At 31.5% G+C, this 72089-nt stretch overlaps 4 protein-coding genes, 1 long non-coding RNA gene and 1 pseudogene across 28 annotated transcripts; 4 read left to right on the forward strand and 2 right to left on the reverse strand.

Annotated features, from left to right (window-relative positions):
- The first annotated feature begins 2594 nt into the window (after nt 1-2594).
- Nucleotides 2595-4352, forward strand: LOC114196228 (RING-H2 finger protein ATL74 pseudogene; annotated as a pseudogene). 2 transcript variants are annotated; one of them, XR_014984311.1, is made up of 3 exons: nt 2595-2770; nt 2928-3040; nt 3122-4352. The product of XR_014984311.1 is annotated as an RING-H2 finger protein ATL74 pseudogene, transcript variant X2 (transcript). The 2 variants fall into 2 exon arrangements; XR_014984310.1 differs by having other exon boundaries at nt 2623-3040.
- Nucleotides 4353-9873: 5521 nt separating this feature from the next.
- Nucleotides 9874-11505, reverse strand: CHIL (Chalcone-flavanone isomerase family protein). Its single transcript, XM_028046024.2, has 5 exons — nt 11266-11505; nt 11070-11153; nt 10625-10780; nt 10231-10457; nt 9874-10153 (listed from the first exon to the last, which is right to left on the reverse strand). Coding segments are annotated over exons 1-5 (630 nt in total). The 5' UTR covers nt 11267-11505; the 3' UTR covers nt 9874-9991.
- Nucleotides 11506-23519: 12014 nt separating this feature from the next.
- On the forward strand, nt 23520-26965 carry LOC146883903 (uncharacterized). Of its 2 annotated transcripts, XR_014984355.1 has the most exons (8): nt 23520-24049; nt 24188-24218; nt 24333-24363; nt 24462-24492; nt 24586-24618; nt 24907-24965; nt 25734-25823; nt 26771-26965. It is a non-coding gene; the product is annotated as an uncharacterized LOC146883903 (long non-coding RNA). The 2 variants fall into 2 exon arrangements; XR_014984354.1 differs by lacking the exon at nt 24586-24618.
- A 940-nt stretch (nt 26966-27905) lies between these two features.
- LOC114164459 (toll/interleukin-1 receptor-like protein) lies at nt 27906-33815 on the forward strand. Of its 19 annotated transcripts, none has more exons than XR_014984703.1 (7): nt 27915-28073; nt 28460-29755; nt 29928-30012; nt 30103-31264; nt 31387-31522; nt 32245-32330; nt 33636-33815. XR_014984703.1 is itself a non-coding variant. In XM_028049141.2 (5 exons), the coding sequence occupies exons 2-5, from the start codon at nt 29268-29270 to the stop codon at nt 33702-33704; spliced, it is 744 nt and encodes a 247-aa protein (XP_027904942.2). In that variant the 5' UTR covers nt 27915-28073; nt 28460-29267; the 3' UTR covers nt 33705-33815. The 19 variants fall into 19 exon arrangements, 2 of the variants coding, with proteins under 2 accessions (XP_027904942.2, XP_027904935.2); XR_014984706.1 differs by having other exon boundaries at nt 30103-31034; nt 31177-31264; nt 32219-33815; XR_014984712.1 differs by having other exon boundaries at nt 30103-30204; nt 31177-31264; nt 32219-33815.
- A 4819-nt stretch (nt 33816-38634) lies between these two features.
- On the forward strand, nt 38635-39685 carry LOC114196068 (uncharacterized). Its single transcript, XM_028086573.2, has one exon. The coding sequence runs from the start codon at nt 38878-38880 to the stop codon at nt 39574-39576; it is 699 nt and encodes a 232-aa protein (XP_027942374.2). The 5' UTR covers nt 38635-38877; the 3' UTR covers nt 39577-39685.
- A 4462-nt stretch (nt 39686-44147) lies between these two features.
- LOC114164131 (U-box domain-containing protein 62-like) lies at nt 44148-49064 on the reverse strand. Of its 3 annotated transcripts, none has more exons than XR_003599494.2 (8): nt 48311-49064; nt 47907-48210; nt 46888-46969; nt 45539-45596; nt 45180-45268; nt 44923-45017; nt 44772-44842; nt 44148-44527 (listed from the first exon to the last, which is right to left on the reverse strand). XR_003599494.2 is itself a non-coding variant. In XM_028048666.2 (8 exons), the coding sequence occupies exons 1-8, from the start codon at nt 48777-48779 to the stop codon at nt 44407-44409; spliced, it is 1284 nt and encodes a 427-aa protein (XP_027904467.2). In that variant the 5' UTR covers nt 48780-49062; the 3' UTR covers nt 44148-44406. The 3 variants fall into 3 exon arrangements, 2 of the variants coding, with proteins under 2 accessions (XP_027904467.2, XP_027904468.2); XM_028048666.2 differs by having other exon boundaries at nt 44923-45012; nt 48311-49062; XM_028048667.2 differs by lacking the exons at nt 44148-44527; nt 44772-44842 and having other exon boundaries at nt 44922-45017.
- Nucleotides 49065-72089: the final 23025 nt, after the last annotated feature.

Consider the following 72089-nt stretch of genomic DNA (forward strand, 5'->3'; position numbering starts at 1 on the left):
TTCATTGCTTCTCTACCTTCAAATTATTAATGATTAAACATACATTTTAAATAATGAAAAGTTAATTCTGAAACAGTTTACTTTAAATATATTTAATAATTTTGATAAAAATATATTTTTAACTTGTCACGTATCATAAAACATATTAATAAGCTTTATGTATGATCAAGGTGAAAAGTATGAAATATTTATTGTAAAATCCGTTTTTTTATTTTATTTATTTTAAGACATATGGGCTCATTTAAATGAAAAAGCGCAAGGTGCGCTCACTTTCTTTTTCTTTTCTTCAAAAACCTTTTCAATTTTTCCACTCTACCCTTCCTCTCAGTTTTCTATCAAATCACAAAAAGCTCACATCTCTTCTCTTCTTAAAACAGAAGCTGAGTTAGGGCCATTAGGGAGTTCATTACATAGTTAAGTGAACATCTTTCTTTTTGTGTAAGTCGAAAACTCCAAATCCTCGTCTCTTATCTTTTGTTTCTAGTTTGGAGTCTTGTGTAAAAGTCTCATTTTGTCTTCCTGTGCTTTTACGTTTCAGTTCTTTGGGTTGTTCTGGGTGTGGTGCTCATCTCCACTTAGGGCTTCCATCTTCGCAAGTTCGTTTTCAATTGTGAGGTAAGGGAAGCTACAGTTTTCTTTTAGATTTCGAAATAAATTGTTTATCTTGATATTTGATTGCATCTTGATGTGTTGGATTGATGAATGAAATTGGAGTTGTTGTGTTCTTTTTTTTTTGGGATTTTTTGTTTTTGCATGCTGAAATTAATGAAAACTCGCTATTTTAGTTTAAGCAAGATTAGTCTAGTTTAAGCAAGAATTTCTAGTTTAAGCGAGATTAGTCTAGCCCAAGAGAGAAAATCTAACTTAAGCGATAATAGCATAATTCAACTTTGCTCTCTGTTCGAATTTTAGCTTAAGCGAGAATTTCTATCTTAAGCGAGATCAGTCTCGCCCAAGTGAGATAAATCTAGCTTAAGCGATAATTGCTCAAGTTAATTCCTTATTTTAACTTGTGATTGACTGAGTTAATGTTAAAAGTATGATGTATGAAGCTATGCATGAATGATGTGACATTTTTTTAGACCTGTACTTGATGTGTTTAGCTTGGGATGCTAATTATTTTGAGATAACATGTGGAATCTTGATGATAAAAGATTTTCAAGAAAAATTCTAGGTGATGGTGTGGTTAGTGTATGCCTTGATATAAGAGATGTCTAGATAAGGAAGGTATTATGAACTCTAATAATGACTCACTCACGTAGAGTAGAGTGATTATGTGGTGAGAGTGACATGTGATCCTAGTCTTGGGAGGTGTTTGATCCTGAGGCATATTGGGATTAACCTTGTGACTGATTGGGTGATAACCTCTTGTGACTAGACTCTACAAAGTTTAGAAATCAATACAGGTGCATACTTTCTTAGAATTCTATATCAAGTGCATAATCCGGATAATCAAATCTAGAGTAAGTTGGGTGTTTAATTGAATATAATTTTGTGAGTTAATGTTTCTTTTGTCCATGTATGTACTTATTGGGTGATGTACCTATGCATTTATATTTATGTATGAATGTTTGAATACATTAACTTACCCTTCTATCTTTGTGTTATGTCTTGATTGACTTTCCTTTTTGCGATGATCATCATTATTGATAGGAGCAGATAAGTAAGCACCGACTGATCATGATTAGGTGGAAGGTGATGCTGCTGATAGTTAGATGTTCGATCTGTTCGAATCTTTGAGTACTCCTTTTAGGAAGACTTTCTTTATGTAGTGTTTAATGCTCTCTATATGAGCATTCTTTTGAAAAACTATGAAATATATTTTGAATGACAGTAATGTTATTATACTATACTCTCTTTCGATGCTCGTTTATAATGCTTGGTGTGCTATTTATTTAATAACATTTTCTTCTATTAATGGGATGTCGCATTTCTTAAAAAGAAATAAATGGTGGTGTTTTTTTATTAATTATAATCATTAATGCTCTTACATTTTATCTTCATCAATTTGTTTTATTTATAAATAATTTTTCTCATGTTTTGCTCGATTTTTTTCTGCCTTATACTAAATCGAAAACAATATATGATTAATTTAACACATTTTATATCTAAAATTATCTTTAGTTTATTGCTGCCATACATGGTTGATACACAACTACTATACTTAAAGCAGCATAATTAGCAGTAATAATAAATCTGAATCAAAGAATAGAGGAGCGTTGGATGAGAAAACACGTGAAAGTAACGAAACAGATTAGTTAAACTTTAAAATAAGGATGAGTGGGTGAAGGATTTGGTGCTGAGAATAGGTGCAGCTTTAAATAAGCTAATTTTGATTAGAATGGATCAATTCAGGTACCATTATTAAAATTCCCAACTGCTTTTTACTCTCTATTTTATTCCTCATTCTAAAATTAATTGAAATTTAGTTTCAGTAACATTACTTATGCAAAAATATTTATTCAAAATTAAATAAACTGTCATATCTAGCTGCAATAATATTAATAATAATAATAATAAATAATAATAATACAAGGCGACAACAAAGAAGCTGTCTAGCTTTTCACTTGGTAACATAATATCTATGTCCCAATTGCTTCTGCAGCTCTGAAACACTAACAACAAAACACTTCCAGACAAAACAGCGCCTCATAATATCCACACCTTCTTTTGTGTCACAAAATTTTAGTCTTTTTTTTTTGTGCTCTCAAATAGTGTGAAGAAAAACTCCAACCATTGCAGTTGGAAAACATCACAATTCACAAGCCCGGTAAGACCAATTAAAATCTTCCGCACCCTTCATGGTCATGCTTTGCATGATGATGCCTTTGGTCTATGGAAATTTGAATAGACATGGCCATAGTGATTTGAGAGTCAGAGATTGATTTTCTGTGCTTCCATAATAACAAAGTGCTTCTGGTTTTCAGTCTTCATCCTACAAAGTCTTAGATACTATTCAGTATTCAGTAACCAAAGAGATGCTTCTCTGAGAGCCTTTATCTAGTGGGATTCCTCACAGATATTGCCATAACTCAAAAAGGTTAAGCTCCTTCTCTATTATTTATTGTTCATAACATAATAGAAAAAATAATTCACAACTTTTTCTTGCTTGCTTCACCAGTAGTACACTTCTCTGACAACCATCCAAATTCTCTGTCCTCAACACTCAAGTAAGTAACCATCCAGTGCAAGGAGAAAGCTTTTCACACGTCCGAGATGTTTCACCTCTATTTTATTCAAAATTTTCAAGCTCATTTCTCCAAGCTTTTCAAGCGGCAGAGATAGATTCTTCAGCTGAAATCAAAAGGGTACAAGAATTCTGAGTTTAGCACTTGAATTGTTTGTGTTTATGACGAGGTCGACACAGATAATGGCTCTTCATCACCGCTTCTTGCTTGACTCCAATTCAAGCACGCCTGCACCAAGTAACGTGAATAGGACAAGAGAGGCTTTCACAGGTGATGCAAATTTTGACACCAATATGGTGATTATCTTGGCTGCGTTGCTTTGTGCGCTTATATGTGCTTTGGGACTCAACTCAATTGTGCGATGTGCTCTAAGATGTAGCCGCAGGTTTGCTTTCGAGACCCCAGAGGAGACTGCGGCACGTTTGGTGGCAAAAGGCTTAAAGAAGAGTGCATTGCATCAGATCCCTATAGTTGTTTATGGTTCAGGTAGTGTCGGTATTGCAGCCACAGATTGTCCTATTTGCCTTGGGGAGTTTCTGGATGGGGAGAAAGTAAGAGTGTTGCCGAAATGTAACCATGGATTCCATGTAAGGTGCATAGATACATGGCTCCTCTCACACTCCTCTTGTCCTAATTGCAGGCAATCTTTGCTTGACCAACCCACCATTTCTGGAGCTGTTGCTGCAGGAAACAATAACTATGCAGGGAATGCTTCAGGAGGACCGGGACATGTGTCTTTAGCCGTGGTTGTGGAAGAGATTGGTTAATTGCAAACTTAGTCCTCCACCAAGGAACGGGTGAATAAATGGAGACTAGTTCGTTTAATTTGGAACTTGTTTTTCATGTTTACTGTGCATCTGTGTAATACTATGAAAAATTGAAGATATTGGGGTAGATATTATGTGGGAATAGTGCATGTTTGGATCATGGTTTTAGATCTCAGTCAGTGTTTGTGCATGTTTTTCTGGCATGAAAAATAGTGCTGAATCTCAAATGCTTGTTGTCTGCAAATAGATTGAAAAACAAAATATGCACAATGGCATTGTCTCCAGAAAGCAGAAGAGAAAAAAATATTGTTAATGAATGACTAGCTCAAACTTGGATCCATGCATGGCATTGTCTCCAAAAAATCGCAGAGAAATAGAAAAATCTTGTTCAGTTTTACTTGCTTCCGTTCCTAAAGTCTTTCCTTATGATCTGAATAGAGCTACAGTGGGTTTCAAAAAATTAAATAAAGTAGTTAATGCATATTTAGTTCATGATCAGCATTTGGATTGTAGAACTAACTAAATATATAACTGAATCTTAATGGCTTGTGACTTGGCAATCAATGTCAGAAGACCATCAATCACACATCCCATGAAAGAACACTTATTTTCTCTGCATGTCAAACCAAACATGGGTGCTCTTTTCCACTTCCATGTGACTGGCATATTCTTTTGTAAAGGGAAATTCACGCGGTCCAAAATATTTCAATCGAAATAACCTTAATTAGTAGAGAAGAACAACCTTAATAAGCACAAAGATTAACCATGTCCTGTATAAGCACCTCAAAAAGTAAGAGTTGGAAATCTGATTCCAAATCTAAATCGGAAACTTGTCAATAAGAAATAAGCATAAAAGAAGAAAGAACTTCTTTTAAATTACTATCTTTCCACGTCGGTGGCATGTGGCAGACTCTCTCCTGTCAATTATTATTCAAAGTTTTTGCATTGATAGATAGTTCTTACACCTTTTACAGTTACTATGCATCTGATATTTTGAAAAAGTTCGAAGTTTGTCTTCTGTCCATTTTAGTGTAGATCACAACACAAGGCATAAAGAGAAAACACCCCTTTTCGTTTTACTTTTCTTTTCTAGTGAAGCTTCCATACAGCAACATCCTTTGAAGTACAACATGCATTTGGTGAATCAGGATTCAAGAGCATGACAACCAAAATGCTGTCATGGTGATGCCATCAGAATTGATAATTTGAAACCTGTCTTTATTCTTTTATAGTACTCTTGTCAATCAACCAAAGCTTTATTTAAATTCTCTCATTTTTATCCACCGCTTATAGGCTGAAAGACTCGGGCATTTATCCCAATTCCCATGTGTAAATCTTTAGTATCCGATGACAAGTATCATGTCACTAGATCAGTGGGGCACATATTTTGCTCAAGTTCTCTGCTCTTCAACTTCAAGGTTGTAATTTGAAAATAAAAAGAGAATACTCATCTTGAGCATGGTTAGAGCAGAGGCTCCAATAGCAGTAACACTTAGCCTTGGAGAGAATGAAATAACAGGTTCACTATAACACTGTTTACTCTTTAAAACAGATTTTAGATGTGTAATTTTACACATTTTGTGTTTCTGTCTTCTGATACCATTTCATGATTATTCTATTGCTGAAGCAATTGACTTTATTACTGGGGTAGAAGGGAATGGTAGCTGAGATTTGATTAGAAATTGAACTTAAAAACTGAGCTGCAAGTAACTCAAGACCAGATTTGACCTGCTTCTACCAACCTAACTTATCTTTGAGATTATAGATTTATTATGTGCGCTCAGAAAATAGCTGAAGTAACTGTGCAAGGTTGGATCATTAGATGGTATTAGAGCTTCTCCTACCATTCACATGCCATCACCTTGAACTTTTCAGACATTAAGTTTATGAAAGTCTCTTGTTTATTTATGAGACAAACTAAATATCTGTTCAAGTAGTTGGAAAATTAAGTTTCTTTATATCAAATGAATGAGGTCAGAACTAGAAAACCTTTTATTGAACTTTAGAATTTATAGGTCCATCATAATGCCTACATGGCTACATGTGTTTGGTTAACCTATGGTCTACTCCAACATTAAAATCCTTATTGATTTTATCATAAAATATAAAACATAATGGGTAAACATTTTACCTACAGAAATATGTTGTGTGGAAAGAAAATGAGAAGAAAAGAGAATCATTGACTAAGTTAGTCATTACATAATGAAGAGTAGTTTTGCCCATTAATTTAGCCTCTCTTTTTTCTTTCCCTGTTTGATTTGAAGGGCAATTTGAGTACAAGAGCGTATAAAACCAGATAATCATGATTGTTGTTCTGTTCACAGAAATGGAATAATCTCTCTTTCTTCATGCCCTCTAAATAAATATCCTTTGTGGGCTACTTGGACCCACATTTTGAAAATAAAAATTCATCCCAGCACTACCCATGGATTGCAACCAATCAATGAGAAATTAAATAAGATACTCTGTAGCTTGAAATTAAAATTTCTTTGGGCATTAATCAAAGATAGACCACTCACCATGTTTTCTCTTCCCCTCCTTGAGTTTATTTTCTCCTCTTACTTTGTGTTTGGATTCAAATCCTGAACGTGCCAGTCACTGTTTTTCTGTATCAAATCACGTTTAACAAAAAGTAGAAACAGATAAGATAAAGGGTCCATGAAGCCATGTTTGGATTTGGAGCTTTACATATTGAAAAATAGAAACTGATATATTTTATAGTCTGTGTATTGGTGTGAGATGGACCTTAGTATTCCGCACTACATAAAGACGACATACTTTTTCTTTGTTAAGAGAACATAAATGTTCTGTTTTTTTTGTACCATGTAGTGTTTACGTGGCTCATTATCCAGGTCTGGTGGGGACTAATTAAAAGATGGTTTTTATAGCCGCATAAAAAAACTTCCAATATAATTTAGTTGGTGTATCCCAACAAACTTAAGAAAACCGGTGTTTTTTTTTTGTCAACAATAAAACGAAAGCAGTCAAATTAAAACATAATTATATTGAGGTTTAAGTTTCAAATATTTTTAAACTAAACGTGTTTTATAACAGGGATTATTTTTCATGTATTGTTCATATGAATTTTTTTGTATCATCAACGAATTAGAATTTATTGTATTGTAGATTTAATTTTAAATAATTGTTATAAAAGTCAAATATTTTGATATGCCTTATTAAAGTACAGTATATGTATTTTATATGTATCTTAATTAAATTTTATTTATAGGTTGTGTTCTTTTGAGAGTAATTACTCTTTAAAGGCGATTGAAAGCATTGATCTAAGGTATTTATTTGCATTATTTTGTATTGATTTGAGAGCGATGCAACGTGTCGATTTGAGATATTGGTCACCTAACATTATCTCGCTAGGTACGAGGTACGTGAGATTTGAGAGTGGTGATGTTTATTTTACTAAAATATCCTCATCCATTTATTTGAATAAACCAATGAAACTCTCTCATTTGGATAAAGAGCTTAGTGAACTAGACCTGATGAATGGAATGGATTCCATTTTAAATGAAATCTATTTTGTTTTTTGTGCAAAAGTCGTGGAATCGGGTCTGTTTCACTTGTATTGTGTTCTGTTTTGACCCATGGTTTCTTTTACCCTAATACCTTTTCAAATCAAATATATTATAATAATTATTTTATTCAATTAATAAATATTATTAATAAATTTATTCATGATGAAAAAATATAAAAAATTAATTACAAATTATCTAAATATCATTTCATATTACTTTTAACACCAAGGATAATTAGGTAATATAACTTTTTCATCTATTAAATTTAATTTTTGATTAGTCACATCAATCAAACCGTTCACAAACTTTAAAAAAATTTACTCTCAAATCTACTTTACTATCATTCTCAAATCCTCTCAAAAGAACAACATAAACTTCACCCTCAAATCAACCCAAATCAATCATCTCTCTCCTCCTGAAATCATTCCTCACAAAAAGAACACACCCTTATGCTATGTTCATTTGAGATAATTTATTGTTTTAAAGGAAATGGTAAGATGGAATAAGTGGTGATAAACACATTCGCTTGGCTTGATTCAAGAGTGAGTGAAAGCGAGTATTTGTGGGATGTTACACTTTTACAATCTCACCTATTATGAACATATTTAAGACAATTATCTAACTAAAGACCATTTACTCCTTGTACTTGCTTTATTCACGTGCGTGTAAATAAATAGAGAGTTGGATCCGATCCATCACGTGTGGAACCAATCCACTTAACAAGGGATCCAATCCTTATAACGTTGGAATCAATCCAATAGAGAAGGGATCTAATCCCATGTATGGTTGGAATGGATCTGGACATGAAAGGAAGGGGATTCGATCCTATTATTTGCAGATCCAATCCCTAATGCACTGGATCCAATCTTCAAACTCTAGAATTGATCCGCTTCGTGACAAAACATGGTTGTTTTATCTTGTTTGCAAGTTTTTTTACCATTGCAGTGGTAAAAAAAATTATCAAAATAAATATAACTCATACAATTATCAATTTATATTACTTATTATATAAAGGGCAAAATAGTAATCTATATATTACTTCTATTAATTTTTTTTTTAATATATCAAATCAATCAAATTAGTCACAAACTTTATAAGCCTTACTTTCAAATTTACTCACAATCACCTCTAAATCCCTTAAAAAAACAAAATACAATTCACTCTCAAATCTACTTAAACCCATCTACTCCCTCTCTCAAATTCATCAACTCAAGTGAACACGCCTTTAATCTTTATAATTTAACAATAGTAACTCGTCAATTTTATGTAAATCTACCATGTAATTCCCCAAAATCATCATTTTTAATAATAATTAAATCAAAATTTGTGACCTTATAATCCGAAAATAAAAAGTACTTGCAACATACCTTAAAAAATGTGTTATTCTAAAGTTTCATTAAATATACAAGAAATAAAAACAGTTCAAAAAAGTTTGTTCTGGGAAATTTGTTTCCGAAAACTCATTCCAAAAAACCTGTTGCTAAAATTTGGAAAGTTTGTCATGAAAGATTCTTGGTAATATGAAAGTCACAATTTAAATATATGATAAAAGAATAGAATACTTATTTTAAAAATCAAGGAGGTGTAATTAGTAATTATGGTGATGCTGGAAGAAAAACCCTTAAAAGTGTAGGATTTGAATGGCCTCCCGCTTGAGTTGGGTGTAATGAGCAACTGTAACCCAATTCAGTTTAAGCTGCTACATCACAATTTAGGCTACACTTGAGTCATTTCATAGTTGGAAGGTATTGTCTTAAATTTGTTCTTTTATAAATTAATTTACACAATTTTTTTATATTAATTTATTTTAAATTTTATTATCAAAACTTATTTTAGTTTATAAGAGAATCCATTTTAAAAAATATATAAAATACTTACTGATAAATTTTTGGATAGAAAACTTTTAATAAATACTAGAACTATTACTCAATCAAGTTTTAGATTATTTGTTTACTTCAAAATAAATCTGGACTCTAGAACCCTTCTGTGTGAAACCATGGTTATAAAGTTACGTTAGCATTTGTAAATGAAAAATGGATTGATTAAAAAAAAAAAACCTACATTACATATGCTTGGCTATTAAATTGATTGGCAAGTACAGAAATCAAAATCTTTTTTACGTAGTTGAGTGTGTTAGAAAATTCTCTTAAAATATCAAAAAATTTATATACAGAGGTGAAAATTAAAATTTATTCATCTATAACCCACTAGTAAGATTTCTGTAACAGGTTCAATAACTTGTAAGGGTAGTGGTTGCAGATTTTGGTTTTTGGTAGTCTTAGAAAATACTGACCTTCAAAAGTAAAAACTCAAACTTGTAGTGTAGATGATGTTGATTTATTATGTGTTCTAACCAGATGAAATGAAGAATAATAAGCATACATAGAGCACTTAAAAATTTCACAGGATTAACATTATTCAGAAGTAGAGATCCTCAAACATTGTGTGAAGAAAAATCCAATTACTACAACTTAACAATACAAAACATTACTCCAAGATTAAGTTATGTTCACTTGGAGAGCTCCTGAGAAAAAGTGGCAGCCAGAGATTGAATGGTTGTGGAAGACACTGCCCTTGAGCCACCAAGGTACCATTTCTTGATGGCCTCCACCACATTGCCATTCTCTAACACAAACTTGGAGTCTTCTTTCCCCTCCAAAGATACCACAATCTGCATAACAATCAAGCCATTTTAACTAAAAGGTTAACTCAAATGTAATCAGCAACAAGTTGATAATGATGTTTTACCTCAGCAGTAGCAGAATCTGCTGGGAAATGGTATGTGATGACAGAGTGCTTCTTGAAGTACTTAGACTGGAAAAATTCAATGACTTTTTCCAAAGCCTCTTCTTCTTCTTCCTCATATTTGTCCTCAGCTGCCAACCTATCCCTCACAGCACTCTCAATCTGAACCCCATATTGTGCACCCTTTATCTCTTTGATCACCACAAGTCTAATAAACTTTTCAACCGGAGCTGTATATACAATATGTTTGATCATTCATTAGCCTTTATAATATTTACCTTAGAAACCACATTAACAACGTTATATGACAGCACCATTAAACCATATCCTTATTATGTCTATGATCAGATGACATCTTATTAAACTGATATTCAACAGAACTTTAGAAAACACTTACCAGAAATAAGAGCATCATAGAACTCATCATTCTCTTCCAGCTCCTTTGCCGGTTTTCCTTTGAACTGCTGCAAGTGACTTACTACTTCAGGCTCGAAATAGACCCCGATTGAGTAGAATTTCACATGGATAAAGTGGATCTCCATGTCGGTGATTCCTGATCAAAGAGGGAAATCAAGTTGAGTCTACTTGCTACTCATAAATGAATCAAATCATAGCCAACACTCCAGCACTTATATTGGTGTGGAACAAAGATTTTAAGTCTATGATCTTAGATCCCTTGCGGTATTAATTCTTAACTTGGATGAAAACATTTAAACATCAGAATTCAGAACACTATCAAATCTTAACCTCATCCCATCTTAAAAATCAAATTAAGAAAAATACTTCATAAGAGCATAGCAGAAACATAGGTGCAAGTAGAGGAAACAGGTAAACTAACTTACCATGACCCAGCAGAGACAGGGACTTTGCAGCAGTGATCTTAGAAGGATAAGAGATTTCATCAACCAACACCTGTTCTGTAGCCACTGAAATAAAATTCACAGAAGAAACAATATTTCTCTTAGACAAAAGCACAAACAGATTAAAATCAATAAACAACATTCAACAAATCATTGGGTGGAGGGAGAGAGATCTTACTAGTTAAATTTGATATTGGTGGAGTTGAAGAGTAGGAAGAGCTGAGATGAAGAAAGTGGTGTGGCAAAAAGGTTGAGTTAATTAGAGTGGATATTGAAGGCTATTTATTTAGACCCTCTCTTCTTCAGAAGTCTGAAAATAATGTGGTAGGTAGGTAGAGCCAAGTTGGTCTTACACCTGTGAGTTGGTCAATTGCTAACTTTCTATATTATTTAAGGTTGGCTATTCCCTTAAACCTTTTTATCCACCCATCACAAACAAATGAATAATATTTCATTTTTTGAAATATACATTCCATTTGCACAAGAGGGTTTCCAAAGAAATTAAACTGTAACATTTAAATGGTGTAAAAAAGAGTTTTTTATTTTCAAGAGATAAATATGATGAAAAATGGTTGACGGGTATATTTTTGCATTCAAAGTTGATGCCTTTGTTTGACTAGTTGAGAAGTTCTTAGGCCATCGATGGGGTAGGTGGCACGAGAGCCACCGTTCATCCTACCAACCCATCTATAAACAATTTTATTTTCTCCACCTTTTTTTGTACTCTTCTAACACATTTGCATTATGGGTCTAAAATGCAACTACTGCAGAGTCAAAGAACAACACCACTTAAACAAGTTGGGTTAGTACATGTATGTTACCTTTTATATGTCTCTGTTTTTAACATTTACGAAAGAGAAAAATAACTTGAAAGCCAGAAAAATATTGTAAAGGAAGTCATTGAATCTGTTAATAAAAAAATATGAATCATTGATGAAGTTGCTGAATAATTCACATTATGTAAATGGTGACAGAAAAAAAATTTGTTGTGATAAGTTCTTGAATCCAGTCATGTTCCCTGTCTTACCTAATTTCAGAAACGAATTATTGGTTGGACATGGGAAGAGGATGCTACTTTTAGATAACTACTTTTACATCTTGCTTTGGATGTAAAGATTGAAGTTTCTTAAATTTATATAAAAAAATTGAATTATTTTGAGTATATTTTAATGGAAAATTATGTTTTGACAATTATTTTTTAGGATATTCTTTTGCGACGGTGTTTGTACTTTTGTTTAAGTTCACCGAATGGGTTGGTACCTTCGTTGCAAATACAGGAATCTTCTTATTGCTTTTTGCATTATTACTCTTAATTTTTTGTGTAAGTTTTTATTAAGTAGTAGAACATATTCATAATGAATTTTAGGACCTTATTTCAAACTTTATTTTATATCATTAAAGACACTTCTTTTCGGAACTTTATTTTTTCAAATAAATAATAACTCATTAGTTTTATTTAAAAGATGTGATTTTGAAATAATAATTAGAAAAAAAATTACTGTTTGGTCCCTATCCCGCTTAATTAAAATGTTTGAAGTTGATCTCCGCTCTTACATTGTGTTCACGTTGAGAGAATTAATGTTCGAGGAGACGGATTGGTGAATGAATACCTCGTTCATTTTAAGGGATTTGCGTGTGAATGCGAGCACGAATACGCGTGATATCGAAAATCCACAATTCATTCACTGACCAAGAGATGTGCAGGTAAACAATATAGTATTTTTGTAATTTTACGAGAATAACCCTATTTTAGTTAGTTGGAGTATCTAAGATTTAGTTTGAAAATATGGCATACTAGATAAGATTAAGATTTAGTTTGGTTTGTTAATATTTGATTTGTAATTGGCTATATAATAGCCTATTCTCCGTCAATAAAAATACCACAGTAAGTTACGTTGCATATCCTATTAGTGTGTGAATTTTTCCAACAAAGTGGTATCAGAGCTTTATGCTCTGAGTACCGAGTGAAAAAAAAGAATGAGAGTGAAAAAGTGTGAAAAAGGAAGAAAGGAGTGCGCCTGAGTGAGAGATGGCTAAAGTTGTGAAATGGGTTGTCGTTGTAACATCCCGACAAGATATTACGGGTTTATATAATAAAAAATAATAATAATAATAATAATTAAAAGTCAATTAATGAAACCTCATTTCCCAAAACGCAGGAAATTTAAAACTTTATTTCATTTATAAAGTATCTCAAATTCACCTTATAAACTCAATTATAAAATAAATCCATGTTCATAAACCAAGGTTACAATCTGTAAAATCCATAATAAAACAACTCTATAAAATCTTCCTAGCTAGCCCCTGCTCCATCTCTTAGCCTCATCAAATCCACTTGCAACATCATCTGCTCTCGTGTACCGCATACACGATCATCGCCAAACACTCAAATAGGGTGAGTTAATATCAAACAAATAATGTATATAGAACATTTATATATATATATATATATATATATATATATATATATATAAATACAAATATACCAAAGGAATTCCATCCTTTGTTTTCACGCCACATGGTCACCACCATCTTAACCGTGTTCTACGTCTCCTAATAAGTATCTCAAGATGTCTTGTTGCCACACCTACCAGCCACAACTAGTAGAGCACGTGCGAAAAACCATGCTACAGATCACACACCGTAACACCAGGTGGAGTTCCCAATACGAATAATATTTGTAACGTCTCAAGACTACCAAACTCGTCATCTTATTAATAAGGAAGGCAATCTAACTGGACCCATCTGTGCACACCACAACGTGTACACTCACATCGGCAACACTCGCCAACTCGAGCCACAACTCAAGAGTTTCTCATGTTCATTCGCCATCTCGAGCCACAACTCAAAAGATGTCATTACGAGCCACAACTCAAGGAATTCACGTGCTTAACCCCTATCCCGAGCCACAACTCAAGGGATACGTTCCAAGCCACAACTCAAGGAACACCAGCAAGTCTGCCTTTGAATTACCATAGAAGCCTTGTAGATCACGCACCACAAAGCAAGCAACACATGATTTTGCTGCAGCAATACCGCTTGGCGCTACTCACGAGGCATCAGGCGCTTCCCACCTCTAGATCGCCTGGTGGGGGACACATACCGCCAGGCGCGTAGCGCCTCTAACAACACCAACGTTGCAGTCATCGTTTAGTGGGACCACCCTCATAACCAAGCAAACGTGTTCCAGGAGCCCATTGATATTGATGCTATTACCTGGTGGTGTCGAATTTACCGCCAGGCGCCACACCAGTACAACGACTAATATTGGTTTTGACATTCCAAATCCGTTGGCACACTCTCCATAGGCACCAAACACCGCATTGAACTTTACCAGGTTAACTAATTCCATATCCACTTGATTCACTTGTCACTAATCTCCTTATTACCATTTATATTCGTGAATCTAAGATTTCCAATAATGAAACTTATTTAACCTTCCATATTTGCCAATTCACAATATGCCACTGTTAGTTTTATGCCCTTGTTATCTGCTAATTACCCAATCATTAGCTAAGTCTCCATCATATATTATATGACATAACCATATTTATACCATTCTTCCAACTTGGCAATTCCAATTAGTTTTACAACTCACATTTGCTCTAGCAACATCTTATCATGAACAATACCACAATGTTTATACCACACTTATTTCCCACTTGCAGTGCAACTCCTAATGCACTACATTAACATTCTTTTCCCATCCCAATCATATAATTCCCACCTCTAACTACTACCTATCATCCCAGAGCTTCTATCCGATTACTACTTCCATTCCACAGGTAGCAAGAACCTGGCCCCCCAAAAGTCCAAAACCATTAGTAACTTCCACAACCATGTAGAACTCTAGGCCTCTGAGATGCCGCTAGGCGGTGCATGCAGTTTTAGGCAATTCCCCAGAATTTCTGCACTTGGAATATCCTCCTATAGTTTTCTTGGTACTTCCTTCTACCTATCCTCACTGTTTCGTACGTGAGCATGATCACGTAACACCAATGTTCAAACTTAACTATATCCAACATCGTTCCATTGTCAATTTACTATAATTATACTTTAATCATAAAAGTCCCCAATTTTTCCAACCTTAAAATTTGTTCATATCAAATGTTATCCAATTCACTTCCAATCATAAGCGAATTCAATTGTTTTAGTTTCCAATAGCCAACAACTGACAACTCACTCAGTTCCCAATTAAAAAATTAATCCCAAAACCAACAAAAAAAAAACATGAGAATCGAGACATACTACTCGCGTCGCCTGGCGGTTTGATCATCACCGCCAGACCCTTCATTCAAAAACCCAGAAACTTGGTTGGCATACATGTGTCGCCTGACGGTCAGGCTCGTACTGCCACGCGGTTCCTCATATGGAACCCAAAAACAGGCATAAATGGTATGGGTCGCCTGGCGGCTTTGAAGGTCCGTTAGGCGGTTTCTGGAAAATTTACATAAACGTGAAATTGCACAGTTTTAATCTAATTCAGACATCCAAATACTCAATCAATCATACAATTATTCACGCACATAAACATTAACGAGTAGAACTCCCCTAACTTGGTTCCTTTGCTTAAACTTGGAGATTTTTTAGAGTTCCTCCTTGATCACTATGCCGCCTAGCACTCCTTCTCAATTCAGTTCCTTGCTTCACTCAATCCTCACAATACACTCTCCTATTTCGTACTCCTCTCACTATGCAGCAATGGTAAGCACAAAAACCTTTCTTCTCACCCAAAATTTTCCTTTTAATGGCGCCTTAATGGTAGATTAATGCACTAAAACGAAAATTGCCATTAACTAAAGTTTAATTACCATTCAAGGTCCATTTAGTGGCTGCTTTCAGTGCCAAAACTAAGTTTTGCAAAAAGAAAGTTAATTTGATGCATAATCATTCAACCAATTCATGTTTCATGATAATTCATATAATTTTATGATTATATTATCACTCAACAGGATCAAGCATATTATTAAAAATAATAATAAATTAAATAACACACAATTGGCATACATAGGACTCAAACCCAAGTACTTTTTGCACAATAAAGTACTCTCAACCAATTGAGCTAATACTTTTCCACATCATACATGTCAAAATTAAATGTCATAAAGGCTCCTACTACCCGCATTTATTAATTAATTTCCACGGTTCTTATAGTCACAATTGACAAAGAAAACCAATTATGACAATTGGTGTCTACAGATGAAGACTCTTTTGGGATCCCAAGATATTTGGGATCTAGTGGAGACCGGGTACGAAGAACTTGTGGATGATGCAAATCAGACAACGACCCAGATTACCGTGCTGAAGAAGACGTGAGCGAGAGACAAGTCGGCTTTATATTTTTTGTACAATGTTGTGGACAAGTCAGGCTTCGAGAAGAATGAAAATGTTGTATCTTCAAAGGAAGCATTGGATATTCTACAGGTTGAATACAAAGGAACCGACCGGGTCAGACAATTCTAGCTTCAAGCTCTCAGAGGAGAGTTTAAAGGGTTGAATATGGAAGATAAATAGCAGATAACTGAGTGTATAACTCGAGTATAGAAGGTGGCAAACAACCTCGGTAGAATGGAGAGCCAATGTCAGCAAGTCGGGTTGTGGAGAAAATCCTAAGATCACTAATAAATGATTTTGAGAGCATCGAAGGACCTGTCAGTTCTCACAGTGGAAGAACTTGCGAGTCATTGGAGGCCCACGAACAAAATAAAGGGAAGAAGCACGACCCGCGTGATCAAGCATTACAGGTGCAACTTGATTTGAATGAAACTCGAAATACTTGGAGCAGAGGTCTTGGAGGCAGAGGACGAAGTGATAGAAGGCGAGGTGACCAAGGTCGAGGTGGACAAGGTCTGGGTGGACGTGATAGATGATGTTGAAGAGAGCACAAATTAGACTAGGCAACATAATTGACATGGTCGTGGTCAAGAAAGGGCTAAGGAGATCGGTCCAAGTCAGAAGTGGAATGTTTCAGGTGTGGCAAGTACGACCATTACGCAAGAGAATGCAGATTGGCAAGTTGCTACAACTGTGGCAAGGTCGGTCATATAGCAAAATATTGTCAATCGAAAAAAAAAGGAGAAAAATCTTCTCACAGAGGAAGACGGCGAGGAAGAGATAGGGATTTTAATGATGATGCAAAACGCAAATGCCAAACTCAAGAGCGGTAAATCAGATGCCGAGTTGCGTTCAGGCCATGTGAAGGAAAAGAGATCAGGTGATGAGCTTAGTCCAGGTTGTTTAAACTTGGTCTGGTATCTGGACATAGAAGCGAGCAATCACATGTGTGGAGATGAGAGTTTCTTCAGCGAACTCATCCAGATAAAGGTCGGAGTAGTGTCATGTGGAGATTATTCCAAGATGGTGATAAAAGGGCGTGGAACAATCTGACACATGCATAAGGATGGACGGGTTGGAGAAATCAGGGATGTCTACTATGTTTTTAAGCTAAAGAGTAATATTTTAAGCATAGCTCAGATAGTAGAGAAAGGAAACCCAATTCTTATAAAAAACCAGGTACTGTACTTGAAGGACAAGCATGGTCGGCTAGCAACCTGGGTAGAAATGAAGAAAAATCGGATGTACAAATTAGAGTTGAGCATCTTGTAGAAAAGGTGTTTGAAACGTGTGGACAGTGAAAGCGACGTAGGATCCGTTCGGAACGGCGTGGTGAAGAAAGAGATCGGTAAGCAAATTAAAGTAGTGTTATCTGAAAGAGAAGAGACAACTAATCTTGCAGAAGAAGTTGAAGAAGAATCAATGTTGTTGATGATGGGATGTAGCTCGGGAGACGAGCACAAACAAGTGAATAAGTCGGCAAGAAGGTTGAGTGTCATAAATCATTCCAATAACATGGAGAGGTCATCAAGATGTGCAGATAGCTCAAAAAGCTTGGCAGAGAATTCGGAAATCTCAAATAGCCCGAAAAAGCATGAGGCCAACTTAGTTAGCTCGGTGGGAAGTCCAAATTGCTTGATTAAGTTGGTGGAGCAAGTGGAGTGCCCAAATCATTCAGGGGAGCAAGTGAACATCTCAGAAAGCTTAGTAGGGAGCCTATGTAGCTCGGTAGAACGTCTAGATAGCTCAGATAGCTCAGTGTCGATTGTGGATAGCTCAGATCTTGAACAAGAAGAGCAGTTGTGTGCCGAGAAGGATCTGAGAGTTGTATTGGAGGTGCAAGTTGAGAAGTGGCAATTGTCCGATCTCTTAACGAGAGCTCGACCTATTCAGAGGAATTCAGTTAATGACAAGTTGGCCATAGAGAGAATAAAGAACCCAGCAAAGGGTAAGTCAGCCAAGGTTAAGATGAAGTCGTTCAAAGAGAAGATCAAGTCAGTCAAAGAAGAAAGCAAGTCGATTACAGAGATAAAAGATTGTTCGGGATGAGAAAAGAAAAAAATTTAAGATTACGAGAGAGTTTTGTTGGATAATCTTTAATTTTGTTAGATAATCTTTAAGTTATGCTTTAAATTATGAAGTTGTTTTTATTTAGCAAAGTGATAGGATATTTTATATTTGATATATTAATTTTAAGTTAGTTATTATTTTAGTTAGTTGAAGTATCTAAGATTTAGTTTGAATAATATGATATACTAGATAAAATTAGATTAGATTAAGATTTAGTTTGCTTTATTAATATTTGATTTGTAATTAACTATATAGTTCATTCTCCGTCAATAAAAAATGTCATAGTGAATTACGTTGCATATTGTGTGAATTTTTTCAAACACACATTCCATAGTTAGATAAAAAGCATTCTAGATTTTACGATTCATTAAAAATTTTGTATTCCGATATCGTAAAATCTGAAATATTTCCGGTTTCGAAATCACGTTGCAGATTTCTGTATGTTAACTAACCCAAAATATATTACAAATTTAACAATTCGAAATATATTATAAATCCAAAAAACTCATTACGGATTATACTGTTTCAGATTTGCATTTTGCAAACATAAAATTCCGATGTTTGATATGTCGATATAGGCTTAGTTGTGTTATATTGTAGTAGGAAACAATTTATTTTAGTTTTATACATGACAAAAAGAGAGTAATAATATTGTTCTTAATTGAATGTGGTGGTCTGGTTTTTATTTCCAGAAATGGAAGTGCAGACACATCAATGGAGATGGGACGTTGTTTTGATGGAAGGAAAAAAATTAAGATTTTTAATACTTTTTAATTTAGCATTGTTAAGCCATTTTCTAAGAATATGGGGTGCAGGAAGAAAATATGGAGGTGCAGGAAGAAAGAGCCTTCCCACATTAATCTTTTCATTGCCAAGAGGCTCGAAATTCCACCCAAGGTTTAAGCCTTTCTTTTTACATCTCCGTAATTTTAACAAGCACCTTACAAATTTGAAAATTCCAAATTTATTCTACGGTTTAAGTTTCAAATTGCCTAATTATGAGATGCTCCAGATTGAATTATACACTCTGAAACGTTAAAATCAATACTTTTGGATGTTTCAAATTATACGATTCAAAATATAAATTTGTATTATGAAATAATTTAAAATACAATTTATATTATAGAATGTACTATAATTTGGAATATAAATTCATCTTCCAATTGGAGGAAGGATTTGTTGGCTTTGAGCGAAAGGAACTACACTTACAGAAAGAGAAACTACCATCGGGAAAAAGATGAAGTGAGAAGATAAGCACATTTTTGTCATTTCATCACCCCATGGGGGGTGCAAGGTGAAATTATCGGAGTGCAGGAGCAAAAAATGTTCCTTCTTGTTCTGTTGTTTACCTATCAGCTTATTCTTTAGGCCTTATTCTTTAGCCTTGCAATTGGACTCTGTACTTGAATTTAATTTAATAAATATACACTATAAAGCTTATCTATGCATAAATGTAATAAGAATTTATGTTTAACACCACAGAATTTCCTTAAAAGATTAGAACTCATGCTTGTCTATACTTTTAAAAGGAAAAAGTAAAAAAATAAGATTAGATGATTTCTAAAATAAAATTAAAAGTGAGTGTAATCATAGAAAGTAAAATAAAACATGAAAACATTTGACTTTTTGTGCTTTTATATATAATTATAGATGACATAAATTATTATAATAGTATATATAAATTAAATTTTTATTGTATGGACTAAAAATAAAAGTAACAGACAATATAGTATGCTTGCAACTATCCCAATATCATTACTTAAAATAAAATGAAGTATCAAATAAACATGGCCAAATGTTTTCTTATAAAATAAACAAATTTAAGCAAGTATGGCCCAACTATCAAATGAACCATCCTTTATTTCAAGTGTTACTCCCAACTCAAGGGAAATTGGGTTAGAGTTGCTCATTACACCCAACTCAAGTTAGAGTCCATTCACACCCTACACTTTTAATGTAGGTTCAGCTTTAACTTTTTTTTTTTTTTTTTTTTTTTACTTTTTTGGTATTCAATGAAACTTTAGAATAACTCTTTCTTTAGGTATACTACAAGTACTTTTGATTTTCAGATTATAAGGTCACACACAACATTTAATTTATTTATTTTACTAAAAATCATGATTTTAAGAAGTCACAAAATGACGTATTTGCATACAATTGATGAGATACTATTTTTGTCAATTTATAAATACTATATAAATGTTAAGTAGAAGGCATTCATAATAAAAGAAAAATATCTTCATTTAATCATAAAAATGTGGCACATTAGTATGTTTGACTTTTATACTGTAATAAACATTTTTAATTTAAAAAATTTGAAACTTAACCTCAATTTAATTTGATTTTCTTATCTTTATCTTTGGACGTTGGATTTCAACAATTTTAAGAAATTAAAATATTTAATAATTGAATTACTTGCACTTAATTTTTTTTCATTTCTTAAATAAGTATTTTGGATGAAATAATTGAAATATTTTAAATTTAAATTTTCTTGTTTGGTGTAAAATATTTAATTTCTATTTTACAACAAATTAAATTTTATGAGTCTAACTTAATTTAGCTTAACATTCAATGCAGTACGACTAGTCTTGACTTTTGATCCAAGTTAACCTTTAGCCTGACTCGACCTTCGACCTGATTTGGCCCGACCCGATCTTCGACCTGATCGGGTTGTTTCGGCTCAACCTTCGACCTGTCTTAGACGGGCTTGACCTTTGGCTCTGCCCTTCTCGACTCGACCTTTGATCCGATCCAGGCCGACCCGACTCAACTCGTCCCAATGGACATCCAGCTTGGTCCAACTCGATTTGGCCCCAAGCCGGTCCAACTCGACCTTCGGCTTGGCCCGAGACGACTCGATCTTTGGCGTGGGCCAATTGGACCTTTTGGACCCTTAGAGTTTTTTTTTTGTGTTAATCGATGAACAATTTCACACCTTGGAAAATTTCAATTTTCTTTTTTTTAATGTATTTCAAATTTCACTATTTTAGTTATTTGAAATACTTTCTTAAAATTCTTCAATTTCAATTTTCTTTCAATTTATTCATCTAAACATATCATTTTCCTTAAAAAAATTTCAAATTCTTCAAATAAATGAATTATTATCTTAAACTGCCTCATCCAAACACACCATAAAATTGTTGGGTCAAAACATTCGAGGAGGATGTGATGGTGGGAGTGGACATCCTCAATGGTCACATACTAAAAGAGAATAAATTTTACATAGAAAAATCAATATTCTTTACATGTCTTTCCAAAAAAAAAAAAAGAAATTTACCCATGTTTTTAAATCTGAAAAATTATAATTCAAAATTTCTAATGAAGCGTAGTTCGAATTTTCAAGGCATGAGTCTGAAAAATTAATTAATGAAAACCATCTTTAATGCTAAGTATAACATGTGCAAAAATTATTTTATTTTCCTTCACTTTTTTATGCGAATATTATTGTTACTATTGTCGATGGATCTAGAGTGACATCTAAGAGTCTAGAATGTTTCTTTATCCTCTTCTTTGATTCAATTGACTATTTTTTAAGTTGTTCTGCGAAAAGTAATTTGATTGGAGAATGACATGAGTCGCGAGGAATTTATTATCTAAAATTGAATTCATTTGTATCCCATTTTTCCATCCTTAAATTTTTTTCATAATCAATTGGATCACCCAAGTTTATCAAAATTGAAGATGATGGCTCCTAGTTTCAATCCCAACACAATAAAATTCAATTGCTCATAATGAATCTAACCCAAGAACTAGGAGTTGTTGTTCCTCCCTCATATCTTTTACAAAAGTGTTTAATAATTACTAGAGAAATGTTCTAAAGAAATTCTAGAGAAAAAGCTAAAAATTGCATACAATAAACAGAGCATAACTACGCTTTTATAGAATTTTAAGGCTTTAAGCTCTTATCATGGTGATCAATACCTGAGGTTTCCTTCCATGTCGACTTTTCTTTTAGCTTAAGCCCCTTTTGTGATGGTTAGCACTAGAGGTTTCCTCCATGGTTCACCTCCTAAATATAGTGCTCAAGGTTTCTTTGTTATGAATATTTCCTTCATGGCTTAAGCACCAACATTTACTGCTCAATTGTGAAAGCCAAACTGGAATTCTGCTCTAACTGCCTTTCAACGCTCAGTTACAACTTTGGAGCTCAAGCTGCCATTATTCCAAAAAGTGTTGCAATTCACACAAAATATATTAGATTTCCACATATATTGTTCTTCATACTTCATTTTGTATTTCTAAGTAAAAGCGGGTTGATTTACTAAAAGGTTTTGAAAAACCTAGTGTGGGTAAAGCGATAACTTTTATCAAGTAAGATCTTGAGTGATTGAGTGGTGTTGTTGTTGCTAGGAGAAGCATCCTTTGGGTGATTCAAAGGAGGTGTTTATTCTTTGTGTGATTCAAGGAAAATGTTTCTTCCTCTCTTGTGTGATTTAAGAGAGGTTTCTTCATCCTTTGTGAGACTCAAAGGAGGTGTTTGTCCTTGTGGATTTCAAGGGAGGTGTGTTTTAAATCTTAAACCTTTTTTATTTGTGATTTATTTTAGTGATTGAGTTAATCTCTTTTTTGAAAATTAACAAAAATTAACAACTAGGTCTTTGATATTAAAAGGTGAAAATTTTAAAAGCACAATTTTTATTAAAAACTCAATTATTAACATAAAGGAGGTGTGGCCGGTCAAAAGGAAAAATGTATCATGTAGGATTTCTACCCTAATCAAAGTCAAAAGAGTTTTTTTGCCATTATGAAAAAATAACTGTTAATGAATAGGAGAAAAAAGAAGGAGATAAGTAAATAGTTTTATAAAAACTTGTAAAAATAATTGTTCATTTTAAAAAAATTAACAAATAATTACTTGTAAAGGGTAAAGTAAGTTGGAATTATGAAATCTATCTATAATACAATTGAAGGTATCACAAAAAGCAAAATGTTACACGTGTCATCTTTTCAGCAATTCTTCAATTTCAGATTTCAAAATTTTTTTACCTCTTAAAGTAATTTGGACACATGTCATCTTCTTATCAATTCTCAAGCCCTCTTTCTCACTTTCCACCACACTCACTTTTTTCTGCTCTCTTCACCTTCCCTCTCTCGAACCCTACCCTATTTTTCGCACTCACCACTTCTCTGCCTCCTCAAACCCTAGCCACCTCTTTGTCGTCGCCTCAGACGCTCTCTCTCGCTCTTCCTCCACAAACGCTGTCCACCTCTCTTCCACCTCTAACATTGTCCACCTCTCTTCCTTCTTAAACGCATTCGACCTCCACCTCTAACGTTCTCCACCTCTCTTCCTTCTCAAACGCATTCGACCTCCACCTCTAACGCTCTCCACCTCTCTTCCTTCTCAGACACATTCGACATCTCTGCCGCCTCAAACCCTCTCGACGTCTCTTGCGACTCAAACCCTCCCCAGTTCTGTGCCGCATGAAACCCTACCATTTCAATCTCATATCTTCTTCGAATCACACTCTCCTATTCCTTCTCGCGGATCTTTTATTTCTGGTTTAGAGTGATGTTTTGCTCTCAGATTCATGAGCACCGTCAAGAACATAAAAAAGGTAAAAACTTTTCTGATATTTTTCGTTCTTCTACCATATTTGTTCTTCTCGCAGATATTTTCTTCTTCTCCAAGATCTGAATACTTTGAATACTTTTTTATGTTTTTTTGTCTCTAATGAATGAATGATTTTTGGCAGATAGATGAAATGTGTCAAGAACACAATAAAGGTTGAAACTTTTGTTCTTCTTGCGTTGTTCTTCTCGCGGATCTTTTGTTCTTCTCCCAGATCTGAATATTTTTTTATGTTTTTTTGTCTCTGATGAACGAATGTTTTCTAGCAGACGGATGAACTATTCCAATAACACAATAAAGGTCGAAGCTTTTCGTTCTTCTTGCGATTTTTTTTTCTTTTCCAGATCTGAATACTTTTTTATGTTATTTTTCTCTGATGAATGAATGCTTTCTGTCAGATGGATGAACGGGTTGAGGAACACAATAAAGGTAGAAGCTTTTGTTCTTCTCGCGGATCTTTTCTTCTTCTCCCAGATCTTAATAATTTTTTGTTTTTTTCTCTAATGAATGCATGTATTCTAGGATATGGATGAATTGTTCAAGAACGCAATAAATGTATAAGTTTTTATTCTTCCCACGAATATTTTCTCCTTCTCCTAGATATAAATACTTTTTTATGTTTTTTTTCTCTGATGGATGATTTATTTCTGTCAAATTGGTGAAATGTTTGAAGAACAAGATAAAGGTACAAGCTTTTCTTCTTCTCGCGATTTTTTTTCTTCTTCTCCCAAATCTGAATTTTTTGTGAATCATTTATGCTTCTACCACCTGTATGTAATGTTGTATGTCTTCTTTCTTCTTTTTTATCAATGCAGTTTTGATGCTAAATGTTGGTGTTGACAGGCAAGAATTATTATTTTTTTAGATTATTGGTGCTCTAAGATGAAGTTGACGAGGAAATGGTTAGTTTTTGAATTTTTCTTTCAAAATATAATCTTAAATCCAATAATTTAAAACAGTAATTGTTTAATTTCAAATAAGATTTCGTAATCTAGGATAATATTGCATATGAATGAGATTATATAATTCTAAAACTGATATCAACACATACATTACAAATATTGAGTTTTTTCTATGTCTTCGATTTGTTTTCCCAGTAATCCATAACTTTGTTCTCTGTATTTCTTACCAACTTTAGGCTATGAATTTGAGAGGAAGTTAATTAGAGCATGTTATCTAATTTAATAACTGTAATATAATATTCCAAATAATTTAATTCCTTATGTAAGTTATATATGTTGAATCTAACTCTAAAATACTTATGTTTGACAAATAGTTCTTAAAGAGTATGTACCGTAGTCAAAACGTGAAAAAGTTAATAATAATTTTTTTTATATAATTAATATATTTTAAAAGAAATTATTGACTTTCAAAATAAACATGTTTATTGATTTGGAATATTTTATTATAAATGGATTGTCATTTTAAAGTTGTTATCTACATTATTAATATTCATTCATTTATAAAATTACTTATATTTGTAATTTGAAGTTAAATTTAGAGGATTATTGAGTATAAAAATAATGATAATGAAAATATTTATATATTTTTTTAAGTTAAAATTTATAATTCTTTTTTCTTTTTGTAAATATAAACACACACACACACCTACTTTTCCTTTTCTATTTGGTTTGCAACCTTTTGATGAGTTTTGCATTTTTGATGTGCAGGTAATTATATGCAATTTTATTTGGTTGATTGATGGGTAACTTTTGATACTTACTATTAGTGTTGGCAGGCAAAGATTTGTTTTTTTGGAGGTTAGTCCTGCTATCAAAAGATGGAGTTGAAGAGTAAAATGAAACTTTAATGGTTAATTTTTGGGTTTTTTTGTCTTCTCTGATTGTCTGTTTGAGTGTTTGTTGGTTCTATTTATCTTTGTTTTAAATGAATGTTAACTTCATTGTTTTTTTTTATATCTGAATGGATTTTTCATTCATATCCATCAACTCATTAGTATCATATATTCTTGAGCTCCTTTATTGCTCCATATTAACTCCTATCTTTGTAAATATATTTGGCAAATCTTTGTGTACAAGATCAGACTGATTTTGTCTCTGGAATTTTACATGTTGAAATTGCTCCAGTGAAAATGGTGGCTATTTGTTTTTTAAATTTGATCACACACCCAAAATTACTCCTCTAATTCTCTCTTGCACCCAAAATTATTTTACTTTTAATTTTTTATTGTTTTTTTCGTACTAATCTAGCAAAAACCTGACAGAAATCAAAATTGCTTATTCAAAATGTTTTTGAATTCAAAATTTGAATTTCAATTATTGCATTCACATCTATGGTACCGTTCTTAACTCATTTATATGTACATCTCTACTTTGTTCAAATTTATGCTTTTATAACAACAACTTGCCAAACATGGAAATTGGACAAACCAATGAGGTTGAAGTTGGAGAAAAGAGTTGAAGATTAGAGCAGTTGAACATGTAGTTTAGGTTTGAATCCTTCGCAGAAGGCAAAAGTCAAGTCATAAGTTTGTTCTTGGATTTCCTAATGATACTTGATTTTTAACATATAAGTTTTAACTACTTATACTCATTTTTGTATTTGCAATTATTATCATACAAGTGTTAAAAAGTGAAGTTTAGTAGATATAATATGAAAGTTTTGGGAGAATTGGTTTCAATACTCAACAGATTGTTTATTTTTTAATATTTTGTTTTATTTATGTTAATGTTGATTTTCTTTTCAGGAACATATTTTGATAATTTGAGGAGAAGGAAGACTTTTAGCATGGAGTGATGTTGGATATGTAAAGTTGACTGTGAAACGGTAGAAGGTATGGATTTGCAATCACACATAAAGGAGGTTTTAACCTTATGTGATAAGTCTACGAACTCTATAATAGTTTTTGATTCAATCGTATAAAGTCGTTATTCTTTCAATATGTATATAATCCTTTACTCTTTCTTTCCTTCCTTTGCTAAATAAAACTTGGATTTCTGCATATTGAGTTTCAATTTTTTTTGTTAGTACAAATTTTGATGTAAAGTACGAATGTGAAGCCAAATCGAATGAGAGAAGTTCAAGAGGAAGGAAAAGTATGGAAAAAGGTAAAAAAAAAAAAAGAAAAAAAGAAAGAGAGTCTATTTTAAATATAAAAATTTAAATAAAAATATAAGGAAAGAAGCTTTAGTCCTTGCCTTTTTATTTTGGATTATTACTAGATTTTGATTGTTGAGGGAAAAGTTTTGTTAAAACCTCTTATTTGAAATGGTTTAAAAATTTTATGTTCATATATTTGTAATAAATTACTCTTAAAGATCTTTCACAAATTAATCAATTAATTCTATTAATTATTTTAAATTTCTTTAATTACCTTTAAATTTCTTTAATCCATATATTTCTAAATTGGATTATTCTATTTTTGAATTTAAATAATCTGAAATTATTTGAATCCATATATTTGCAACCATTACTTATATGAATTGTTAAAAACAGTTTCCATTAATTATTTTGATTTTTTATTATTTACATTATTTAATCATATTTTGTTCAATTATTATTACCATTATTAAATACATGATTTTTACTAAATAATATTTTTTTCAAAATCAGAAAATAGCAAATTTCAAAGTACACACATTTTGAAGAAAAATAAAAATAATATTAAATAATTATATCAATATTTTAATTAATATAACAAAGTTAAGTAAATAATTCTCAACAAAATATAAAAAGAATTGAGAGAAATATATTTTAAACAAGAAGACTTACATATATACACTACAAAAATATATGATTTTACATGGAATTTATTATTTGGGGTTATAATAACCTCCATTAAAATATATCTGAGGAGAGGTTTTATAAATCCTAAGTATTTGGGGTTTTGGGAGAACCCCAGTAAAATTATTCTCTTTATTTTATAATTTTTAAAATTTGAATTTGGATAGAAATTTTTCTCTTTGCCCAGAACCTTTTCTCTTTCTCAGTGGTTCATGAAACTTTTTTCGCTCAAGGGGAAGGAAGAAGGTGCTCGCTGGTAGGAAGAAGTAGGCTTGTGTTCTTCGCTCAAGTGGCTTTCGATTTCATTTTCGTTCTTTCTGATTTCATTTTTTTTCGATTTCAATTTCGTCTTTTGCTTTCATCCTTCGTGCCTAGGAGTTGTGGCTTCACTACAAAATAATTATTTTTTATTAACGGGTAATTTTGTTGGTTATCCTGCACCATCTGTATTCATTTTATTTTCAATAAGAATACTTCATTCAATGTTTTCGTTGACGCATATTCTTTCGCTTTCGCCTTTCGCTCAAATTTAGGGTTTGGGTGAGATTTTTGAAATCGTGTGCATCAATTTTGCGTCTTCGCTAGGTGTTTTCATTTCTTTTCCTTTCGTTCGGATCTATGGCTTGACCAAAATTTTCAAAAACGTATGCAGAAAATGGAGAAGAACCATTTCCGATCGATTTCAGAGCGTTCTGTGTGAGGTGCTCACGAGGATGATTTCAGCATCTCTTACGAAACCATTGGACGTGGTGAAGACGCGGTTGATGATGTTGGTGCGCGACGAGGGTTATTAGAGTAGAATGAATGAATGAAGAAAAATGTTTACTGTTGTATAATCTTTGTTAAAAAAGTTAATATTTAATTATTACATTAGATATTTAATGTGATTGAATAAATAAATAAATAATTTAGATAAAATATTACTATATTATTTGTTAGAATAAATGTATCATCTTGTATTTTTTATATATAATTTAGATATAAATAGCTCTTCGTATAAACAGTCCTAAATTTTATTCACAGCAAAAATATTGCATACTCAAGCTTGTGCTGGTCAAAAGTGAAGAGACATGAAACACTTTCTCAAAGCAATGTTGAACCAATGGACCCCACTTGGAACCCTTTTACGATACTTCTCAGAAATTTGCATCACATGGACATTTTATTTACATTCATTTTTCTAGTTCTTTAATTGTTGTAAAAGAGTCTAGTTATTCTCTCTTGCATCTCAGAATTTCTTGTGCTCAGGTAAAGAATCTTTGTTTCATTCTCTCCCATAAGAAATGTGATCTGTTTTCAATTTTACCTCTGAATAGAAATAATGGATATGGTTAATTTGGTATCTTCTGGTTTTCTCTTCTATCTATGCTCATGTTGAGGAGAAGTGTCAAGAACAAAGGGAAGTATAAAAACATTTTCTATCTCTTCAATTGTAGTGTTATACTCATTGCAGGTGCAAGATGGTTGAGCAGAGAATTATGAGTGTTGTTCCATCTTCCTCTAACTCTTGTACAAAAAAATATGATGTTTTTATAAGCTATCGAGGTAAAGACACACACAAGAACTTCAACACCCATCTTTATGAGGCTTTGATGCAAAAGAAAGTGGAAACCTATGTAGATGAAGATATTGAAAAGGGTGATGAAATCTCAGCAGCACTCATGAAAGCCATTGAAGATTCTCGTGTATCTATTGTTGTGTTTTCAAAGAATTTTGCTTCCTCAAAGTGGTGCTTGAATGAACTCATAAAGATTATGGATTGCAAGAAAGAGTTGGGACAGATTGTAATACCAGTGTTCTACAACACAGATCCATCCCATGTCAGGAACCAAAATGGGAGGTTTATGGAGAGCTTTGTAAAACATGAAGGAGAACCCAACTGCATAAAATGGAAAACTGCTCTCACTCAAGCAGCCAACTTAGCTGGATGGAGCTCTCAAAGTTATAGGTAACAAAATGAATTGAGAGTGTGCAAATTAGTCAGACATTATTTTGTGTTGGATTAAGTTTACCTAATTCCTTTCTAGATTAAGCATACTGTTGTGGTGCAACACCTTTCATGATAGTTGTGTAGTTATGTTTTCATGATGTAATTCTTTGTTTTCCTTTTCATATGCTAGGACTGACTCTGAATTACTTAAGGACATTATTGAAGATGTTTTGGAAAAATTGCCTCCTAGATGCAGAAACCAATGTAAAGGATGGGTAAGAATCGAGGAACACCATAAAAAGATTGATGAAATCTCGTGTTCATTCATTTATAGTGAGGCTGATGAATGTTTTGTCGCCCTTCAGGTGGAAAACCTTACACGGAAAGCCCAACTTCAAGCAATTGCAAATGAAGAAAGTGCCAAATGCAAAGCAGCAGAGAAAGTGATCAAGTCACTTACTTCCCAGGTAGAAACTATATTCCTACAAGAGCTACAAGCTCTCACGTACAGAGATAGAGGATTGGTAACATTTATTTTTGTTTTTTCATTTAAAATAACCTAACTATATCTAGAGAAACCTTATTCAAGTACATTTTATCCCTAGTGATGCTTTCTTTAGTTATTTCTTGAGTATATAGTGTGGATGTATCAAAACTGGTCTGGCTAATCTTACATGTTTTTTTTCTTGCGCTGAATAGTTGAAGGATAGTCTAATCCCGCAGTTTGCAACCTTAACATTGATAATATGATTTTCTCACATTTTCCTGATCTACAGCGCCTGCGAGATGATTTCAAGTCCAATCAGGAGCAACTGGTTGCAGTTCTTATATCTTTACTCTTTTTCTAGGAAAGTGTATAGAAAAATAAAATTATATATTTTGGAACAAAATTGCAATTTCAAGAGACAATGCGATCATCTATTGATGATTTAAATGATATTATCTCTGTCTAATTATTTCTTAAAATACTCAAAAGTTAAAACACTTTTTTTTGTTTTTCTAAAGCCGTTTTTTCATCCATCTTGATATATACACACTACTTAAATGGATGCTCAATGTAATAATGAAGCTTTGAAAATAATGGTCAGTATTACAACATGTCTTTATGAGATAGTTCTTGTCAAGCTCCTTCCCCTGCCCCAATACTGCCATCTCCATCCAATTTCACATCTATTTTATCTTTATGTGAACCCTATTATTGTTGAGTACAAATAAAATACCATATGTACCCAAAAAGTCACCAAAGCGTGTCGATAGAGAACAACCTTCAAAGTCAACAACCTCCATTAAATCAAAGGTAAATCTAACAAGATGTTTTATAAGTCACATACTTGAGACTCTGAATAACCTTTATTTCATTTGCAAACAATTAAATCTGCTATAGAGTATAGACTTTTATTTTGGTGCGTATTCCAAGGAAAAGGCTTTGATATTTCTAGGAAATGCTTTGAGCCTTCGAAAGTGAAGGAGTGGGCCATTGATGACTTGAATAAAACAATTTAGTGGCTGGAGAGTCAAGAAGAAAAGGTTATGATCTTCCATTTTTTGTGTTTTCAGTTTTTGTTTCCTTCTAGAGGTTGCATAGAATCATAGTTTTTGACTTGCATAGAATCATATTATATGAATCTAAATTATGTTAATCATTTCAGCCAGATCCAAGTGAGGTGACAAAAATAGCTGCAGAGGGAATTCTTACTTGTTTGCAAGATGCAATTCGTTCTCTAGAGGAAAAAAAGTAATGTACTCAGAAAAAAATGTATCATTCTTGTCAGTTAGAAAGCATAGGTAAAATTTCTACCTTCATAGAGATATGTCAGAATAAACATAAAGAAAAGAGTTACCTTATTTGTGTGCTTTCACCTAAAACTTATTTGTGAAGATAAGTTGAGGAAAAAAAAGTATAGGTATGATACATGATATAACTTGTCAGGAAGTGGGAAAGTGGGAGATAGATGATAAGTATTAAGTAGGTATTTGGAGAATCGAATATTGAAAAATCACTACTCATTAGTCAATTTCTTCTAGCGACTCAGCTCCATGCATGACCTATCTTATATTGAGAATGAATATATATTCCTAAGTCTCAGCAACCCAACCTAGCTATTTTCTTCAGAAAATATTAGAAATTCTGCTTAACATAACACCTATATGATCAAATCTCATTTAGGATCCCTATCATTGACAAATGCATGCATCGGATAAAGTGATGTCACCACTAATTTTGATATAGACAACCTTATCAAGTAATTAAAACTAGCTATCTAAGTAATTTTTTTGGTGGGTTTCTCTGCCATCATCATATAACTGACACATTTTTACACCAAGCAATAATCTCATATTATCATTTTAAACTAATTTCTTTTTTTCCTCATTCTAAAAACTTTTGGAGACAAATTACTGGAGTTAGAAAACCTACTCGTAATTGCCTTAGCGAATGGAAATGAACTATGGTTTGTGATATGCTGATCTTTGTTTAGGAAGATTTTGGAAGAATGGTTTATTCTCAGGTAAGTCTTTACTCAAAATTGGTGGAAGAATGGTTTATTCAACCTGCTAAATGAATCCTATTGAGAATGAAGTTGTGGTTGCTGAGGTAATCTACCTTGAATGCTCTATACTTAGATAATCTATGGTAGTTCTTATGTTTACTGATAAAAGTACTTTCATATTTTAAGATCAGCAAATTGACTTAGATACTTGCTTTCAGATATGTACCCTACATAAATTGTATATAACTTGGTCTGATATGAATTTAATTTGAGATCTTGCTATTGTCACAAGTCTGATTTCTTTGCTTCCAATTGAATTCGTGTACAATTTCAATTAGCATTGCACTCATTACATTAGGAATTAGCTACATTTATTATTGCACAATTCTGATTCTGCATTCACGTTTTGACCATTGCTGTCACAGATGGGTTTAATGTAGCAACCTGGTTTCATGCATAATTGAATTGTCTTGCTGCTGCTAGGTGCTTACTTTAATGTTGTCACATATATGTTTTAGGCTGATTTGTTGTTGTGTTACTCAGGTTTAATGCTCACATAATTCACATAATCTCATCCAGTGTAGCATCATTTTCTTATTTCCATTCATGCATCCATCTTAGCCATTATGCATTACAATGATTAGCTATCATTATAAGTGCTTTTCCATCAATTCATTTTCCATTCATTTATCTTAACACAACTGCATTGCATATGGATTTGAATTAAATTAGGTATGTTGCTGAGTTAAAATGCCTGAAGTGAATATGGGATGATTTATTTTGTTGTTGTAATTTGAATATCAATTCTATCTAGAGTTTGTGTGCACATGTAGCTGAGTTAAAACATCCAGATTTGGCATTTAGTTTTAGATATTGCATCATTCAATTTTGCATTGCTTTAGGTTGCATTTGCATCAGATTTCTACATTATTTTTGTTGTAGTTCCCACATCATATAAGCATTTTTGTTCTCAGTTCAAAACCTAGCATTTTGTTTTCACGTTATACATCTACATAGCATTCATGTTCCCCCACATCCATTGCAGTTGGGCCTTAATCCATTTACTAAGTTGTTCTGCATTTTAGAATTGGTCAGGATAAACTTTTGTGCACACTGGTTAACACTTACATCTATTCTCCTGCAAGTTTCCATCAATTCAATTGGCATTCTGCACTTCTATTTTTCTGATTAAATTGCTCCAACCATCAATTAAATACATGCTACCAACATCTGACTTGTTTGATGCCACATGATATCTAGATTTTGATGTTGTTCTTGGTCTGTAGCAGCATTTTATCTGAGCAGGTTTGCATATGCATGTTTCATTTATATGACTTGTTTCATTCATGATTATTCTTTGTTGAAGTAATTGTTATAAAGAATTGTTCTTAAACAATCTTTCTTTGCAGATGTTTGCAAAAGAAGTTATGAACTTTGTTGAGCCACAAGGTATCATCTGGTCAAGGAAGTGTTCATAATATCAAGTACTGCATTAGAAGGATGTTATTTAATTTTTCATTATGTTTATTTTTCTTATTTAAAACAAATAACATTGTAATGACTTATTAATTTTAACTTTTACACTGTCATATTGTAGACTTTGTTCTTTGTCCCTTTTATAAATGTTATACGCACAAATTATAATTACCAAAACATTAAAATCTTTTCCTTTTATAATTTTTCTTTTATTTCAGGATTTATGTATTATTAAAAAATACGAAACAAACAAACAAACAATATTGGAGTTTTTAAATTGTAGGCATTAGCGGATGTTTTGAAAACCCCTGGCAGTAGTGGGGTTTAGAAACCCCTAACAGTAGCGGGGGTTTAGAAACCCCTAACAATAGCGGAGGTTTTAGAAATCTCTGGCAGTAGCGAGGGTTTTGAAAACTCCTGGTAATAATGGGGGTTTTGAAAACCTCTAGCAATAGTGGGGGTTTTGTAAACCTCTGGCAGTAGTAGGGGTTTCGGAAACCCCAAGCAGTAGCGGGGGTTTCGAAAACCCCAAGCAAGTTGTGTTTTTCCAGGGGTTGCTAAAAACCTTCGGTAATCTAATAGCGACGTTAGTTCTTCTAAGGGAATTCCAAACCCTGGGTAAACCCATTAGTGGAGGTTAAAACCCCCAAAAATATCAAATATAACCCCCATTAAAAATAATTTTTTTTGTAGTGATAATTTTTTTACTGTTTAGTGTACTTCATTTAAAATATGAATTGTAATATTTTTAATTTGACCTTTTAGCAATAAATATATATATATATATATATATATATATATATAAACTAAATTATGTTTTTATAATATTATACTTTTAATCCATCGTATTTAAGTAAACTTTGTTAGGAATAAATATCGATAATCAATTCAACGATTTAATAAAAACCACTTTTAAATACATACTTTTTATTTGGTAATATTTTATTATAAATGAATTATAATATTGTTTGTTTTAAAATTCTTATCTATTTCATTATGTTTATGATTTATTCAATTATATTTTAAGTTTTTTTATATTTATTTTTTATTGAGAAAGAATTATAAAGATAAGAATTAAAATTATTTAATTATTATAATTATTTATTTATATACCTAAAATACAATCATTATACAAACAATATTTGAATACATATACTTCATACACATACACTTTATTAATAATACTATACTGCAATTCAATCTTTATCTAAACACAAATCAATTGATTTATTATATTAATGAGCAAATTGTATTCATACACATACACTTTATTAATGATATTATACTACAATTCAATCTTTATCTAAACACAAATTAATTAATTTATTATATTAATAAGCAAATTGTATTTTGATAAATTTAAATTTCTTTAATAATTCGCTCATTTGACCAAATGCACATTCATGAACTTTATCGATAATTATTTTGAATGTCAGCCATACAATGATAATTCAAATAAAATACTTCAAATTACCATTAATTATAATAATCAATATACATGATTTTATATATATTATTTATTATGATTAATATATAATATTTTTTTACACCAAAATTATTTATTTATTTAATATATTCTAAACTTAACACATTACATAACATTAAATCAATTTTTAAAATATTTAATGATAATTCCAATTAAACCTTAAAAATTGATAATAATACAATATTATAAATTTAATCATTAAACTATTTATGTTATTTTAAGGTAAACACCCTAAATAAGAGTTTGAAATATAAATTTGTACTAAAATATGATGATTCCACTAAACAGGTTAACCAGATATCCAATCTTTATATTTTTATCAAATTTAATTTTTATACTTGATATTGTTTGTAGTTATAGATCCTTTACTATTTTTTTGTATTGTTTAACCTTTATATTTTTACATTTTTATAGATGACATATCATATGTAGTTTTATATAGTCTATTTTTCATAGAGATGTCAAGATAGATTGGAATATGCGAGTCAACCCGGTCCACCATGGGTTCGGGCTGGATTGGGTTAAATTTTTTTTACAAATTTTAATACGGGTTGATTTTTGACCTAATCCACCTAGAACCCGGCTTACCCAGTTGAACCCGTGGTGAGCCGAGTTGGCTCACCAACCCGCATATAAAGGGCCACAAAGTATTTTTTGTTAAGATGAGTTATGTTTTAATGAACAAGTTATGTTTTAAAGCTTTTGGTAAAACCTTGATAGATATAATTAGAACTAAAAATGAAGATAATGTTGAAAGACTATTTGGTGAGAAAGTTTTGGTGTTGGAAGTTGATTTCAAACAAATTTTGTCGTAAAAAAGGAATTAAGATTTGATATTGTGAGGATATCAATATACTACTATGATTTGTGACAACATTGCACAGTTCTAAAACTTCAAAAAAAAATGAGATTAAGACTACAATTTCAAATCAAAGTGCAAGAACTATAAAAGAATTTACGGATTGAAATCTACAAATTGGAGATGGAGGTATTGATTTGAATGAAAATGGTGAAGACAATATTTGTATAACACTGGATCTTTTAATTCAAGAATCTGAAACACCTTTAATTTTTTTAGTAAACTTTGTTTATCCTGGTCTATTAAGAATATCATGAATCGTTTGTAATGGGGCTATAACAATTGACTCTATTGAATAAGTAAATGACTTCATTCTATCTTTGATACATGGTGAAGAACAAACTTATTTAAGTTCAAATGCTCCTTACCAATGTGATGAAAATCAAAAAATTCAAGGTGAGTATTTTACTTTAGAGTTTCTCAAAAATATTAAATGCTCAGGGATTCCCAATCATAATATTAAATTGAAAACTCTATCATGCTTTTAAGAAACATTAATTAAACAAATAATTTTTGTAATGATACAAGATTTAAAGTTAATTATTTGGGAAGAAATGTTATCTCTACTATAATAATAACAAACAAAAATATTAATGATAAAATATTCAAACTAATAATAAACTCATGATTTTCCAACATGTCTTTCAAGTTTCATACCAATAAATTTATTTTAATAAACTCATGATTTTTTTTAATAAACCCGTGTGTTGCACGGGTAAAAATTATAGTATGAATAATACAAAAAAGAGAATCATTTTTATATATAGTTATAGATTTAGAGGCAGAAGAAGAGTCTAGATTGATCAGAGTATTTTAAATATACAACAGTTATTGGACCCAGAAACTGAACCCAAGACTCTTAAGAAGGTCTTTTATTTTATCAACATATTTTTATGATCTAGGGATATCTTATATTATATTTATTATATTTTTGGATAATTATATAATTACATATTAGACTTAGAAATATATGATGTAAAATTCTGTAAACTAGAATTTCAAGACTTAAAAACTTTTAAATTTGTTGACTTAAAGTACTATTAACTTTAAATCAAACTAATATTATTTTTTCTCTTCGATTTAGAGCCCAACTCTTAACTAAAAGAACTTTCATATTTACTTATATTTATTCTCATTCTCTTTATTAAACACTAAACAATGCCAAAATTACATAATTAGGTAAAACATAGGTTAACCTTTTATTAAATATACTTATTTATTTTAATTTATTTCACACTTTCATTTGAACATAAAAAATCACAAATCATTGCATTTTTTCAATTTAGTCGTCATATATTTATAATTTTAAATTAACTAATCATAAACAATTTCCACAATCACAAGAATTTTTTTGTCAAATCATAAAAAGATGAAATCAGTTATTTAAATAATTTCAAAATCAGAGCGATTCAGTTAAAATGTCCTTCAAAATATTTTAACTCTATTATATAATTATAAATCATAATCATCAGCTTTCATAAAATTCTTGACTTTTTCTATCACTTATTTTAAAACTCACGTTTAAGAGATGACTTTTGAATTTATTGATGATACACAAATATTCACATAACAATACCTGAAAATTAATTTAAAAACAAACTTCTAAACATGATCTTTTTTTTTATCAAATACGATTCCATATTTAAAAATAATATATGAGACTAAATTTGAAATTAAGTTAAGAGATGACAGATAATAAAGAGATTTTCAGTATAAAGTGAATTTAAACTAAATTGATTATCATGTTATATTATATTAACAGATAGCTGTTTCTTTATGCGTCTATCATATTAGCTGTTAACTATGGTTGAAGTTTGAAATACATACGTTTTTTGCAGTTAGTTCGAATAAACGGTTACATTAACTGTTAGATGAATAAAAATCCCGGAAGTTAGATCCTGTCGCCTAATGATTGTGTTGTCACACCTCACAAGGAATTAAAAAAACACGCAAACAATAATGGCGTGCTTGCACTTGCGTGTGTTTTTCTCGTTTTAAAAATCGCGAGACGCTGACGTGGAGATCAAGATCCGACGTGGCATCCACGTTGCACTCTACAGGCCAAGCTTTACGCAAACCGAATGCCTCCTGTGTGCCCGCCTTCGCAATCCATGCACTTTTCGCGTGCCACCTCGTGCGATTCTTCTCACCGTTTCTTCACGTCACACGCACAATCACCCACATTCGCTCTTTGTTACTCCTTTTTCACACTTTCATCTCCACCGTTGATTTCAGCCCAAATCAGTCTAAGTAATCACAACGTGTGGTAGCCAGAATTCAAAAGAGTAGGGAGTTTCCACTCCACAGGCGTCGCGTGTGAGGCTCGTGGAGGAAACCATTAAGACACGTTCCCATGCAACGCAACCTCGTGCCAGTCAAAGACCTGTTGAAGTACAGCGCGGACCACGGTACTGGATGCACCCTGGCTTGATCAGCGTACGTTGAATGTGGGTTAAGAAAATCATGACAAATAGCAAAGATTGGTTGGTGGAACGGTATAGTAGAATGGATTGGGCCGCAGAGGAACAGAGGCAATGCTGGGAAACAACCGTGGTTGGTGAAAGGGTTATAAAAAAGAGAAATCCGAGTCAGAGTTGAAATCATGTTTGAATCAGTGGCAACTATTTATCCGCCATTGATTTTGAACGCGTCACTTAACTTCCATTATCTTATCGTGCGTTTTGCTTTTGCTTCTTATTAAATCATCTTCTTTTCCCAATCCTTCGAATTGGATCATCAATCTTCACAAAGACGTAACCCTAAACCAGAACCGTTTTCGCTTTTTCCCGTTTTCTTCCACGCTTGCTTCCTTCTCCGGCCATCTTCGCTGATGGCGTCGTCTAAGGGCATTGCTTGCGGCGGAAACTTCCACGTCGCAGCTAACTTCGGAATCCAGAGCCGGAGCGGTCTGGCCATGCAACCACCGTGCTCCGTTGCGATCGGGCGGTCGACGGCGAGGGCGGGGAGGATCTCGGCGGCGTTGGCGACTGAACGGGCGAGTGTGACGAAGGTGGAGCTTCCCGGGAAGCGGAAGGCAGGAGCGAACGACGCCGTTGAGGGACAGGAGAGGCTGGACAGGTGGATGAAGGAGTCGGTGGTGGAGATTGTGAAGAATTTGAGAGAAGCGCCATTGCTGGTGCAGGTTTACCCCAAATTAGGAGTGGAGGCGGCCACGACGACGGAGAAGAGGGTGTTGGTGGAGGACTGGCCGGCGGTGAAGGAAAGATGGGAGAAGGGTGAGTCGCCGATGCCGGAGGGAGTGATATTCGTGGAGGAGTTGGAGGGCGATGAGGCGGAGGAGGGCCGGGGAGAGAGGACGACGAGGGCGTGGGGGGTGGTGGTTCAGGGGAAGGGCGTCGGATGCGGGCCGGTTTGCTATTTACTAAAGACGTGTCGGGTCGGGTCGGGCCCCGGTAATGGGATGGGGATTTGTTCGACCCATTTTTGCTTGGTGAAAGTGAATGAGTTGAGGGAAACGGTGCAGTCGCAGCTGAAGAATTGTTGGCTTTTGCAGAGTGAGTGGAAGTGATGAAATTGAGTGAAAGTGTACATTTGTTTCTTATTGAATAATTTTTTGTTGCCACAGTTCCACTGTGATTCTGTACAGACTGAATACTACCTTTTAGGATTTTTCATCAGCTTTTACTCCTTTTTTATTATTATCTCTTCTTCATTTCATCACCATTATTATCTCGTTAATCCATCATCAATTCTTTATGAACTCTGATGCCAAACGTGTAGTGATTGTTAAATTAATAATTTTGTCAACTCCAAAAAAAAAATGTTAATCGGGTTCACACGCCTCCTCACTCTGCATATGTATATCATTTATCACATTTGTTATTCCTCTTCTTTTTAAAAAATACACAGCTGCTGATTATGCATCATTGGTACAAACTATGTATATTAAAATATTTTTATATTTTATATTTTTTTTATCTCGTCAGATTAATATAAAGTGTAGTCTTAGAACATTAGTTTACATAAAATTAAAAATCTAATTGAGTTAAACATCTCCAATGATGTTTTGTATAAAATGATGATGCTTAATTGAATTTTCAACTGTGACCAATTATACAAGTATAGTTGCTTAAAAATGTATGCTTTGAATAATAAAAATTTTAATGAAGAGGATGTTTTAAGTATTAAAATATAAGGGTCGAATTATGTTAAACACTCATCTAATTTAGTGAACTTTTTTAGACGTTTCACAAAATTAATATATGTGAGATGCTTGTTGTTCTTACCTTAATCTCGTATATTAATTTGTCATAATTTTGATTATATTTAATTTATGTAACAAAAATATCCATTTGTTATAAATTTTGTTTATATGGATTTGTTAAAAGGAGTCACAAATATTTTTCAATACTAATATATAATTTGAAAATTATATCATCCATTTATAATTGGGTGAATGCCCAAAGCATCACAGCAGAGCTAACCTATACCCATAAAATGACCATGGATCGTCCTCATTTTGATGATCAATTTTGATAAAGGGGGAATCTTGAGTTGTTATATAAAGGGGAAATAAACCTCAATTTGATAAACAATAATTTGGCCACGAGGAAAACATGATATGCTTGGTTCTACAAGGAAAAAAATTTAAATATGAAAAACTTATAATAATTCGTATTGAAAAATGAATCAATCTTATTACACATTTCAACTTGTTAGCTTTAAAGGATAATCTTTAGAAGAATTCCATGATATAACAAATTTTAATAAAATAAACATTATTTGAATAAATGACGATTTATAAAATCACCTTATTATTAATTTCGAAAGCCAGTCCATTATATGGATTTCAATACGTAAGAAGTTGTAAAAAGATGAGAAGAAAATGATTATTCATAAAGCTTCATTGAGAAATGTTGTGTGTAAGAAACAAAGATAGAGATTCATAATCTTGATGTTTAAAATGCATTGATTTAATTATGCTATATTATTTATTAATTACTCCTATACATTACCTCTCGCATCTTCACTTATAAATGTTTTATATGTTCTCTTTTCTGTGTATTCTTGGTTAGTTGTTCTTAGTAAGGTATATAGTGCTTATTTTAATTGTCTACCACTATAGTTTGAGTTGGTTGTATATAAATATTGGTAAAAGGGTTACGATATTCTTACTACTCTACTATAAATATATAAAAAATTTTATGATAAAAAAAAAATTAGCCGAGAGTTGAGGACAAAAGGAAATGAGGGTCGGCAATGAAATGTGTATTTAATGTTTTTTTTTAATAAATATATTTTTTGTTTCTAGAAATATTACGCATAGTTAAAAATGGTTTCTGGTTAAAATTTTGATACCTTTTGGTTCATGTACTTTCAAAAATATTAATTTTTGTATCTATTTTTCAACGACGTTAAAGTTAATCTTATGTGACAAATGGCATTCCAATTCAGCTTTATATATGTGGTGATACGTGTTATTTATTTTTTAAATTAAAATAAAATTTTAGGATTAATTTCTGAGTTTATTTAAAAAATTTAAAATTATTATATTTAAAAATGTTGCGTCGACATAGTCCACACTCTTGAGATTAATTAAAAAATAAATAAAATAAAAACTATTTGAAACTTTTACTGCCATAAGGATTCAACGGTGAAATACAAGGGTTTTATTCTTCATCATTTCAACATAGAAACCCAATACTACAAAAAATGTGTTATTTACCGATGGATTATTTCTGACGAAGAAAATGTCATCGGAAATTATGTCTTACCGACGGTATTTTTGACGGATAGTATAAGGTCAATTACCGACAGATTATCCGTCAATAATGCTATTGATAAATGTGAATATTTAATTTTTGAAAAAGACCTGTCGGTAACGTCACTCCTTAAAATTGATTAAAATCAGAAATATATTTGTGATTAAGTAGCTTTTATTTAAACATACCTTATTTATATATATATATATATATATATATATATATATATATATATATATATAAATTATTGTTTGTATATATTATATATTATTTCACTTTATTTTTCAGGAACATTTTTATTAACATGTCAATTTATATAAAAGAACAAGTTTGGTATATATTTATTTTGTCGTTAAAATGAATATATGTTATCTTTCTTTTTAGATAATAATGTAAATATTTTGAGATAATTTAACCTCTTTAGAGTAAAATAATTTTGTCATAACAATGATAAATATTTTAGATAGAAGTGGATAAATATGAGGAGAAATTATGCTCTACTATGATATTATATGTGAGAAATAGGAAAGTATTTTAAATACGAATGTAATTATTTTGATTTGTCCGATTTAAAAAAATATATATATTTTTGAATGTTTAGAAAAAAGTTCATGGGCTAGTCCTAACCCACAAAATTTTTGAGAACTTTTTGGTCTTGTGGGCTTTCTGAATAGGGGTTTTTTGGTCCTGTGAACTTTTTTTGGTTTCAATCCACGTGGGTTGGGACCAAGTTTGTAAACTGGACCAAATTGACAACTCTAATTGTTTCTATTTTTCACAAAATTTTCATTTTAATTAAAATAAATAAATCAACACATGGCTTACTTGTGTTATCTTTGGATGTTTAATTGGAACATCATTTGCCATGTAGGATAAATTTTAACATTGTTGAGAATTAGAGACCAAAACCATCGAAACGTCCATTTGCCATATAGAACCAAAACCATGAGTTTCCATAGAGATTTGTATAGTTCAAGTTGTAATTACTTAAAGCAAAATACTCAACCTTAGTTTGAGTTTGATATGAATATATATATATATATATATATATATATATATATATATATATATATAATCAAATGAAGTGAAAAAGAATATTTGATGAAATTTTGGATTGTATTGATAATTTTGAACCGTTGAAAACTATACTTGTTAAAGTGAATTTGAAATGAAAACTAATTTGCTTTATTACGTGAGTTTAGTTTGTGATATTTTTTGCTCTAATCAAAATAAAACGAAGATCTAAACTTTGATTCTAGTCTTGGGTTCGCCAGCGAAAATAGAACTCAAAACTAATCTTGCTTTTAGCCCTATTTTGATCTAAGGCAAAATATTTTTTTACTCAAACTGAAATTCAACTCTACATTCAGTGAAATTTTTTCTCAAACAAGAAAATCTTCGCTTAAGTGAAATACTTTTACTCAAACTAGAAGAAATTTAGAAAAAGTTTTATCTTTTTTTTCCTCTTCTTGTCTCTTTAATGAACTATATTTTGATGTCAAGTCATATTTCAAGAATTGAATATATTTTATGTACAGAGAATTTTATGATTTTTGTATATTGGTGTTTGATGGAATTGAATTACTTTTTGTTTGTTAATCACAATGCTTTTTTATATGATTTTTCATATGTTGAAAATTTATTCCAATGATTTATACTGTGTATTGAAAATTTATTTCATATGTTAATCGCAATGTGTTGAAATGATTACTATGTGTATATAGCAGGCATACATACATGTGTAGGAAGAACATCTCATATAAAAATTTGTATTTATATACATATATTTTATATGTTTGATTTATATATAATTTTGTGATGGTGTTACACCAACAAAAGACAAAGGGTGTTGGTGTGACTTTTTAATTGACTACATGATATTTTGAATTTAGTTAAGATTATCTGTAACGTGTTAAAACCTTGGAATAGATTGAGTTAATTATAACAAGCAAATGATTTTTTGTCGAAACATTACATTCAAAAATTGGATTAATAACATATCACGTCAATATTTGTGATAACATTCAGATGTACCAACGTGATATCCTCTCTTAAGTACATTTTCTCTAATGCAAGTGAAAAGAACTTGTTTAGTCAATTTCAAAAGTGGCATCTTCTTGGCAACAATCATATACCCTATTTAAACAGAGTTTAAACAAATATTTTTTTATTGCCAAGAGTGGGGTCATCTTCAATAAGCAACCAATAATATCAATAGCTATATTTTTATTACGACATTTATTTTACACCCGACTCGGACTAAAATCGTTATTAAAAATTATAAATCTCACTTATTAAGTAAGTCTTGCTAATAATTACTGATTTATAATTTTTAATAAAATTTAACCAACAAACAAAAAAGGTATCACAAGAAATGTAACTATCAATCATCAAAGTCTATAGCCGAAAATGGTGTATTACTATCGTTTAAGATCACAATCATTTATATATTCTGTCAGTTGTATCTATAACAAAATGATTACTCAGATACTAAAAACTCGACAAGCACAAAACATGGTATGGTTTCAATATTTACAAACTCATCTAGCACGGTTTCTCGCAAGGGATACAACAATGGAATTACAACGAAGAATTTATGTTGGTGTAGAAGTATTTGATGACTGTCTGCAGCAGTTCTAAAGCCAATTAGGTGACATCTTGCTGGAGGCAGGTTTTGAAGGATCATCCAAAACCTTAGCGAGTGATCGATACTGCAACTTTACACTCTCTGCATTGTCCAATGTCTTCACTACATACCTGTACAATAAGTCTTTCTGTTAACAACAGAAGCAAGTTTCACCTACTTTCTCCAAAGTAACACATGTTCAGGTATAAAAGCACAAGTATGATAGGGGAAGAAATTTTTGTACTAATAACAGAACCCACTTGCACTGTAATCTATTTGGTTAGCTTTATGAAACAACGAATAGATTAGCAACATAGCAAACAGAGATTTGATGATTAACTGCTTCGAGAAAAAAATATATATATAGTTACTAACCATCCATTCAGGCATTGCGTTGTTACAATCGCTTCACGCCCAACAAAGCGTTGTGGTGTCCTTTTGTTTCCCTGATTCATTTTCTCTCTAATTATTTTAGTTTAGAGAAAAAGGTTAATGTTAAATAAAATCAAACCTTTTCACACACTACCTTTATGACAACCCGGTCCATAACAGCAAATGGAAACTGAACACCTCTACTCCTTGATGGTTCCATAACAGATGAATCTCCAAATCCACCCTGTCCTATGTAAAATATATTTCATATTAAAAGAAGAGGGAAATCTCATGGCAAAACACATTTAACTTAAAAGACCGCCAACCAGCCTGAGAGGTTAACGATTTTCTTTTCATCTCCGTTTGTCACGATAACAAAGTATAACATGGTACAGTAATGGGAATAAACACCTGATCGAATCTCTCTCTTCTTCGTTTAGGTGACCGGTAGAATTGAGACTCCTCTTCCCGACGATATGCCTGCACAGCAGCTCGAAGTGCTGATCAAGGCAGCCAACACCCCAAGAAAAAAAAAATCAGAATTGCACAACATGGACTTACTAAGTACAATATCTTTTACATTTTCAATGTCAAAACCAGTCGATAAAAGGAATTGGTTGCACAGTTTTAGTTAATTTCTTAAGTGCATAAATCTAGGAGACAGACTTTGTCAAAATTATGTTATAATTTGAAGTATAATGGATATTTAGAGCACATTTAAGAAGGAAAATGGGGCATAATTTGAGTGGAAGTGATTGAATTTTGCTTACATAGGTTTGGAGATATTGATTCCTCGGTTGTGGGTTGAGAACAAGTGCAGCAAGCTTTCTGAGTGCATCACACAACAACTATATTAGCTAGTTGACAACATGGTAAATACTGATCAAGGAAATAATTTCTTATATATATATATATATATATATATATAAAAAAAAAACTTTTTAATAAGAAGCTTAAGTTGAAATACCTAGCTAATAGTCACTTACTAAAACAGGTCAAAGGTACTTTTAACATGTGGGAGCCATGTTTATTATAACCAGTTAGCTATGGGTTGATCAGCAACCCAAAGATATACCGACAAGCCAAATTACCACATTAATTTTCATTTCTAGTCAATCTATATTATATAGGGAATTCCCAATATTATCTTCGGTATTAATTCTCAAGAACCATAACTAGACTTTAATTCGGACAAGTAAGCAGGAAAAGGGGGAAAAGGTGCATTCAATGTCCATCTCCATACGTTGACTTCTTCTTTTTAAACCAACTATATTCTTCAACTTGAAATTTTGGTCAACTTTATCAATAATTCTCAAAACGCATTCCATAATTTTCCATTTGGACTGCCCATCTAAGTTACTCAAAGGATCACAACATTCTTATGTCCTAGACTCAAAGTTGACTCTTAACCTTATGTTTGTTTTAAAATCACTTTCGGAACCATACAAGACTAAGGAGTACAACATATAGTTCTCCATGACTAAGGACATGTGGGCTGTTCCCCAATGTTCCCACTGTTGAATAAAATATCTCCAATTCTTTTTCTCAATTTAAAATTACATTGAAAATGTAGGGTCTGAACCAAAATCTGTGATCAACACTGATCCTCAGATATTTTTCTCTTCACAACAGAGGGGCCCCAACAAAAACAAAAGTGTAACATTTCACAAGAATTCCCACCAGTATCATCTTGCGAGCAAAGCAGACATTTTAACTTCAACACTTTTAACACTAAGTCATTAGAAGAGATGAAGATTCCAAGATTCAACTGGGTATCAGTTTAACATGGTAAATGAAAAACTTACTATAATTTTAAAAAAATTTATACTGTTGTGTGTACAGAGAAACTTAAATGTCTTGGGACAGTAAAGTATGATCACGATCATGCAAAAGCAAGGACCAGCACTGGATAAATTGAAAATGCAGAAGCAATTAAATGCATTATTTTGCAAAAAAGTCAATAGATGGTTTGAGGCTCCTGCCAACCTACTGTGTAGAGGCATATATACAAGAAAAAGAAGTTGAAATTACCAGCTCCAAAGTTAATAAAATTTTTCAGATGACTTAGTCACAAAAAGGTCAGTCTGAAAGTTATGGCATTTGATGGCTTAGAACCCACCATTCTAATAACATGCTGTATTCCACTTCCGCTAAATGAATGTCCACACGGTAATATCATTGCGTCATCCATAAGAGCTCCACTTTAATTCCCAGTGTGTCATAAGTCAAATATAAAAAGTATTAGTTAGTTGTAGGCATGAATAAACAAGACATAGGCAATATATCAGCAGATCAAAGTTATTTTATTGTATGCTTGGAGAAAAGAAACACATGTAAAAACACCAAATTTGACCGTGCTACTCTACAGTCTGCACCATTAGATTTTAGACTTTAATTAAAAGATGACTACAAAAACAAGGTCTGTTTCAACAAATTGGACAATTTCTTTCACATGAGGGATCAATTAGTGTTAATAGATAATCTGAATAACCCCAACTGATGCTTCTTCTTCCTTGTTACACAAGTTTTCTGCCTGACAATCAAACAGGTAGAGAAGAACTTCTTTGACAGGAAACTAATGACTATCTACCGGTAAAGCTATGAAGAAGATAAACATAAAAACTTTGGTATTTCTCATTGATAGATAAGAAAGGCACATTTATATAGCCTAAAATTATGCCAAGACTAATTGACAGCTCTACAAATGTCATAATCTCATTTTAGAGAATTAAAATCTAAACTAAATATTATATACAATATTCTAATATTTTAACTATATCCTATAAAACCCTTCAACCACTTAATTTTCTTTGGGAGCCATTCTTTTAAAGGAAAGCAAGAGTATGTTTACAAAGAGAGTAGTATATGTATGGTTTGACAAGCTCATTAAAATGGGTTAGTTAAAGAACAAAACAGGCCATTTCAGCGCCAATTAGATTTAACAAAACGTCATGGGCTAGTCTGAGAACACAAGCAATAAAAATGAACAGAAAGTAAGGAAAGCTAATGTTATCCTGCATAACTCTACATAATCTCAAACATTGTTCAACAATCACAACATAAAAGAAAGAACCCATCACCAACTAAAAACAACATTTTTTTTCAATCCTCGGGCTTTAAAATGAGTTTAAGACTTACGTAACAGGATCTGAAAGAATATTCCTGAGTGATTCCCCTGACTCGGTAGAATACATTGCATCCTTTCTCCCACTAAACCCACAACCACCATCATCCACCATAACTTTGTGGCCAGAAGCCCCATCAGCACCTTGAAGGTAGTGCGAATAGTAGTCCTCACAGTCAGTTTCAGCAACGGTAACAGAATTCTGAGACTTACCTAACCCCTCTTGCCGATGATCGTCATCACCACCACCACTCACATTGCTAAGCACCAACTGCCCAATCTCACCACCGTCCTTCCCCAACAGCTCTCTCCCAGAAACTACATCCAGAAAAAACAAAATGTACATAAAAATCCAAAAACCAGTCACATTCTGAAGATAATGAATTAAAAGCAAAAAAATCTTCATTCATTTTCATACCAAAAGCGTGAGCTTTCCCGTTTGCAACAGAAGGCAAATTACCACCGCCACCGTTGTTGTTAGCGATAATTTCGCTTTTGCTTCCACCACCGATGAGTCCTTCAACTTCCGCATCGCCTTCGTCGTCGTCCTCCTCGTCGTCATCTTCGTCATCCTCGTCGGAATCGTCGTCCTCGCTGGGAGTGGCGGCGGTGCCGTTGACGGTCCAATTTCGGGGGTCTTGGCGGGAGGAGCAGTCGGCGTAGCGGCGGAAGTCAGGGTTCTGGGCGGCGAAGAAGCGGTCGCGGTCGATGAACATCTTCTCGTCGATGAAGGCGCCGAGGTCACGGGTTTTAGGACCCGGGTCCCCGACCCGACGCTGTTGCGTGGGGCAATTGAAGCGGAGAGGGTCATCTTGGAAGACAAGAGGGGAGCTGAGACCGTTCTCGATCCTCTGGTCGGGGACGAGGGTGATGTCTTCGGAGGACATGAGAGGAAGAGAGAAAACTAGGGTTTGGACACGGTGGTTGCTGGAACGACGTCGTTGCGATTTGGTGTTTCAGTGTAGTGGATGGAGAAGGAAGGGACACACTGGAAGATGAGTTGTACGACGAGTCGTTTTGGGCTGCGACGGTTGATGAGGATTTCGCCGTGGAGCGACGTCGTTTGAGTAGTGAGCTATTACGACACAGTGGTTGTTACAGTAGTGTTTTTTTCCCCATGCTCCATGTAACATGTTATGATATGGTCGTAAGAGGATCTTGCTTCATTTCTACTCTCTCTAATCATTACTTGCTAACACATTGGTTTTCCTTATTATATGATATCTGGGTGTGTGTGGCAATGCGGGCTGGTCCGGCCTGTTTAGGCTCGGTCCGTATAAGGCCCGTACAATGCGGACTGGTCTGTTCCACCCTGTATATTTTATACAGGCTGAAAACACTGGTCCGTCCTGTATATTTTTTCATCCGCGGGCTGGCTCGCTTTTTTTAATTTTTATGATAAAACTTTCGATGTTTAAAAATTGAGAAACTTTAAGAAGTTCACAAAATTAAGTAAAGACTTTGGGAAATTATATGATAAATTGATAATTCAACATTTTCATCATATTCATACTATGACATACACAATGTATTTTTTAAATTTTAGCACATTAAAAATTACATAATACTTGTCTTTTTCAGTTATACAAGAATTTGACATGTTAATGCAAGAGTTCATAAAAGAAGTAATTAATATAAACAAGTGCAAGTTTTTTTTTTTTAATTTTATGCGGACTTGCGGGCCGGCCCGCACGGACCGCGAGCCTGCGGGCCGGACCCGCAGGCCGGACCCTAATTGCCATCCCTAATTATATCACACTCTTTTAGTAAATTTCACACTTCACACCCCATTTCTCAAAAAAAATAATTTAGGTCATTGTGTTTTCGTTGTTTTTCCAATCTATTGCAACTAGAAATGTGTTTGGTATATTTGTGTTTTAGGAGTTAGTTTTTTTTTTTTTCATTAAAGACAGTAAATATATAAATAAGAGTTGTGATTTGAGTGGGAATTTCTTTTTATTTCAACTCACGAGCTACTTGCGTAAACTGTAATTTTTATGGGTACTTATACTTTCAATTTTCGACTTTCTTTTATGTGGTTATTTTAGCTCAATCCAAGTTAGTTATATAAAATAAGTGTTTTCAAGTTTAAGTTAAAGTTTTAATGTATTTTAACTTTATTATTTACTTGCTATTTATAGATGTGTTGTGTTGTCGATTAAGCGCGCAAATCTTATAAAGTTTGCACATCTTGTAAAGCTTTAAAGATAATATAGGAGCTTTCTTGCTTAAAGATTAATATCAGATAAGAGAAGTTGAACTCGATTCTTGGGTCAAATTCAAACTCATTGGTGATTTTATATTGCTATTGATACTAAGAGAACTTGAAATTTGAGTAGAGTATGCGGAATGTAGCGTGATTCAACTAAGGTTATAAATATGATTTTTGGGGTTTATTATGTTTATTGAGTTGCTTGAAAATTTGGAGTAACTCTATAAAGTAAGTTTAAACCAATACTATAAATAAGTCAGGTTTGTTAAAATTATTAAATTTTGGTGATGTATGTAAAAATTATGATTTATACATTATTATCGATATGGGATGATGAAAAATATCAAATACTCTTAAAAATCTTTTCTAAAACTATAACGGAAATTGTAACGAGTTGGCGTTTTACGATCAAAAAAAATATAATATATACATTTTGAAAACAAATTAGAGAAATATAATTATAGCGTAAAAGTAATGATATTATGGCTAAAAATTAAAATGATAATAATATTATATCAAAATATCATAAATTTGAATTTCAAAACTTATAATAACATCAAATCTTAAAATAAATGTCTTAAACTTCTAATCATTTTATTCTTCTTCGATCTCAACATAATTGTCTCAATATTATCATAATAGGATATATCTCTTTTTATCTTTCCCTTCTTAGAAATTCTTGTCAATTAGAAACTTTTGTCAAAGTTAAGTAATATTTCAAACTCATAATCATGAGCACCGGTACACTAAGGACTTTTGGCTCCGGTTGTTTTTTATATTCTGCCCCGGTTCCAGAACTGAGACATATTAGGGTGAGGTCAAAAGGGGATAACTTTTGACCTCAGGTGTGAACAGAAGCCAAAACACATCTTTCTGCCTCGGTTCTCTAATGATCCGAAACCATAGAACCACTTTTCTGCCTCAATTCTAGGTTGACCTAAAGCCATATAGTCACCAATTTTTTAATTAATTTTAAAATTTAAAGACCTTTTGGCCTCAGTTGTGGTTTGAACCGAGGCCATATATCACTTTTTTTTTGTACAACCAATTTTCTTCATATCAGGACCCTTCAACTTGCTTCCTTTGATTTCAAAGATGTTAAGCACTTCTGCTTGTCCGGCAAAAGTTCTAGGGGCCTTCTATAAGACCCGTGAAATTTAATTAAATAAATAATTAATTAATTAATAAATGTGGGTAGTGAGAGTCTTTATGACATTAAATGTTAAGTGATGTGACGTGGAAAAGTACTAGCTTAAATGGTTGAGAGTACTTTGATTCTGTGAGAGGACTTGGGTTTGAGTCCTATGTATGTCATTTGGGTGTATCTAATTTTTATTATTTTCGTATGCCTGATCATGTTGAGTGACAAGATAATCTTAGGATTTCATAAATGATCATTAAATATGAATTTGTTGAATGGTTGTGCATTGCCTTTGTGATGGAGTGGTTGTGGGTTCAAACCTTGGTATAACTAAAGTAAACTTTCTTTTTTGCCAATTTTAGTTTTGGGCATGAATGTGAAGGGGCAAGGGAAACCCTAACTGAAGGAGTAGCCAAGGGGAGCTGAAAAACAGTCCATTATGATTCATTGAATGGCAATTACCCTTAACAATTAACCATTTTCGTTTTGGCCAAATTAACTTTAATTAAGGTGCAATTAAAGAGGCAAATGAAGGGTGAGAGAAGGGGGAATTGAAGGCTGGAATCATTCTGCAGTTAGAAAGGGAAGTAAGAATGAAATTGGAGAGTGTGTAGTGAGATTGAGTGCAACAAGCGGCTGAATTGGAGGAAAGCTTGAGACAAGTCATTAGTGATCAAAAGGACAACCAATTTCTCAAACTTTAATCAAAGGAAACCAAGTTAGGGGAGTTTAATTATGTGTTTTGTATGCCATTTATATGATTTCGTGCTATTCTGGATGAATAGGCTGTGTTTTTTCAGAGTTTTGTTGAATCTTGTCGCGTTTCTGGAAAATTCCAGAAACCGCTTGGCGGGCCTTCAACGCTGCCAGGCGACTCATGCCTCCAAAACCCATTTTCTGGGTTTTCTTCTATGCACCGCCTGGCAACTAGGTGCTGCCCGCCAGGCGACACAAATTGGCTTGCCCAGTTCTCTTGAGTTTTTGGTATTCAGTGATGTGGGGATGCTTGGAGTTGGTTTCCATGAGATGAGTATGATTGGTATGTTGTGTTATTATCTGTAATTGCTTAATTGGTGGAAAAATTGCATGAACCTTCACATGAAATTGGGATTTAGGGTTCATATTGGGATTGGGAATGAATAACATGGATAATGTTTATGATTGATGCACTGTTTGTGTGGAATTGATGATAACATGATTAGATCATGAAGCATGGATATTGTGTGCATGAGAAAGCATGTTAGTCTGAAGGTGGACATTGAAATCGGAGCGGTTGTGAGTCACACTGGGTGCGGGAGAAATTTGGCAGAACCCAGATGGTCGCGCACCGCCTGGTAGCACCTGGAATGCCGCCAGGCGATCCGTTAGAAGAGTGGCGTCTTGAGTGGCTCTGTGACTTGTGTCTTGGGGTTTTGCTTGGGATTTTCTGCATGAATTGTGTTGGCAAAGGATATATTAATCTGAAAATTTGTGGGGGAGTTAAATATCGGTAGGTATAAGGATGAGTTGAGTGGAATCAAATGCGTGAAAAAGTTAAAGGGGTTCTATGACTGAATGTGGCAGACTGTAAGTTGAATTATCAATACGTGTTCCATGGGTTGTAGAATTATCATGGGAGTTAACATGTACTAACAGGTAAAAGAATGAAAGCATTCTTACTTACATAATATTAAAGTATATGTATGACTTGGATTGTGAAACCATGAATTGTGATGCTTTGAAATTCTGTTATAGCAAATGGATTGATGTTTGTTAGGTATGATTGTATGATAATCTGTGTATGAGTGGCTTGGGGGGGGGGTCCTTTAAGGCTTGTTTAAATATGCCAAAAACCAGTAGCACTACGCTACTGGTATGATGCCTGGCGGCGTGGGGCGAGCCGCCAGGCGGAATACGTGTAACTAGTGGCAGTGGCCACTGATTTGAATTGGCACCTAGAGACGCAGAATGATGCGCTAGGCGGTTTGCCTGGGTTCTGCCCGGCGGCGCTTTGGCAACGCTAGGCGGATACGGCTGCGATTGGAACTTTGTTTGTGATGTTAGGCTTGAAGGACTAAGTTCATAGGCGATCTGGGATGTGCTTGGTTGGTGACATGAGCGAGGAGCTCGTGTCAGGTGGACCGCATGCGGAACGTGAACAATTTAGTTCACCAAAGGTACCCCTTGTTGGGATGAGTGAGCGAGGGAGTTTATTTCATGCTCAACTTGGGAATGCTATGAGCGAGGAAGTTCATAGTAGGAAAGGCGAGTATGCGTGTCCGGGTCCGAGCGAGGAGTTCGGATGACGGGCGAGAGAGTCCGTGAAGCAGGACTACGAGCGCGATAGGCTCGTAGGTTGGACTACGAGTGAGGAGGTTCTTGGAAGCACGAGAAAGTCCCATGATCAAGAATACATGCATAAGCTCATAAAGGTTATGAGTGTGAGAAAATGGGTATTTCATTGTTTTAAAAACTAAATAATTATGTGATATTTGGGTGGATGTATTTCATATTTATTTTCATCTATGTGCATAGCTCATCCTATCTGTTTGTGTGTGGCGATGATCAGATAATGTGTTATCCGATAGCAAAGGATGTTACAGGTGAATCTGAAGATGCGTAGTGGCGGAGCGCGGAAGCAGATTACATGGGAAATTTATAAAGATTTACTTGTTTTATATATGAAATTTCCATGTAATCTAAATATTGGTTTTAATGCTTGAGTTTTTTTATTGTAAAAATCGAGTATGGCCGTTTTGTCTTATATCGTGAACTTTATGTTTACGTTTTGAAACTTTTCCCACGTTTGGGGAAAAAGCATGAAAAATGAATGAGGTATTTTTATTTAATTAAGCTGTTTATTATATTTTATTTAAGTAATATCCTATCAGGATATTACACCTTCTCTATTATCAAATTGTCTATGTCCTCCAAAAGGTGGTAAATTGGTAAATTACACGGTGCAAAATTATCTACATAACAAAACCATATACAAATTAACTTTAAGTCAAAGGTTCGTGTCAGAATCTCTAACATATCATAAGTTTAAAAGTTTATAATACCATGATACTGGCACGAGTTGCTGCCTAAGTTAGAGCAGTAGGAGGACTTTTGACATTGAATATAACTATGCAAGCACCGCAAGCTTGTGCTAAGTCAACATCATATTGATAAAGTGGCCCAACACCAACATGGACAACATTCACCAAAACCTATCAATTAAATTAAAGATTTTCAACAAGAAACTTAAAACTTCATGATAATTGCAGTGTTTTGTTGGTTGTTTCAAAGTTGATTCAACCATGAATGCCACATTCGAATTAAAAAAAAATCAGCATGTATGCCAGACCTAGTAATAATCAAAAGCAAATCATTCCCAATTGTCCAAACTATATTGTACAGGATCAACTGGAACTAATTAACAATTATTAAAAATATTTTTAAAACTCATTACTCCACTGAATAACCTTTCATATGTCATTTTCATCATACCACCAAACAAACATTATGATATGGGTTAAATGATGGCATTCATAACTAATATATCAAGTAATCAATCATATCTTGTTGTAAACCAAGCATTTCACCTAAAATCCTGATCAATTATAAGGGTGCCTACGAACCATTTCACTTTCTTTCATACACCACTAACTACTCAAGCAATTTTAGTTTCAAACAAGGATAAAACATGAAGTCATATTACCTACTGACAAACTTAAATTGTTAGGATTAAGAGAAACAAAAACAGGAAGAAGGTCCACATCACTTTGTTAGAAAAGGCTTTCACACCAAAAGGGTCAAAGATGAAACTCACTTCTTTAGCACTAGAATACTAAAAACATAAATTGTTTTCTCTGCCCTCACTCTGCCTATGGATAAAAGGTTAAACGCTTACATCTATAAACACTAGTATATGTAAGAAAAAGAAAATTTTACTACTGGACTATAATCTTCACAAACCTAAACACTGTTTAAAGTTTTCAATGCATTAGTGACGGCTTGAACAGTTCCCTAAACATTTGCTTTTACTATCACTGACATTTCAACCCTTAGTGGAACGTCCATGGAATCATCTGAATTAGTTGGTTTGTCCTGTATCATCTTATTCCTTAGCCTATTCTCCTTATATTTATTTTACCTAGAACTAAGCATTCTAGCTCGCTCCTCAGAATGAACAACAATAACAACTATAACATCATCACACCGGTAACGAGATAGTAAGAGCAGACGTTCCAATGGTCGCTATCAACGGCAATGGGTGACGCGACTGAGGCGGCGGCGAGCGGCGGAGGCAACTGCAACATGGATTGGCAATAGTGGACGATGAACAGTGGTAGTTTCGCAAAGTTTTCGTGCAGTAGAGGTTTTAGGACGAAGGTGAACAATGAAGTTTGCAAATTTGGAAACCTAAATAGGGGATATGGCATCGGTTCAATTAATAACTGAGGCCTAAAGTGGATATGGTTTTAGTCGTTTTACACCTGATGCCAAATGTTGTGCTGACAGTGGCAATTTTGAAATATTTAGGTTCTATGAAGGGTTATAAGCTTTGGTTGCCTTATAATCGAAGCATAAAAGTTCTTATAGGCTTCGATTTGTAGAGGAACTGAGGCAGAAAAGTTAAAAAAAATTCAAAAATTTCACTGTGTCCTTATAGGCTCCGGTTCCTCAATAATCGAGGCCTATAAGGCGATGTAAAAATGCAAAACTGCACTAGTGGAGCTATAATGCAATTCATTTTCAACACCAATTTGAATATTTTCTTTACCCTTCTTTGTTAGGGTTGAAGTTGCATCTCGACCTTTCTTAGAATTATGGAAAGATTCGATAACAATATCACCACTTAACAGTTGTTTTCTTTTATTGGTTGCTTGTTTCATTGTATAAATTATTGGTTCTCCAATACCTGAAACTTCATAAATAGTTGCTACATTATTAATTCTCCCATATACCCAGAGCTTAATAAATAGTTGTCTAATTAAGAATGGGATCATCATAGAAAACCAACTCATTTCGCCCTCTTCATCATCATTATCCTCATCCACTTCTCCCACTAACTACTAATTACATTCATAAATGTCATTCAATACTATAGGGTATGATTCATCCTTAATATTGTATCTTTGAGCAAATTGTTGATTATACTTTATGTAAACCAAATCATGCAACATTTTGGTGGTCCAGACTATTCCTTTTCTTTTAATGAATCTACATTATGAATAAGTAAAATGTGAATTAATTTCTTCTTACACTATAAAAAAGACAATAATGAAATGAGTCATATCATGAGCAATAATTATTTCTTACTCAAATATTTAACATCCCGGCCAGATATTACTAATTTAAATAAATAAAGTAAAATAATATTAAGTATGTCATTATTATTTAAAGTTCTTTCCTAAAACGCGGGAAAAGTAAAATCTTAATAAAATGTCTCGAAATTCAAAATCATAAATTAAACTCCAGGTTTACATAGTTCATAAATGATCAACTAAATATTTACAAAATAGTCAAATATAGTCTATAAAACTTCCCAAGCTAGTCCCTCTCCGATTCTAAGCATCACCAACTCCACCTGAACAACGTCTGCTCCTGTGTAACAAATTACACGATCATCGCCAAACACATAGAGAAAAGGTGAGCTCATGTAACAATATGAACGTATAATTTAATACATAGAAGTTCACCCCAAATTACTTTATTTCAGCCAATGCTTAACCAAGAAACCTTATTGCCCTAAGGTTTCTAACCCACAATTTCTTGACCATGGACCTAGGATATATATGCTTCCACGAACATGCCCGCTCGTGGTCCTGCTTCTACAAACCTCCCCGCTTGTAGTTCAACTCTATGAACTTCCATGCTCGCAATAGCCTTCAAGTGTGAGCACGGAACATACAAACCTCCTCGCTCGTATCCTCACACGAGAGCATCATAATATGAACCTCCCCGCTCATATTACCAGTGTTCACCACCGACCATGAACCTACCCGCTCATGACACAGTCAAACATCTCCTAGTCCAAGTCCACATCTCAACACATTAAAACGAAACTAAGAAAAACACACTACCCTATACAAGATACACACTCAAGCTTAGGGATGGCAAAAATACCTGCGCCCGCGGATATCTGCGGATAAAATCCGCGGCGGATAGTTACTACCCGCAGGTATTTATTACCCGGGGTAGCGGGTAGTGGGTATTTTAATATCCGCTTATAAACGGGTCAGGTACGGGTATCATACTATTCGTACCCGTGGGTACTCGCTACCCGTAAAAAATTAAAATTAAAATTTAATTTATATTTTATTAAGTTAAATTTAATTAAAATTAAAATTAATAGTATATTTTATTATGTCAAATTTTATTATAATTAAAATTTAATTTAATTTATATTTTATTTTTAAAATTTTATATTAAAAAATTTATAAAATATATATATTTTTTAAATATTTTCGGGTATCGGGTATCCACGGGTACCCGCGAGTTTTAAAAATATCCGCGGGTATTTTTTAAGCGGATACCCGACGGGTAAACGGGCGGGTAGCGGGCGGATTTTTTTTTAGCGGGTCGGGTTGCGGGTAGGCACTATCCGTGCCCGACCCGACCCGTTGCCATCCCTACTCAAGCTAGTCTTAGGCATTCTAATGCTTCCACGAACCTGCCCGCTCGTGGTCCAACTCTACGAACTTCCCCACTTGTAGTGTAACACTACGGACCTCCCTGCCCGTAGTCCAACACGCGTGATCCATCCAATTATGAATCTCTCCGCTCGCAGCAACTCTCAAGTGTGACACGAAACATACGACCATTCCCGCTCGTATCCTCACACGAGAGTATCATTAATATGGACCTCCCCACTCATATTGATCACGCGTTCCAACACCAATCACGAACCTACCCACTTGTGATACGGTCAGACATATCCCAAACCAGACCCAACACAACAAGCCATGCAAAACACATCATAAATGCACCTTGCCACTTGCACTATCGCCTGGTGCAACTTAAGCGCCACCAGGAGAAATGGCAGTGTAGTGTAGACCGCTTGGCGGTTCCACAACACCGCTGGGCGCCACGACACACAAGGCTTCCCTATTTCTTGCTATCACCTGGTGGTTCACTCTGCACCGCCAAGTGCTACACCAGTAATGTGACACTACTGGTTTTAGGTACTCTAATTCAGTTCCTAACATTCAACAATTCAATTCTCAAACATCCAGAAACCAAAAGACACATTCATATACTTCATATACTCAAACTTACAACATCACAGCTCATATGCATCATTCAAGTATAAGCACACATCTATCCCTTTATAAATTCATATAAAACCATTAAAACAAAGTGTTATACCCAACACAATCTTGGACAACCAAACAATATATAAACCAGGAAGAACACATAACTATTGTCCCAAAATATCGCACGAACAATAAAATAGAAATAGTGATAATAATAAAAATTAAAACAACAACAATAATAATGATAATAATAATAATAATAATAAAACGAAATAATAAAAATAAAAATAATAATAAAATAAAATGAAACAATAATACTAATAAGATAAAATAATAATAATAAAATAAAACAATAATAACGAAACAATATAATATAATGATAATAAAAACATAAATAAAATAAAGCAATCATAAAATAATAATAATAATAAAATAATATAATCATAATCATAATCATAATAAAATAAAATAAAATAAAATAATAATAAAAATAATAATAATAATAATAATAATAAAATAATAGTAATAAAAATAATAATAATAGAAATAATAATAATAATAATAATATAAATAACAATAGTAATGATTATAATACTAATAATAATAATTGTAAAATAAAATAATAATAATAATAATAATAATAATATTAAAATAAAATAAAATGAATAGTAATAATAATAAGAATAATTATAATGATAATAGTAATAATAATAATAATAATAATAAAATTAATAATAATATTATTAAGGATAATAATAATAATAATAGTAATAATAATAACAATAATAATAGTAAAATAATAATAATAATAATAGTAACAATAATAATAATAATAATAATAATAATAATAATAATAATAAATGTGTCGTATTTAGAAGAAATACTCTAAACATCACGTAAAGTCAAAAAGAAGAATCATAATAATCACCGTAGTGATGGGTCACAAATAAAACTCAATACAACGGAAACCATAAGCTCACACATATTTTATATAAAACCACATACAACAAACATCAGGAGAGGAGGTTAAACGATAAAAGAATTTGGTTAAGAGAAAACTTTCATGCATCAATATATAACGCAATTGCAGATAATATAATTTAAACAGGAAATGTCAGTTCCTCTAACTTGATTTCCCTTGCTCAAGCTTGCAAAATTTCCTAGAGTTGTTTTTGTTCCGCGAAGGCGTCCACTCAAGAGAACACATCAACATTTCTTAGCCCCGTTTACGCACTCAAAATACACTCTCCAAAATACACTCTCCACCCTGTCACCCTTTGGTAGTCTCTAAAATATACTCTCTTATCTCAAAAATGATCTTAACTACCTTAAATAGGATTAATGGCATAGAAAAAGGAAAATTTAATAAAAGGACTTTAATGCTCATTCAAAAACCATTACATTGTGGTTTCTTAACACTCCAACAACTGCTCTCTATGACAACTAGGCTTTTTTGACTATTCTCCTTCATGCCAAAAATAAAATTTGGCAAAAAGAACATATTTCACTCTTAACCACTTAAGCTAAATTATTTCTTGTCTTCTCTCTCCACATTAATTAACTTGTGGATTCCTACCGTTGCATTTATTTATTTATTTATTTATTTTCTTCGGCTCTTACAAAATACACTCCAATTGTGCTAACATCCCAATGAACTACATGTCAAACTTAAAATCTTGATTGCTACCTTTTGTAAGTTGGGAGTTGCATGCCCATGATTCTTCCATCATTGAGCTACGAAAACAAAGAAAGTAACTTAGAATGTAGTTGTTATATCTTAACACAATTTGCAAAGTTTTTAAGTGTCCCACCTATAGGGATGGCAAAAAGGGTAAATTGTGTGCCAGGGGTAAATTGCACAATCAAAGAATGCAAAAGTGGTTATGATGGTGAGGAAGGCGTCAAAGCTAGCGGGTGAGAGAATTGAGGCAAAACAGAAAAGGTGAGGGTTTGTCGACATAGTAGACAATCCGCAAGGTTGGTTCGTGTTTAGGACATCTTAAATAGTGGTAGCGTCGGGAAGTGTTTCACCAAAAACAAAATTTGAAGAACCTCTTGACCTAATGGCTAAAAATAGTTCCATCTCTTAAACCTCGGAGTTAACATTTTAATTTATGAAAAAGTAGTTACAAAAATAATAACCAACTAACAAAATACCTAATATCTCCTATACAATAATATCTTAATAAAGTATCAATTAGTCACAAAACGAAGTTAAGCCCAATTCCTGGACTCATAAACTTTAGGACGATTTTGGGATATTTCATCCATCTTCAAAAATCATATTAGGTCCAGATAACCTGTACTATACAATAATCACAAGCAATAATTGAAGTTTAAGTAAGAAATAAACCATATTAATTATTTTTTTTACAATATTATTCAATTACAAGAATAACACTCAAACAAGAAAAAAGTGTTTAAATGACATGTCATCTCCTTCAAGGAGTGAAGTCATAGCTTTAACAAAGAAAAATCATTAACTTACCTCTAAATATTTTAGTCACGGATGAATTGAGATTATATATAATTAGTTGTTATATCTATTATAATTTTGTATTATTGTATTCTTATTGTGATTTTTATGTTGTTTGACAATTTTAGGTAAATTTACATAATCTGTTTTATCTTCAAATGTTTAAGTTCTTTTGAAATTTTTCTTTATATAATTCTTTATAAATAAATTATAAGGCTAAACTTTGTAAATACATGTGAATAGTTATATTTTATACTAGTTATTATTGCATTCTTTATACGGATAATTATAAAAGTTAGGGGTTGAATTTTGTTTTTAATTATTTTTAGGTTAAAATCATTGAATACTCTTCATTTTTGTTCAGAAGTTTCAATTGAGTTTTCTGATTTTAAGTTGTCTCGATTGGGTCTTTATTTTTTAAAATGTGTTGCAATTTGGTCATTTCTGTTACTACAGGACTAACGATATGTTAACTTATGTGTCACAGGTTAACTCGTGATTTTTTTTTTTAATTTAAGAAAAAATTACCACGTGTCAAATTAAGGTTCTCCCATGTGACATAAGTAGTGTGACGTGAAAGTGATATAATGTCACGTGTCATTCTTAGTGTGAAAAATCTCAATTTGATTATTGTATTGGTTATTTTGTCTCAATTAACTTAGTCCCAATTTCATCCCTAACTAAATTGACACAAAATCAAACTTTTATAGAAATGTTACAATCATATGTTTAACAAGATTAAAATTATTTAAATTTATATTTTACATTGAATTTTATTTAAATTTTATTTTAAATATTTATATATCAATAATTTCTAGACAAAGGTTAGAGTTGGTTTAAAAATAATACCTTTATAATTCAAATTTAAAATTTTAAAACAATTTTATAACAATTAAAAAATATTATAAATTGTTAAATAAATTTATTTTAAAATAATTTTATAACAATTTAAAATGTTATAAGTTGTTAAATAAAATTTTAAATAAATATATTTATTTTAAATTGTTATAAAGCTGTTTTAAATTTTACATTTGAATTTCTAAAATTTTTATTTTTAAACAAATTCTAATATTTGTTTAAAAATTATTAATATATAATTATTTAAAAGTAAAATTTAAATAAAGTTCAATCTAAATTGTCATGTCACTATTACATAACAGAATCTCCTATTTAACATGTGACAAATTTTTTTTGTTTTTAATTATATTTAAAAATAATTAAAAAAATATTAGCTGACATGTAACGTATCCATTAATGTTATTAATCTTGTACTAACGAAAATAAGCATGTTGCAACACAATTTAAAATGAGAACCGATTAAGACGATTTAAAATATGACCGAATTGAAATTTCCGAAAGAAATCAGTATCCTAGAGTTTCAACCTTATTTTTAACAAAGATAAGTGTACGACGTGACGCCTATAAAAAAATATTTTATGTAATTAATCTACCAATTAGTTAACCCAAATATTTTAACTGTTAATAATAGAAATTAATTGAGTACTTATCAATTAAAAAATAATATTAATTTCAATATAACAATATTCCCAAATAAGAATGAGTTACTGATAGAAGTTCGTTAATTTAAATTTATTTCCTTTCTTCTCGGGCAAGTGTCTTTCTCATAAACATTCTCAAAATTAATATTTTGAAAGAAAAATAAACATGTTATTTGATATTTGGTTTCAATAATGGAAAATAAAAAATAATTTGTCATAAAAACGACCTGTAAACGATAACCTGTAATAGGCGATCTTCTAAACAAAGAGTAAAATAAAGAGAGTGAAAAAGTTAATATTTTCAAATAATAGGAATTAAAAAGATTAATTTTGAATTTGAAAGATAAAAAGTAAACTTATTTCTAAATTTGAGAGAATATAGATATACTTTGTTTTCATTTATTTATTTTAAATAAATCAATTGATTACCATTTCATATAAAAAAAAAATTATTTAACTTATTATCATTTTTAAAAGTTTGTAAACTTAAAGGGAAAAATATTTTAATCTGAGAATCAAATGACCATTGGATTGTAAGATGTCATGTTAGAGAAATACAATTAGGGGTGGCAAAACGGGTCAGTCCAGCCCGTTTTGGCTCGGCCCGACTGTGGCCCGTCAAAAATGGGTCGGGTCAGACTGGTCCGTCATCAATAAACAGGCCAAAAACTGTAACTCATCTCGTCTTCGGACGAGCTGGCGAGTTGACCCATCTCTTTTTTCTTTACTTTTTTTAATTTTTTTTAACATTTTTTAACTTTTTATTAAAATATTGTTTATAAATTTATTATATATATATATATATATAATTTTATTTATATAATATAAAAAAGTATTATTTTTTAATTATTTTTAATTTTAAACATAAAAAAAAAAAACAGGCTGGCAGGCTGGCCCGTTTTGGCCCGCTAAACTGGCAGGTCAGGCGGACCAAGTTACAACGGATTCACGGGTTGAAAATTCCAACCCGACCTGCCCTTTTTTGGGCGGGCTGGCGGGCCTGGTCTATTTTGTCATCCCTAAATACAATACCAATTTGAAATGACAAGATCTTTTGTAGGAATTAAAATCAGGAAATATCACACTTGTTAGAACTCAAATGATGTTTAAATATTTAACAAATTTTAATTTATGATAAAAAATATTACTTATCATTTTTCGCTCATAATTACTTGACAGTTATTTGTCTAAATATTATAGTTGTGTTAAGAAAGTATTAAACAAAAAATAATACGGAAAAGTAGATGACTGTGAGATGGTAACATGACATAAGTTTATATTCAACTTTAATAATAATATACAAAAAGAATAAATAAAAAATTAAATTAAATACTTAATGCAAGAGAATTATCCGTATCTCTTAAAATAGTGCAAAACAGCTTAGAAATTTTAAAGCCTTAATTGATAAAATAAAATCTGCAAAAATAACAATTGATATGGTTGGATATTCTTGAATATTTATGTTTTGTTACAAATACTATCATGAATAATTAATTGCTATATATACAGACACACACAAACAAACTTTATTTTTTTTATCTAATCATACATTATATATATGGCAGGTTTATTAATTTATGGTAACATTGATGGTTTTTACTAATTGACATAAATACCATTTATTAAACTTTATTATCTTTCGAAATTTATTTTATTAAAACATCCGCATCGGTAACATAAGGGCGGGAAATTAAACGATATTAATGTAATCGGTGTGTACAAATTAAAACAAAGAGTATTTTCAATCTGTTGGAGTAACATTAAATGAATTCATATCAAAGATTTAATTTAAATGTTGGCATTGACTGTAATTACCTTTTAGTACACCTCTAATGCAAGTCTCTTTACTGTAAAAAACACATAGAACTAAGCCAAGATTTTATTGCAAATATTTCTTCAAATGATTACAGTAATATAATAAATTTTAAAGATAGTGATTTATCATGATTAATCTTGTAGCGAGATAAATACAATGTATAATAGACATAAAAACAGTAATTTTTTAACGTAAGTGGTTAAATATGGAAATTTTGGTGGTTGAAGTAGTTAATCATATTATTTCGATATTTATTGATTGAAAAAAATAATATAATTTGATATTTTTTTTCTTATTTAATAATTTAGACATAAATAACACATATTCAGAATAAATAACATAGTCACCCTATACTTTTCATATAATTCATTCTCAATTTTAAAATTTCATTAGATAATTCACTATTGCAATGAAGCATTATTGGAAAAAAAGTTTGAAGCCTCGTGAAGATGAATGTTCAAATTCTGATATAAGAGTGTTGATTGATTTCATGAAGATGTCAAAAAATGGTGATATTACTCGAGAATCATCGAACAATAAGGTAATCAATTCATCTATTTCAGACTCAAGAGATGAAGATGAGAAGATTGTAAATGTGAAAGAAGGAAAGACTTTTTGTTGCAACTATTGTAAGAAAGAGTTTTCTACCTCACAAGCTTTGGGAGGACACCAAAATGCACACAAACAGGAACGAGCTATGGCAAAACGTGTTGAAGCTTTTGATGTTAGTGGGTTAGGACATTTTCCTTATTCCTCTTATTATTCAAGTTTATATAACTTTCATCATTCTCTTTATGGAGGGTCCTTTAATAGGGAACTTAGGGTCAGAAAGGACTCCATGATTCAGAAGCTTCCTTGGATTCCAAGATATGAACATTCATTGTTTAAAAGGAATAATGGAAGATTGAGTTCGTCAATATTTGATGGGTTTGAACCTATGAAAAGTGATTATCAAATTCCAAAGAGTGATGCAACTCCAAATCCGAGAGTAGAGAATGATAATGGTAGAAGTAGTGATAAAGTTGAAACACTACCTCTTTTTACAGATGTTGTCAACAATTCTTTAAGTCAATCCGAGACCACAAAACTTGATAATCCTTTCATTCCAAAAAGATCTTCTGATGGATCATCCTTCAATATTGATTTGACACTCAAGCTTTAAATGTCTCTTTTATTGTTTTTTCTTTCTTTCTTGTAGAGTTTTATTATCTAAAATGTTGTTTAATTTTGAATTTATGTGGACATTATTACATATTTTTCTTTATTTTCTTGTTTGAGTTATTTGTTTGATGTAAGTACGTAATTGTGACCTTTTAATTGAAAACCTATAGATTTGTGATTGATTAATGAGTTTCTAAGAAAGATACAATTTGGAAAAGAACTTTCGCGCAAATGAAATTTGTTTTCTGTATACTAAGTATTACAATAATATTTGTCTCCGTAATCATGGTAAAATGTATAGTATATATCCTTTAGACAAAATTAGTACTTGACAATTTTTGTATATGACAGTATAAAAAAATTGTATTATCAATAAATAATATTATTTTAAAATAATATCATTTTTAAAAAATAGAAGTAAAATATATTTTTTAAAATTTTATTTTATTAAATTTACATGTAACTATAAATCATAAAAATTAAAAAGATAATATAAAAAATTAATATTTTAAATAAAAGTAATTATGTAATATAATAAATATTTTGCAAATAGGTTAGAAAAATTAACTGTAATGATGATTAAAATGTTGGACAAACATTCAAAAAACTAATTGTTTATTCTTTTAAAAAAAATCACCTAATTTTAAAAATAAGCATATCATTGATTAAAGTGCATAAATACAAGATGTTCTAATTTTCAAAGTAATTTTTATAATAATCAATTATATTAATCATATTGAATGACTAACAGAAGAATTTCAATTTCAGATAGCAATTAGAGATGGCAAATAAACCCGTCCCCGTGGGTATTGCCCGAACCCGTTCCCGTTTTGACGGGGAATCCCCGCATTGACTGGGTATGGGTATGGGTATGGGGAATCCCCGACTTTTTCAGTTGGGTATGGGGATGGGTATGGGGATGTACATATACCCGCCATAATACCCGTCCCCGCCATATCTCCATTCTCGTTTAAATTATTAAAATATTCACAATTAATCAAGTAACCCCTATATATATATATATATTTTTTTTTTCTATTTTTTATTTCTTTTAATTATTTCATTTGTCATGAAACTCATTCTCATCTCCAATATATTTTTTATCTTATCATAACCTTTATGTAATTATGTTAAAATGATGTATGTTAATTAAAAAAAAATTATGCCTCACATTTGAATATTTATATTATTTTTTAATATTTTTATTTATTATAAATTTTTCTTTCACATGAGAATGTTTATACTCTCAATTTAAGATAATATAAAAAAAATTCTTTACTTATTATTATTATTATTAATTTTTGTTTAATTTGAAGAACTCTTTTGTTTCATTAAAATAATTTTCGTTATTTTTCAACCATTAATTATATGTTAATATTTGAAAAGTTTTCTTAATTCTCTAAGATATTTTTCGTCTTATCATACCTTAGTTATACATTTGATTTCCTTTGTGTGATTTTTTTCGATAGTCTCTCAAATTATTTCTAAAACACACATTTGTTAGTTTTTTAATATTTTTATTTATTTTTTTTATTTTCATCATGTAGAATAATATTTCGATATATTCTATCTAATTATTTTTTATTTTATAACTCATTATTAATCATAATGTAATTTTTTCACTTTAAATTCTGTTTGAAGTGGTTAAAATTTTATATATATATATATATATAATGATATTTAGGAATAGTATATGATAATTCACTACAAGAAAAACATGAAATGGTGACTGATTTAGTCAGTAACCCATATCAGTCACTATTTTTCGTCATTGGTGGTAGTAGTTGATTTATTGTCTGAATCAATGACTAAATTAGTGACCGATTCAATGATCGAATCTGTACTTGATTTAGTGACCAATTTAATTACTAATTTATATGTAATTTAATGACAAATTTTTTGGTCACTAATGATATTTCTATTTAATTTTAACCACTTCAAACATAATTTAATAATTAGTTCTGTAAGATATTTTTCATTTTATCATACCTTAATTATACATTTGATTTCCTTTGTGCGATTTCTTTCGATAGTCTCTCAAATTATTTCTAAAACACACATTTGTTAGTCTTTTAATATTTTTATTTATTGTTTATTTTCATCATGTAGAATAATATTTCGATATATTCTATCTAATTATTTGTTATTTTATAACTCACTATTAATCATACTGTAATTTTTTCCACTTTAATTGTATAAATAACTTTTATTTACTACAATATAAAAATTTAATGTAATTGCTATGAATATTTTTTTGTCACTATCCAACATATATTGAAGTTCAAAAGATACAAAATCTATGTCAAAATTTTATTATTATGTTTATTATTTGTTCTTTGTGTCATTTTGATCAAGTGATGTATTATAACTTTTATTAGTGTATAAAAAAGAGATTCATTATAATTTAAAAAATTGAAGTAAACAAACATTTAAAATATATTTTAATTTGAATATTTGTTTTCCTTTTATTATTATGTTTATTATTTATTCTTTGTGTCATTTTGATCAAGTGATATATTATAACTTTTATTAGTGTATAAAAAAGATATTCATTAGAATTTAAAAAATTGAAGTAAACAAACATTTAAAATATATTTTAATTTAAATATTTGTTTTCCTTTTATATTTTTTTGAAATATTTTTTAATTTTATCAACTAAGTTCATCAATGTTGTAGTTTGCAAATTTAACAAATGTTTTGGTTCACATGAAATTTTATTTGGTATTCTAATATAAAATGTAAACAATTATAATTTATTTTAAGGTATTTGGCATCGAAGAAAATCCTCCTAATATTGAATATTTCATAATATTATGTTTTCTTTACCGTAATTTTTTTTCTTTTATAAAAATTAATATTGAAGTAGTTAGAACACGGGTACGGGTATGGGTACGAGATTATACCCGTTACCCAGTGGGGATGGGGATGGGAAAAAAGTTTGATACCCGTTGGGTTTGGGTATGGGGATGGGGATGAATTTTTTATGCGGGATGGGTATGGGATAGCGAAACCCGTCCCCGCCCCGCCCCGTTGCCATCCCTAGCAATTGTTGTGTAGAATATTAGAAATATATTTCCCTTTTTATAACATATAAATTTACAAATAAAATAAATAAATAAATAAAAGAATAAATTAACTTTTTAATAGAGATGACAAATAAACTTCCCCTTGGGTATTGTCTAAATTCGTCCTTGTTTTAATAGAGAATCCTCGCATTGACTGGGTATGGGTATGAGTATGGGAAATTCCTGACTTTTTCAGTATGAGGATGTACATATCCCCGCCATAATACCCGTCCCCGCCAATCTCTGTTTCCATTTAAATTATTAAAATTTTCACAATTAATTAAGTAACCATATATATATATATATATATATACACTTTTTATTTTTTATTTTTTCTAATTATTTGGTTTGTATGAAAGTCATTCGTATCCAATATATTTTTTATCTTATCATAAATCTTTATGTAATTATGTTAAAATGATGTATGTAATTAAAATTTTTTGTCTCACATTTGAATATTTCTATTATTTTTTAATATTTGTATTTATTGCGTATTTTTTTTCACATGAGAATGTTTATTATTCTCAATTTAAGTGTTTAATAGCATAAACCTTTAATTTACTAGGTAATATAAAAAAATATCTTTACTTATTATTATTAATTTTTGTTTCATTTAAACAACTCTTTTGTTTCGTTAAAATAATTTTTGTTATTTCTCAACCATTGAGTATATACGTTGATATTTGAAAACAAATTTTAGATCTCTACAGTATTTTTCATCTTATCATACCTTTACTTATACATTTATTTTCCTTTGTGCATTTCTTTCAGTAGTCTCTCAAATTGTTTGTAAAATGTTAATTTTTTAATATATATTTTTATTTTTTGTTTATTTTCATCATGTAGAATACTATTTTGATATAATTTATCTAATTATTTTTTATTTTCTAACTCATTAACAATCATATTGTAATATTTTTACTATAATTGTATAATTCACTTTTATTTACTATAATATAAAATTTAATGTAATTGTCATGAATTTTTTTTATCACCATTACACATATATTGAAGTTCAAAAGATCCAAGATCTATGTCAAAATTTTATTATTATGCTTATTATTATTTTTTTTTGCGTTATTTTGATCAAGTGATTATTATAACTTTTATTAGTGTATAAAAAATATATTTATTAGAATTTAAGAAATTGAAGTAAACAAACATTTAAAATATATTTTAATTTGAATATTTGTTTTTCTTTTATATTTTAAAAAAAATATTTTTAAATTTTATCAAGTAGGTTTCATTAATGTTTGTCAATTTAATAAATGTTTTGATTCTAATGAATTTTTTTTTGGTATTCGAATATAAGATGTAAACAATTATAATTTATTTCAAAGTATTTGATATTGAAGAAACAATCATCCTTATAAATATTTGATAATATTATTTTTCTTTTACCGTAAGTTTTTATTATTTTATAAAAATTAATTAAAATTAATATTGAAGTAGTAAGAAAATGGGTACGTGTATATGTACTAGATTATACCCGTTACCCGGTGGGATGGGGATGAGACAAAAGTTTGATACCGGTTGGGTTTGGGTATGAGAATGAGGATAAATTTTTCTTATAGAGATGGATATGAGATAACGAAACCCATTCTCGTCCTGCCCCGCCCCGTTTCCATCTCTACTTTCTGATACCATGAAGAAAAAATAGATATGAGTAAAAAATAAATTAACGTTTATTTGTAAAAAAAAAAAATTGGCACATATGGCATCCTTCTAAAGGCTAATTGCCTCGTTTCAATCCGAAACTAACTCCGGATCCCGACCTTCTTTATCTATTTTTTTTTATTTTTTTATAATTTTATTCCCATAGTAATAACTAAATTTGGAATTTATTAAGTATTCTCAAGAAAACAAAAAAGTTAACAAAATGTATTTGCGGACGTAATAATTTTTATATTGTTGTAAAAATAGTAAAATTTGTAATTCCTTCTATGCACAAATTATTGATGCATTTCTTGAATTAGAGTGCATATACTCAACTCAATTGACTAATTTAAAAAAAAAAATTAATAATGTATTTCATGGATTAAAATGTATAAGTGTGAGATATTCTAGTTTTTAAAATAATTTTTACAATAATCAATATTTGAAACACTTATCGGTAAAATAAACATAAATAATAAGATAAATATTTTAATATATTATTTTCTAATATTAGAATAGATTTATTGTTTGGTTATGACAAAATGTGTAATAACTAATGTTATTATTCATGAATACTATTTTTTATTGAAACATTTATAAAATAAATAAATAAAATTATCTTTTCAACGGGTTTTTATAATCTTTAAAAAAAGTTAGCTTGAAAGTTGTCGTGGTATCAAGTAATAAATAGTGTTAGTTCACTATAACAGTATTTCCAAATAAGAATGAGTTCTTAATAGAAGTTCGTTAATTTGAATTTCTTTTCTTTCTTTTTGGGTCCAAGTGTCTTTCTCATAAACATTTTCAAAATGAATAAGAAAAACAAACATGTTATTTGATATTTCGTTCCAATAATGCAAAATAAAAAATAAATTGTCATAAAAACGACGTGTAATAATTAATTGTAATTGGCGGTCTTCTAAACAAGAGTAAAATAAAGAGAGTGAAAAAGTTTATATTTTCAAATTATATATATATATATATATATATCGCCATCTATATTTCTAGATTAAAATAAGTATTATTTTAGAATCGCAAATGAGTTTTCAAATTTTAAGACAAAGAAATGATACACAAACGATATAATTTTTTCATTTATTTATTTTAAATAGGTTGATTGATTACCATATCACATAACAAATAAAATTATTTAATTTATTATCTTTTTTAAAAGTTTGTAAAATTAAAGGGAAAAATATTTTAGTCTGAAAAACAAATGTCAATTGGATTGTAAGATGTCATGTTAGAGAAACATTACACCAATGACAATTTGAGATGACAAGATTTTTTGTAGGAATTAAAATAAGGAAATATCGTTAGAACTCAAATTATGTTTAAATATATAGCAACTTTTAATTTATGATAAAAAATACTACTTATTATATTTTTCCCATAATTACTTGACAATTATTTATGAAAATATTATAGCTGTGTTAAGAAAGTCTTAAACAAAAAATAATACGGGAAAGTAAATGACCGTGAAATGGTAACATGTTATAACAAAACTTTATATACAACAGTAACAATAATATACAAAAACTATAAATAAAAATAAAATAAAATACTTAATGCAAGAGAACCATCAATATCTTTAAAACAGTACAAAACAACGTGAGCTAAGAAATTTTAAAATCTTAATTGATAAAATAAAATCTTAAAAATAACAATTTATATGATTGGATGCTTAAATATTTATGTTTTGTTACAAATACTATCATGAATAATTAATTGCTATATATATATATATATATATATATATATATATATATATATATATATATATATATATATACGCACTAGCAACTTTATTTTTATCTAATCAGACATTGTATATATGGCAGGTTTATTAATTTATGGTAACTGTTTTCAATTTTCTGTTAATTATGATTTTTAATGATTGACGTAAATGCCATTTATTAAACTTTATTATCTTTCGAAATTTATTTTA

Source organism: Vigna unguiculata, chromosome 9, assembly GCF_037176805.1.
Source record: "Vigna unguiculata cultivar grain cowpea cultivar isolate G323 ecotype 2 chromosome 9, ASM3717680v1, whole genome shotgun sequence".
In the NCBI taxonomy this organism is placed as follows: Eukaryota; Viridiplantae; Streptophyta; class Magnoliopsida; order Fabales; family Fabaceae; genus Vigna; species Vigna unguiculata.

Excerpts from the sequence above, each read along its gene's own strand:
- CHIL (XM_028046024.2), bottom strand. Across the intron at positions 10,781-11,069 it reads CCTGTCTCTGCTGGGTCATG|GAATCACCGACATGGAGATC; the intron begins GTAAGTTAGTTT and ends CTCTTTGATCAG. Across the intron at positions 10,154-10,230 it reads CAGATTCTGCTACTGCTGAG|ATTGTGGTATCTTTGGAGGG; the intron begins GTAAAACATCAT and ends ATTGTTATGCAG.
- LOC114164459 (XM_028049134.2), top strand. The coding sequence starts at position 29,268 with ATGGTTGAGCAGAGAATTATGAGTGTTGTTCCATCTTCCTCTAACTCT. Across the intron at positions 29,756-29,927 it reads TGGAGCTCTCAAAGTTATAG|GACTGACTCTGAATTACTTA; the intron begins GTAACAAAATGA and ends TTCATATGCTAG. Across the intron at positions 30,013-30,102 it reads GAAACCAATGTAAAGGATGG|GTGGAAAACCTTACACGGAA; the intron begins GTAAGAATCGAG and ends GTCGCCCTTCAG.
- LOC114196068 (XM_028086573.2), top strand. The coding sequence starts at position 38,878 with ATGGCGTCGTCTAAGGGCATTGCTTGCGGCGGAAACTTCCACGTCGCA.
- LOC114164131 (XM_028048666.2), bottom strand. The coding sequence starts at position 48,779 with ATGTCCTCCGAAGACATCACCCTCGTCCCCGACCAGAGGATCGAGAAC. Across the intron at positions 46,970-47,906 it reads ATTCTTTCAGATCCTGTTAC|TGGAGCTCTTATGGATGACG; the intron begins GTAAGTCTTAAA and ends TGGGAATTAAAG. Across the intron at positions 45,013-45,179 it reads GAAGAGAGAGATTCGATCAG|GGTGGATTTGGAGATTCATC; the intron begins GTGTTTATTCCC and ends TACATAGGACAG.